The following is a 72,089-nucleotide window of genomic DNA, read 5'->3' on the forward strand; positions in this document are numbered from 1 at the left end:
AATTCCTGCTATATGTTCCAATGGTCCAGCTGGATAATAAAGATCCCATCATAAATTTCAATGCCAACATTCCTTGATGAATTAAATACAGGAATTAAATTGTGCATAAATTTGTCTACTTAACAGACATGGGAATGGTGAAGGAATTTATTCTGTGTGAACCATTTTGTCACATTTCTGATAAGTGTTTGGATGCTATCTAAATGCATATCCCTGTATTCCATATCCAACACGGTAACTCTCGTTTAGTACTACCCAGTGATAATGGAGCACTGGGAATGTACCCCTTAAAGACCCAAAACCGTTCACGCTATCCAAGAGTGTATAGATCCCAATATTGACAGCACAGCTCTACTCTGTACTGCTCTGTGCACAGTGCAGGATTCTGACTGTACTGCCTCAGTCCTGTCTCTCCAACAGTTAAGGGTGGCACAGTGGCACCGCTGGTAGAGCTTCTGCCAGAGACACAAGTTTTATACTGACCTCAGGGCCTGTCTATGTTGAGATTGAACATTCTCCCTATGACTGCATGGGTTTCTTCCGGGTTTTCTGGTTTCTTCCCACATCCCAAAAATGCGCATATTTTTAGGTCAATCAGCTTCTGTAAATTGCCCCCAGTGTGTGGGAAGTGGATGCAAAAGTGGGATAACATAGAATGAGTGTGAACTGTTGATCAACGGTCAGCATGGATTCAGTGGGCAAAATGGCCTGTGTCCATGCTATTAGTGCTATTCTTCTGCCTAATGAGTACATAGCAAGGAAGGCTTGCTTCACCACCCTTAGAGAAGTGTCAAAATAATATAGAAGCACTTTCCTTCAGAAGAAGAAATGGCTGCAGGGAAGCTGGAACAACATGGGTGAGAACAGAGAGAAGGAGTATACTCCTTCTGTGGTCTGCCTCATGTACTGTGTGTGAAGGAGTTAACCAAAGGTCAGCTGAAAACAAAAAAACACCTCACAAACTAACACATCAAGCGTACACTGTAATGGATTCAGCAGAGGTCCAGGCAGTTTCCAGCTTGTCGTTGCCAATTTAAATAAAAATCTGAAACCAATTAAAAAATAATAGCAGCATAGCCAAAATGGTTTATATACAGGGTTCCAAAATAGGATTCAACGAAGCTGCCGTAATTAAAAAACTTGCAGTTGATGAATGTGAAGAAGGGCTTTGCTCAGGACTGTTCTTTTCTGATCTGGAGCATGAGGCCTTAATTGAAAAGCTGCCATCACCCTAGCAGGGTGTTGTTGTTCACCAATGGAGCTGTTAGTTACAAACCACTGGACATCTTTCTGACACAATATGCCTCATTGATTAGACCTGCATTTTCTCCACCTCAAGTGTCTATCTAATCTGCTTTTTCAAATCACAATCAAATCTGCCTCCATCAGCCCATTTTCCTTTGTATAGCCTCCTTACTTTTTAGTCAATTACTGTAAATCCGTGAATCCTGTTCTCTACCCTTTTGCAAAAGGAAACAGATTTTCTTAATTCACTATCTTTCATTTATAGAATTTAAAATGTTCGCAGCCAGAGCAAAGTGAATATTAGGGCGAGAGAAGCCTTCACATTCAGTTCCCATCAGAAACTCTTCTCTCATCATTGATTACATCCATCTCTCCCACAAATATCTTTAGCAGGACCAGAGGATTCACAATCTTTTGTCACATCTCAGTTGGGATATGCTTGGTCTACATGCTCTGTTCTTTCTAGGACATAGATTTAAGGTGAGATGGAAAAGATTTAATAGGAACTGAGCTGCAACTTTTTTTGTACAAAGGATAGTGGGTATATAGAATGAGCTGCCAGAGGAGTTAGTTGAGGCAGGTAAATCACAACAATTAAAAAACATTTGGACATATACATGAATAGGATAGGTGTAGAATACCTAGGATATAAGCCAAATGCTGGCAGGTGGGACTAGTGTAGGTAGTGTTTGATAGTCAGTATGAGCAAGCTGAACCAAAGGGCCTGTTTCTACACTGTGTGACTTTATGGCACCATGACTCTATGGTGCATAACTTCCCTACATTCGTATTCAGTACCATGACTAATGAAGGCCGATATCCCATATGTCTTCCTAGCCAAGTCTGTAGATCCCCTCAAGGATCTACAGACTTGTACTTTAAGAACCCTCTTTAACAAATTCATGTTCAACAAATTCAAATTCATGGCTGCAGAAGTTTGAACCTTGAACAGCAAATAAAAGTAGGGCTTGCTCTGGGGGAGTGGCCTGTTGGGGAATGGCCTTGTTGAGGTGAAGTAGCCAGGTGAGTAAAGTGTGAGTCTTTGGCTTGAGAGTCTTTGGCGAGGAGGCTGAAGGACCTGTCCCACTTGGGCGATTTTTCAGCGGACTGCCGGTGACTGTCAAGTTCGCGGCACTTGCCTGAAAAACCGGGAACTGGAACGGCGACTGTCAGAGTGGAACACAAACAAATAAATCGCAAAAGCGGGAACCAGGGAAAGTGGGGGAAGCGCTGTCTGAAATTCACACGGTGCAAAGCCAAGGTGATACAGACACACACTGCGATGAACAAGTAGGTTAAGATGGCTAGCACTGTGTACAGTAAGTCCTTTAAAAGAGGGGGTGGGGGGAGGGGAGAAGGAGGGAGAAGGCGTGAGAAGCGGGGGGAGAAGGGGGGAGAAGGATTGGAGGCACTTTTAAGAAGCCAGACAACTTTTAATAAGCCAGAGATACACAGCTGTGAAGTTTGGAGGGCATTTAACATTACCGGTCGGTTATCCTTGGTTCTGAAAACTCGTGCTTACGTTTTATTTGCCCAATGAGACCAATGAAAATGACCGGTGAGCAAAGGCGATTAACTAAAACTACCTACGACTATCTCGACTAGACATAATTACATGGCGACCCCCCTACAACTGAGCTACAACACCAGGATTATCGATTTTCTCCATGGCGACCTATTTTTGGTCGCAGAAAAATTTACAACATGTTAAAAAATTTGCGGCGACCATAGTGAGGCCGCGACTAGTTCCCAGAATGTGAGAACTCCTCGCAACCATGAAGGAGACTCACCAGAGACCACCAGCGAACATGTGGCGACCATGTGGCGAGCACAGAGTCTCCTGCACTCGCATAAAAAGTCACCTAAGTGGGACAGGCCCTTGAGGCAAGTAGGCTACTTGATCGAAATTTGTGATTTGTGCTTTTTTCCCACTGAAGAAATGACAGGCAAGTTGGTACAGTATGTTTCCTGCAGGATGCGGGAAGTCAGGGACACCGCTGGTGCTTCTGGAAACTACACTGATCCTGAATCTATAGAACATTGGAAAATGATCACCAATGCGTCCACGATTTCTAGAGCCACCTCCTTAAGTACCCTGGGATGCAGACCATCAGGCCCTGGGGATTTATCAGCCTTCAGTCCCATCAGTGTACAAATCCAGGAGCAGCTCCTGAATACAAGTGTTGGGGAACTGGAGAAGCAGCGGGATAACCTCAGGACCATCTGGAAAAACAAGAGTTTCCTGGACAAGACCTTCAGTGAGGTTGTCATGCCAAGGATACAGGAAGAGCAAAGATGGGTGTGTGAGAAAGGGGGAGTAAATGTGGAGTGCAGGAGACCCCGGTGGCTGTCCCGAATGAAAACAGGTACAGTCTCTTGGGAGCTGTCAGGGCAGTTCCCAAGAGGCATGTAACAAAGGTAATGCTATGGTGGTTATGGAAGATTTCAACATGCAGGTAGACTGGGAAAATCAGGTTGGTACTGGACCCCAAGAAAGGGAGCTTGTGGAGTGCCTCTGAGATGGATTCTTAGAGCAGCTTGTACTGGAGCCTAACAGGGAGAAGGCAATTCTGGATTTAGTGTTGTGTAATGAACCAGATTTGATATGGGAATGCAAGGTAAAGGAGCCATTAAGAGGTAGTGACCATAACATGATCATTTTTAATCTACAATTAGAGAGGGAAAATTGGAAGTGTCAACGTTACAGTTGAGCAAAAGGGACTATGGAGGCATGAGGGAGGAGCTGGCCAAAGTTAACTGGTTCATTCCAAAGAGGATTCTAAGGGAAGTAAGAGGCGACCATGGCTGACAAGGGAAGTCAGGACAGTATAAAAATAAAAGAGAAGAAGTATTACATAGCAAAGATGAGCGGGAAGCTGGAGGATTGGGAAGCTTTTAAAGAGCAACAGAAGATAACAGAAAAGGCCACGGGGAGATGAGATACGAAGGTAGGCTAGCCAAGAATATAAAGGAGGAGAGTAAAAGCTTCTTTAGGGTATGTGAAAAGGAAAAAAAATAGTGGGTACCTTGAAGACAGAAACAGGTGAATTTATGATGGGAAACAAGGAAATGGCAGATGAGTTGAACAGGTACTCAGTGTTCCTTAGTGAAGACAGAACCAATCTCCCAGATGTACTAGGGTGACGGAGGAACTGAAGAAAATTCACATTAGGCAGGAAATGGTGTTGTGTAGACTGATGGGACTGAAGGCTGATAAATCCCCAGGGCCTGATGGTCTGCATCCCAGGGTACTTAAGGAGGTGGCTCTAGAAATCGTGGATGCTGTTAGGCGCTTCCCCCTCCTGGTGAATGCTATGTACTTATCTTTCTCTGTTTCTCTCCCGAGTACAGGCCTCGTGGCTGTGAGTCTGGAATCAAGGGGTTAAAGGCTCCTGTACCCGATTGGCCAAGCTGCGTCAGGTGACGGGTGACTCATCTGAACCTTAAATACCAGAGCTTCCCAGGATTCTCTCTCTTCTTCGTCGACCCTGACTGATGAGCAGACTGCTGGTGTGAGCTGAGGGAGGCCTGGCCACATGGCATAGAACTTTGTGTACTTTCACCATTCCTTGGTAACAAATATTGAATTGGGACGGATAAGGGCTGACCTTAGTGTTTTCGTGTATTTTGTTTCAGGGTTACATCTCTTTGGGCAGGTTTTAGAGTCTCCGGTTCGATGGTCCATCACGTGGCTGGCTGGAACATTGTTAAATTGTTTGTCAGTTCATCCATATCCCTGACTGGGTTGTTTAAATCAGGTTTGGGTTTTGTGTTCCATTGAATAATTAAAACTATTTTTGAACTTGAACCTGGTTTTTGAATTGTGTTACGCGGCTCTGAAGTACCTGCATTCGGGAGTCTAACAAAATGGGGGCTCGTCCTAAGTTGTGAGGACCCTAGACGTTTTTGGGGTTTTTTTTTTGGTAGGCTTCTGGTGACTGAGGAAGTCTGTGTGTGTGAGGAAATTTTTTTCTTCCCTGTTTGTGGTAGCATTTGTGCCCAGAGTTTAGCTGGTGGTTTGGTGCTACTTTTGATATGGAATTTAAGGTGCAAGACTTTGTTGAGGCCCCTAGTCGGGAGTTGTTTGATAGATGTACGAAGGAGCATTTGATTTTGCTGGCAGAGAACTATGACGTGTCTATTGACAAGCATTCAAAGAAACAGTCCATTAAATCGGTGTTGTGGGCTGCGTTGGTGGAGGGTGGGGTTTTGCCTGGCTGTGCAGACAGTCCCCCACCTTCTGTTCAGCCTGGTTAGGACATGAAGGCAGTCATTAGGTTGAAGGAGTTAGAGCTGGCAATGGCTGAGGAGGAAACCAAGAGGGCAGAGATTAGGCTGCGGGAGAAGGAATTGGATGCCTCCTGGGTTTCTTCTAGGGAACGGGAGTTTGATATGAGCAAGAACATCCGCCTGGTTCCCCCGTTTAGTGAGAAGGATGTGGACAAGTTTTTCACAGTGTTTGAACGGGTGGCTTTGTCCTTGAAGTGGCCTAGGGACGTATGGACCGTGCTATTGCAGTGTGTCCTTGTGGGTAAAGCACGGGAGGTGTACTCGTCTTTGTCTGTTGAAAGCAGTCTGGACTATGCGTGTGTGAAGTCTACAGTATTAAGGGCTTATGAATTAGTTCCAGAGGCGTACCAGCAGAAATTCCGGCGCTTTAGGAAGTTTGATAGACTTATGTGGAGTTTGCTAGGGAGAAGGAGGCACTTTTTGACAGGTGGTGCGCTTCTCAAGGAGTGAAGGATTTTGAGCTACTGCGGGCCTTGATGATTATGGAAGACTTTAAGAACTGTCTCCCTGAGAGGGTTGCTATTTACCTTAATGAGCAGAAGGTGAATGAGGTGTCTAAGGCTGCGGTGTTGGCAGATGAGTATGTATTGACTCATAAATCTGATTTTGTTGGGCGATCCTATAGTTTTGGTGCACGGCCGGTTGATCGTGGTGGTGTCGCCGGTGGCAGTGGCAAAGGTGTTTCTGTGCCTGCAAGTGGCAGCACGTTGATACAGGGGGAGGTCCGAGCTGATAAGGTTGACGGAAATTTGAGGACTAAGGAAGGTCCTGTGTGCTACTATTGTAGAGGAAGAGGGTACATGTTAAAGTCGTGTCCCGTTCTGAAGCAGAAAAATGCAAAGCCTTCGGCTTTGGTGGGTACACAGAAGGCACCTGTGCCTGAGTCTGATGAGTGTAGGAATTATTCTGCGTTCATCATGTTGGGTTTGTTTCTCTGGAGTGATGGTGGGTGATGTGGGGATTTGTTGATAGTATCCAGGTCTGTAGCGTTCTGGTGTGGTGTGGGTGTGGTCCTTTATATTGCTGCGGTGGTGTGTGGTGATGGCTGTGTGGGTTGTGTACTAGCCCGTTTTGTGTTGTGGTGGGTGTGTGTTGTGCATTGTGTGGTTTGTTTGTGTTGGTTTGTTGTTATTGCAGGGTGATGAACATGGTGAGTTTTTTTTGATTGCGTTACGAGTCTGCGAATGTTTGTTTCCGGGTGTGTGTTTTCAGGTGTTGGGATGTGTCCTGTTTGTGATTGTGGGTTGTGGACTGTGTGTGCCTTGTTGTTGGCGTCAAGGGTCTGGAAGATGGGGTGTGTTGTGTGTGGTGTTGTGGGTGTTTTTTGTGATGGGATTGTGTTGTTTGGTGTTGTTGTGTGTGGTTTTGGGGGTGTGCAGGGTGTTTGTGATGATTGGTGTGTTGTGTGGTGTTGGCTGTGTGTGTGTTGTGGTCGTGGGGTGTGTTTGTTGTGAAAAATGTTTTTGTGTGTGGGGTTGTGATTTTGGCCTTGGTTTTTGTGGTGTCTTTTGTGGTGTCTGTGGGTGGTGGTGTGTGTGTGTGGTGTGGTGTGTGTGTGTGCTGGTTGAAGGCGGTGTTTTCAGTGTGTGTGTGTGATGGGGGGGATGTTGTGTTGTGACTGTGTTGTGTGTGTGTGTTTGGTTTGTGATGTGTTGTGGTTTGATTGTGTTTGTTGTGTGTGTGTGGTGGTCTGTTTCACATTGGGGATTTTGCGTGGTGGGTTGTGTTCATGTTGTTTTGAATTGTGTTTGTTGTTTGTGGGGTGGTTGGTTGTGTGAGGTTGTTGATGTTTTGGTTTGTTTTTTTTTTTTGTTGTGTGATTTTTGTGTAGAAAAAATTTTGGGGTTGGTTTGTGAAGGTGGTGTTTGAGATTGGTGATCTTGCTTATTGTTGTGTGCTATGTTGTGGGGATTGTTGTGTCCTTTATATTGGATGTGTGAGTGTATATTCGTTGATATCTGACTGTTTTGAATCATCGTGAAGGGGAAAAGACGAACCAATGATTGTCCCAGTGCGTAGTAGTCGCAGGAGCGTCATGATTGATGAGGGATTGTCGGAGGATGTCAAGTGCAGTCCAGTGTACTCGGTTGCAAGGGTGGGGGGAACAAGTGTCCCAGTGGTAGGTGGGATGACATGGTAGTCCCTTTTACCGTGAGTCTCGAGTCCGAGTTGGTTTCAGGCCGGGTAACTGTTGGGTTACGGCTGTGTTTTCCCGTTGGGGGAGTTTCTGTGATTTTGGGGAATGACTTGGCAGGAGGTAGAGTTTTAGTTACTCCTGAGGTGATGGCTGTTCCGATGGTGCAGAGTCCTGATAGATTGGCTATGCAGCATCCGAGGGTCTTCGCAGCTTGTGCTGTCACAAGGGCTATGGCTAAGAGCCAGGCGAAGTTTGGGGATGTAGTGGACCTGAGTGAGAGCATTTTTGGGGATCAAGATGATAGATCCTGTGTTGTGAAGGGTGTTTCTCCATCTCAAGATGGGGTAGTGTCTGTAAATGGGCCAGTGTCGCTGTCACGTGACCGGCTGGTTGAGGAGCAAAAGAGTGATCCAGGTTTATCTGATCTGTTCGACTGCGCGGTGCCTGAGGGGGATATGGATTCCACAGCAAAGGGGTATTTTCTAAGGGATGGCTTACTGATGCGAAAGTGGTCTCCCTTGGATATATCTGGGCATGATGATTGGAGCGTGGTTGATCAGATTGTGATGCCTCGTCGGTATAGGGACGAGATACTTTGTTTGGCTCATGATGGTCCTCTGGGTGGACATTTGGGGGTCAATAAGACGTATGATCGTATCTTACGGAATTTTGTTTTGGTCAGGGTTGAAAAAGGACGTGAAACAGCAGTGCAGGTGTTGTCACATTTGCCAGGTGGCAGGAAAACCGAACCAATCGATTGTTCTGCGCCTTTATATCCAATCCCTGTGGTCGGTGAGCCGTTTGAGCGGATTCTAGTTGATTGTGTGGGTCCTCTACCTCGGACAAGGGTGGGCAACAAGTTTTTATTAACAATTATGTGTGCGTCTACCCGCTTTCCGGAGGTGGTCCCTTTTCGTAGAATTACTGCCCCTACCATTGTGAAGTCTCTCACTAAGTTTTTTTCGTTGTTCGGTTTGCCCAAGGTTGTGCAGAGTGACCAAGGTTCCAACTTCATGTCGAAGGTTTTTGGTCAGGTAATGAAGTTGTTAGATATTAAGCATTGTTACTCCAGTGCGTATCATCCTGAGAGCCAGGGAGCTCTCGAGAGGTTTCACCAGACTTTGAAATCTATGTTGAGGACTTACTGCCTGGAGTTTGAAAAAGACTGGGATGAGGGGGTTCATCTAGTTATGTTTGCGGTGCGTGAGGTCGTGCAGGAGTCTTTAGGGTTCAGTCCTGCTGACCTGGTGTTCGCGCATACTGTACGTGGTCCGTTGAGGGTCCTGAAGGAGAAATGGTTGCAGGAGTATACAAAACGTAGTATTTTAGACCACGTCTGTACTTTTCACTCTAGACTGAGGAGGGCATGCAAACTGGCAATGGGTAATCTTGCTTCTGCTCAGTCTAGGATGAAGGACTGGTTCGACAGGAAGGCTTCTAGTAGGAATTTTTCTCCAGGTGACAAGGTCCTGGTGTTGTTGCCTATTCCTGGTTCCAGTTTGCAGGCTCGGTATAGGTGGTTAAGAAGGTTGGTGAGAGGGATTACGTTATTGGTACCCCTGATCGGAGGCGCAAAACTCAGCTCTGTCATGTCAACATGATGAAGCAGTACCATGAGCAGGAGGCTGTGGAGGTTGATGAGGCGGAGCTATGTCCTTCAGTTTCGTCTAAGCCTGTTTTGGCTGCAGTGGTGCTGCCCCCTGACACGGGTGGTGATGTGGGTGAGGCACGGTTGTCTGTGGCAGTGACGCAGGGAACGCTGAGTAACTCTGAGGCTTTGGAGGCGCTTCCCTTGCGGTTGTCTCATTTGACTGGAAGTCAGCGGGGTGATCTGCTTGCTTTGGTAGTCAAATGGGTCACTGTTCTCGGATGTGCCTTCTCAGACGTCTGTGCTGCAGCATGACATTGACGTAGCCGGTGCTGCGCCAATTAAACAGCATCCGTATCGGGTCAACCCTGACAAGCGTCATCGTCTAAGAGGTCAGGTTGACTATATGCGGCGGCATGGCATTGCTGAACCTAGTTGTAGTCCGTGAAGTTCTCCGTGTCTACTGGCTACGAAGGCTAATGGGGAGGACAGGTTTTGCACGAACTTTCGGAAAGTAAATGGTGTAACTAAGCCGGATTGCTATCCTCTACCACGGATGGAGGATTGCGTAGATCCTCTAGGAAGTGCATCTTTTGTGTCTAAGTTGGACTTGTTAAAAGGGTATTGGCAAGTTCCTTTGACTAGGCGGGCGAGGGAGATCTCTGCGTTCGTTACGCCTGATGACTTTCTTCAGTACACGGTAATGGCATTTGGGATGTGCAATGCGCCGGCAATCTTCCAACGGTTGGTGAACATTGTATTGTCTGGTTTGTCCTTCTGTGAGGCATACCTTGATGATTTGGTTGTGTGCTCCAGGTCGTGGTTCGAACACATCAGTCATCTAAAGGAGGTATTTCATCGTCTAGCGGAGGCAAACCTAACGATCAATCTGGGGAAGTGTGAGTTTGGCCACGGTAACGTATCTGGGTAAGGTGGTGGGCCGGGGTCAGGTTCGCACTCTCACGGAAAAGGTGGGGCATATTGCAGGCATTTCCTGCTCCAACCTCTAGGACTGAACTCCGTAGGTATCTGTCTATGGTTGGGTACTATAGAGGATTCTGTCCAAACTTCTCTGCGGTGGCTGCCCCTTTGATGGATTTGCTGAGTCCGAAGGTAGCTTTTGTGTGGTCCGCAGAGTGTCAACAAGCCTTTAATCATAATAAAAGTCTTCTCGTGCGCGCACATGTGCTTGCGGCACCTGATTTTGAACGTCAATTTAAGCTGGCAGTGGATTCTAGTGATCGTGGGGTTGGTGGAGTTCTTCTACAGGATGATTTAGATGGGGTGGAGCATCCAGTTTCGTACTTCTCTAAGAAGTTTAATCGTCATTAGAAGTGGTACTCCACCATTGAGAAAGAAACCCTTGCCATTTTAATGTCTCCAAATCATTTCGAGGTTTATAACCATATAACCATATAACAATTACAGCACGGAAACAGGCCATCTCGACCCTTCTAGTCCGTGCCAAACATGTATTCTCCCCTAGTCCCATATACCTGCGCTCAGACCATAACCCTCCATTCCTTTCTCGTCCATATAACTATCCAATTTATTTTTAAATGATAAAAACGAACCTGCCTCCACCACCTTCACTGGAAGCTCATTCCACACAGCCACCACTCTCTGAGTAAAGAAGTTAGCCCTCATGTTACCCCTAAATTTCTGTCCCTTAATTCTCAAGTCATGTCCCCTTGTTTGCATCTTCCCTCCTCTCAGTGGGAATTTTATGTTCAGTTTATGTTGGCTCCTCGAATGTCCCTGTCATCGTACTCACGGATCATAATCTTTTGGTATTTTTGCAGAATATGCAGAATAAGAACTGGCGGTTAATGAGCTGGAGTTTGCAGCTGCAAGACTACAACCTGGAGATCAGGCATATCCGTGGCAAGGATAATGTATTGGCTGGTGCATTGTCGCGCCAGTGATGTCTGTGCTACTGAATAGTTGCTGAAATTTGGTGGTGTTTTTTTAGTTCATTTTCAGAAACTTATTCAGTATCTTTGGGCGGGAGTGTTAGGCGCTTTCCCCTCCTGGTGAATGCTATGTACTTACCTTTCTCTGTTTCTCTCCCGAGTACAGGCCTCGTGGCTGTGAGTCTGGAATCAAGTATTTACAGGCTCCTGTACCCGATTGGCCAAGCTGTGTCAGGTGACGGGTGACTCATCTGAAGCTTAAATACCAGAGCTTCCCAGGATTCTCTCTCTTCTTCGTCGACCCTGACTGATGAGCAGACTGCTGGTGTGAGCTGAGGGAGGCCTGGCCACATGGCATAGAGCTTTGTGTACTTTCACCATTCCTTGGTAACAAATATTGAATTGGGACAGATAAGGGCTGACCTTAGTGTTTACGTGTATTTTGTTTCAGGGTTATATCTCTTTAGGCAGGTTTTAGAGTCTCCGGTTTGATGGTCCATCATGTGGCTGGCTGGAGCATTGTTAAATTGTTTGTCAATTCGTCCATATCCCTGACTGGGTTGTTTAAATCAGGTTTGGGTTTTGTGTTCCATTGAATAATTAAAACTATTTTTGAACTTGAACCTGGTTTTTGAATTGTGTTACGCGGCTCTGGAGTACCTGCATTCGGGAGTCGTAACAGACGCATTGGTGATCATTTTCCAATGTTCTATAGGTGGGAGGAGCCATCTTGGGGAACGGCTGCTAACCAGCAGCCGTCCGTTTAATTCAATTTTTTTTTGCAGTTTTAGTTAGTCCTGTGCCCTGTTTGTGGGAGAGATAGTCTTTTTAATGTGGGGGGTAGGAGGTAATAATATTTCTAGGTCCCTACCTGGTCGGTGAGGCAGCTTTCTCTCCGGGCTGCCCCGTCGACCCGTCCTCGTGGCCTACCAGTGGGCGTGGAGCACCGTTTCCGGGCGGGGACCGCCCAGCACCTCGGCTTCGGTTGCGGCACAGCGCTGGAGCGCTATCATGGAGCGGAGCGGGCGATGCCTTGCCTGGGTCGCCACGCTGGATCAACGCACTAGAACGCCGAGATCAACACCTCCGGGCTGCGGATCTGCGGAGCGGAGCGAGCGGCGCTGACTTTAACATCGGGAGCCTGGGAGCTCCAAACCGGCGCGGCCTTGTCGGCTTCGGAAGCCGCGGTCCCCAGTTAGGAAGCGGCCGTTCCAGGCGGCCCAGCTGCTGAAAGGACTCTCCCGATGCCGGGGCAACAGCACCCGGCCAGAACGGCAAGGAACATCGGGCCTCCATAGAGGCAATAGCGGAGGCCTCAATAGGCCTGACTTTGGTAGAACTGGAGATGGGGACTGGACATTGTGCCTTCCCCCACAGTGGTAACCATTGTGGGGGGATGATTTTTTGTGTGTAATGTGAATATGTTAGTTTGTGTCCAAGATTGCTGTCGGAAGGGAGAGTGGACGCTGGCGCGCTTTAGCTGCCGCTGCTCTCTCTTCACATTGTGTTTTTGATTTTTTTTTTTGTCTTTGGAGCGAATTCTGTCTTTAATTTGTGTATTGGTGATGTCCTTATTATTTATTTTACTCCGACTATATGTTTTTTCTCTCTTGTTAATTTTCTGTAAGGTGTCCTTGAGACTTTGAAAGGCGCCCACAAATAAAATTATTATTATTATTATTATAGATTCAGGATCAGTTCCTGGGGACTGGAGGATAGCTAATGTTATCTTACTTTTTAAGAAAGGAGGGAGCGAGAAAACAGGGAATTATAGACCAGTTAGTCTGACATCGGTGGTGGGGAAGATGCTAGAGTCAATTATAAAAGACGAAATAGCAGCACATTTGGATAGCAGTAACAGGATCAGTCTGAGTCAGCATGAATTTACAAAGGAGAAGTTATGCTTGACTAATCTTCTGGAATTTTTTGAGGATGTAACTAGGAACCTGGACAAGGGAGAGCTAGTGGATGCAGTGTACCTGGACTTTCAGAATGCCTTTGATAAGATCCCACATAGGAGATTAGTGGGCAAAATTAAAACACATGGTATTGGGGGTAGGGTACTGACATGGATAGAAAATTGGCTGGCAGACTGGAAACAAAGAATAGGGATTAATGGGTCCCTTTCTGAATGGCAGGCAGTGACTAGTGGGGTATCGTAAGGCTTGGTGCTGGAACCACAGCTATTTACAATATACATTAATAATTTAGAAGAAAGGATTAAAAGTAACATTAGCAAATTTGCAGATGACTCAAAGCTGGGTTACAGTGTGAACTGTGAGGAGGATGCTGTGAGGATGCAGGGTGACTTGGACAAGTTGAGAGAGTGGGCAGAATTGAGACGACTAACATACCAACCTATTACGACCTACTATGATTAAACCTATGAGTGAAAAAAGTATTGATTTTTTCCATGGCGACCTTTATTTACTCGCGGGCATTTTATAATATATTGAAAAAAACGCTGCGACCTAGCTGAGGCCTCGAGTACGCGGAGACCACTCTTGAGCATAAGGGAGAGTTACGAAGACCTCCTACGACCTCGTGTCGACCATGCTACAAGTATGAGTCGAGGGCAAACTCACCAGAACTCAAAAAACTGGAGTGTTTAAATAAATACAGAAAGCTGAAGTGTGCATAATCAGTGTTGCATTTACCACCATGTAGCATGTTTACTTACTTAACAATTTCACAATTTTCTTTTCTAATACAAAGTACAATGAAAATACCATTCTTAATAATGTATATGTATAATTAAGTTAGTTTTATTTTTATGATTTCAACCAGTCTTCATACTATTTCTTTAACAATGATTTTAATATAGTTAATGTTTAGAAAATAAACTGAGAATTCAAATAGCTGAACATGTGGGGCAACACTACTGAGTCATTATGAATATGAACCCATATGCATTACTATGATTCCACAAACGTGAAATTGACAATGAATGTCACTGCAATTCAATGTATTTGTCATAATTTCAATGAATCAGCTCAATTCAATGAACCTCAATTCAATCATCTTAATTCAACAAATATAGCTGATTCTATGAGCATATCAGTGTGTTATTCTATGATTACAGTATTTCACTAGCACTCAGTGAATGTATCACTGGAATAAAATGACTGTTACCCATATCCATTAATTTATTATGATTTGTTTTGATTCACTGAATGTATGATTATGATTCAATTAATTTATCTCTCCTACTCAATGTAATTTGTGAGGTTCAGTGAACATTTCACAACGATGTAACAAATCAGTCACGATTCCAAAAACGTATGAATTTTTCACACTGTTCACCTGGATTTGATTTCACCTCTCGAAGAATGTGTGTGGCTTCAATAATTAGGTGAAAATTATGGCTTGGAAACTGCATAGTGCAGCCCGTGTATTTGGGTGCAGGGCAATGTAATTACAATAAAAATTGGAAAGCTGGGACTTGAGTTTAAATTTAGCTTATTGTCACATGTATAGTGAAAAGCTTTTGTTGCCTGCTAACCAGTCAGCGGAAAGACAATACATGATTAAACGAGCTCATGCGAAATGCCAAAATGTTGTCCTTGTCCCTGCTCAGGACTGATATCCTGATTCTCGGAAAATTGGGAAATTGGACAGTGACATCCAGAGCATCTCGTATCTCTCTGCAAGTTTTTGGTCTACAAGGGTCATTCACAAAAGATTCAACATTCACAGCTTCTCCTGACTTACTTACATTGATTGGCCTGATCTTATCCCAGGCCATCTACAGGAACCTGAATCTGAAAAGTCCCCTTTAAGTTAACCATTTATTTTTCCATCAACTCCCTCAGTTCTACCATCCTTACCCTAAATCTGCAAACCACATCTCCCACCTACTAATCTAGTGACCGAATTTTCCTCCTCTCCAACTAAAACTTTCTAGGTCAATTACATCACACCTATCACTGCCCCTCCTCATATACCCACTCACTGATTACCAATTGCACCCACCGCTGTGATCATATACCTCCCCCCACACAGTATGAATCCCACCACACATACACTACCCAGCCAGTTCCCACCTCTTCCAGCTAACAATGCCATGCGCCAACCAGCAAGTTTCCGCAACCCCCACCATCTACCGACTCACACCAATCCAGCTGGTCCTGACACAACTCTTAACTTTCCTCCCCACACCTGGGACCTTCCCTGATTACCCATTCCTGGCCCTGAATCCTAATAGCAGAGATGTGCAAATAACCACAGCAGCTCATTGAAGTTGAATAAAAGTAAAATTGAGGTTTACCTACTAATTTTCAAAAGGTATCGATAATCTGATTTACTGCAAAAGGTCCAATATCTTGTTGAATTTGAATTCAAGGAAAGGCTTTGCATGTGTGAGGCCAGTTCAGGATACATCATATCTTTAGACTCCCATCTAGTGAGTTTGTTCGGGGCATGTCCATAAACATTGCCTCCATTTGTCTGAAAAAGGGCCTTGACCAGAAATATCACCCACTCCTTCTCTTCAGAGATGCTGCCTGTCCCGCTGAGTTACTCCAGCTTTTTGTGTCTACCTTCGGATTAAACCAGCATCTGCAGTTCTTTCTTACACATTGCCTCCAATTTGCCTATTGTGAGCCAAATGAATAAAATGCCTTTTGAGGCACTGACCAATTGTTGTGTGGGTTTCCTTTACTAGGAATAAGTCTAGTTGACCTCATCTAGTGGGGAATACAGGCATCTTTGCATTCCTTATGGGGCTGTCCCACTGTTCAAGCTAATTCAAGAGTTCTCCCGAGTTTCCCCTGATTCGAACATAGAGAATTACTGTAATGGCCGCTCGTAGGTACTCGGGGCTCTCGTGGACATTTTTCAACATGTTGAAAAATCTTCACAAGTCTTCCCGAGCTTACCGCGTTTCCAGAGTACCTGCCGTTAGCATTACGAGCCGCTAAGAGACGTCCAGAGCTCCGACGTACCCGCTACGTACATACTACGTGCTTACCACGAATTTGATTTTCTTTTAAACTCGGGAGAGCTCTTGAATTAGCTTGTACAGTGGGACAGCCCCATTCACAGTAGTGCTAATAAATCACTTTCCTCATTATAGACTGACTGGTGAGTGGCACCTTGGAGGGAGCTGGGGCCTTGAGGAGAGTGTTCAGCTGAGATGTTCATGCACCAGTGTCAACAAGTCCACAAATTCTCTTCACAAATAGTTAAGAGTGTGGGACATAAGGCCTCCTGGCTCATTAGCAATAGAGAATATAATAAATAGATACAGGAGGAGGCCACTCAGAAACCTGTCCCAGAACTACCATTCAATAAGATCATGGCTGACCTTTTACCTCTCTGCCACTTTCCAGCACCAACCCCATACCAACTGCTCCCCCCATTGGTATCCATTGATATGTCCTGACTGAGTCTCCACTGCCTTATTTGGCAGAGAATTCCAAAGTTTAACCCTTTTGGTGAAGACATTTCTTCTTCTCCAGGGACCTGAGACCTGATACAAGATATTACTGCTCAGAGGTACATTCACCCTGCAACAAATTTGTCAAGCACAATTAGACAATGTTGTCAATGTTTGGTGCAGGTGGGGAAGAAGGAATAACAGCCCCTAAGTCCCATGAAACAAACTGAACAACCTTGGAGGCACCTAGGGATGGAGTAAAAATCAAATCTCATCTCCTTCCCTTCTTTGGCATCATGTATGGGTTACTAAGAGATTTGCTGCCACCAATTTACATGAAACTGCTGTTGTTGGTTTATCCTGCCCACAAGAATAAATCAAGTTAGCATGTGCGACAAACTGTCACTCTTGCTCATTCACAGGCACTTATTGGTCTGTTGGGTAGTTACAAGCTGTCAAAAGATTTATCATTATTTTTAACAGTGTGACAGGAAATATTTCATTCCTGGCACCTCAAATTTTACAGGCATTTCTCAAAATCTGGATGCGGATAGAACATCGATTTGAGTAATGAAATGCCTAAGTTAAAAATAGTCAAAGGAAATGTTACAATATTTAACGAGATTTAAAAGAACATGAAAAGAAAACATCAATAAATCAAAATTGCTATTCTTTTTTTATTTTTTTTTAATTTATTTTTTATTTTTATTTTATTTTTATTAGAAGTACGGTAAATTACAATACTACACAACACATATATCTTAATACATTTTTTGTACCGCTTCATTTTTTTTTGAGCTTTAAGAAAAAGATAGAAGTAAGGCAAGTAAAGAAAGTGCGCAAGAGTCGTGAAGTGCAAGAGTGTTGGGAAAAGAAAGCCCTTAGAAAAGAAGTTAGAGAAGGAAGTAAAGTGAGAAAATAGACCCTAGAAAAGAAAGAAAAAGAAAATAGGAACAATCGCTCTATTATAACATTAAACTCCGCAGAAAGGGGACTACCAACCAAGTCTGTTTTTGTTGTTTTACCTCCCGTTACCAGGTCCTGATACCATTTATTTATTTATTTATTTATTTAAATTACTATTGCACCTCATACTTGTAATAGGTCCAGAAACATAGACCACGTCTTTTGGAATTGGTCTGCTTTACCTGCTAAGAGGAATCTCATCTCTTCCAGATGTAATGTTTCAAACATATTTGATATCCACATTTTTATTGTTGGTGTGGGCGCATTTTTCCAGAATTTAAGTATAAGCTTTTTTCCCATTATTAGCCCGTAATTAAATAAATTCTTCTGAAACACGTTTAGTTCAGGGTTACCTTCCGATATTCCAAAGATAATCCATTCTGGTTTTGGTACCAGTTTTATTTTGATTAATTTTGAAAAAATATCAAATATTTCATACCAGAATTTTTGGATTTTTGTACAAAAAACAAAACAGTGCGCTATGGTAGCTTCTTAACACAGGCATTTATCACAGATTGGTGAAACATTAGGGAAGATTTTATTTAATTTAGTTTTTGAATAATGTAATCTATGTAATGTTTTAAATTGGATGAGCATATGTCGTACGTTGATCGAACATTTATGCACCTGTCGTAAATGATTTTGAGATTTTTATAGCTAATTCTTGTTCCCAATCTCTTCTAATTCCATCTGTTGTGGGTATTTCTATGTTTAAAATGATATTATATAGGTACGATATTAAATTAGCTGATTCCGCCTTTGTCTTCATTGCTTCATCCAATAAGTCGGAAGGCATATTATGATAGTCTTTTGTGTGTTTTTTCAGATAATCACGAATTTGAAGATATTTAAAATATTGGTTATTTTTCAAATTATATTTCAGTTGTAGTTGTTGAAATGATAGCAATTTCCCCAATTCATACAGATCTTCGAGCGTTTTGATTCCCATTCTTTCCCATTGTATAAATGATTTGTCTATGATTGATGGTTTAAACGATGGATTATTGACTATTGGTATTAAAAGAGATAGGTTTCTTAATTTTAAATTCTGTTTTATTTGTTTCCATGTTCTAATTGTGTTATGTATAATTGGATTTTTATTATAATTTTTATTATTCAAATTTATTGGTGAGAGGATGGTCGCTCCTATATTACTCGGGGAGCAGTCCCCTTTTTCCATTACCATCCAGTCCGCCTGCTGGGCAGAATTGTCCAGCAGGTGAATCATATTTTTAATATTTACTGCCCAATTATAATACATAAAATTAGGGAGCGCTAGACCCCACAACTCTTTTCGTTTATTGAGGTGTGCTATTTGTATTCTATGGGATTTATAATCCCTTATAAAATTTGTAATGTCTGAGTCCAATTTTTTGAAAAACTTTTTTGGGAGATATATAGGTATTGATTGAAATAGGTATAGGATTTGTGGTAAGAAAATCATTTTAATAGCATTTATTCTGCCTATTAAGGACATCGGAAGTGTTTTCCAGAATTTAATCAGATTATTCAATTTCTTGAGTAAGGGATTATAATTGGCTTTAAACATATCCGGGTAATTTCTAGTAATTTCAATTCCCAAATATTTGAATTTTTCTGTAACTATTTTAAAGGGAAATTTCCGGAGATGTGTTGAGTCTTTTGGTTTTATCGACATAATTTCACTTTTGTTCCAATTTATTTTATATCCTGAGAAGGATCCTAAGTCCTCAATTAAATTTAATATGTTTGGTATACTAATTTGTGGTTTTGTGATGTACAGTAGTACATCATCGGCATATAGGGATATTTTATTCTTTGAATATTTTGTATTATAACCATAAATATCCGGGTGTGTTCTTATTTTTTCAGCAAGGGGTTCAATTACCAAAGCAAATAACAGCGGTGATAATGAACATCCTTGTCTATTGCCCCTTGATAGTTCAAATTTCGAGGATAATATATTATTAGTTAATATTCTAGCCGTAGGTTTGTTATATAATAGTTTTATCCATGCGATGAAGTTTTCTCCCATTTGGAATTTTTGCAATACTTTAATCATATAATCCCATTCTACTTGATCAAACGCTTTTTCTGCGTCCAGTGAGATGATAGATAACTCTTGGTCGTGAGATTTATGTGAGTGCATTATGTTAAGCAAACGTCTCAAATTATTGAATGAGTGTCTCTTAGGTATAAATCCTGTTTGATCTCCATTTATTAGTCTACTAACGTACCTGCTTAGTCTACTGGCTAGTGTTTTCGCTATTATTTTTTGATCCGTATTTAACAAAGCAATAGCTCTATATGAGCCTGGTTCTTCTATGTTTTTACCTTTTTTAAGTATTAATGTGATCGTTGATTCTGCTAATGTTTCGGGTAAGCTTTGCTCTTTAAAAGCGTATGTATACATTTTCTGTAATCGTGGGGTAACTATGTCGTAAAAGGCTTTATAAAATTCATTACTGAATCCGTCTGGTCCTGGTGTTTTTCCATTCTTTAGTGTTTTTATTGTGTCTCTATCTCCTTAGAAGTAATTGTTGCTCCCAGTTCCTCTTGTTCCCTCAATTCTAATTGTGGGAGGTTACAATTTTCCAGAAATTCTGAAACTTTATTATTATCTATTGACGTTTTAGATGTATATAGATTCTGGTAAAATTGAGCAAATCTTTTATTGATATCCTTGGGTAAATGAGGTGTTACAAACAAAGTGCAAGAAATATTTTAGAATATACAGTAGTTATGTTTGGTTGTGGGTTAACAAGAGTCATTGTGAGAGTACGGAGATCCTAAGAGAGCTTTGCGACAAAAGCATAGTTACATGTTTCGAAGATAGACACAAAGTGTTAAGTGTCTCAGTGGGTCACGCAGCATCTCTGGACAAAAAGTATGGGTGAAGTTTTGTGTCGGAACCCTTCTTCAGACTCAGGAGTTACATATTTTGTTGAGAACTATTGGTGACAAGGAATCAATGCTCCAGTGCCGATTACTGAGGCAAAAAAGAAATAGGAAATAATAAATTGAGTCAAATCATGTTCAAGTCAATTGATCTATATGTAACAGGTCAGATTGCATCAGTGGGAAGAGAAGCAGTTATTTCAGATCAACCTTCATTATTTCTGCTTGTTCAAATTTAGGACACTTCTCCTGGATTGATTTATTTCACTTGCCATCATAATGATGAATGGTATAATGATAGGGTCATCCTTCCGAAATAGACTCTCAAAGATGCAATTATTAAATAACTTTCTCATTGCACAACGCCCTTTCCAGGATATCCAGTTGTCTCATTGACTTCCAGCCAACAGCAGTCATAGTGTCCACAGCTTATGAGCTGCTCTGAAGTCCACCATTATTGGCAACTGTGAAAAGCCTTATGGTTTCTCTGCCAAGGAGAACCAGGAATGAATTGACGAGAATGACCAAGAGGCCGAGTAACTAATTAACTGGAAAAAAATAGGCATTTGTGCATTGGTAGGTAAAAGAAAAAAATCAACAGACAGCTCAAAGCAAACAAAAAACTGATCTAAAAATCATATGGTGGCTGAAGGGTGCACAGGAGGCTCAGCCACTCACTGATGGCCATGACGTGAGTGACTTTTTCAGCACTATTAAGACCATCCACTGCCCAAACACCCAGGGCCATTCCACTGCATTGTTAGGCTCACTGCCCATCAGAGGTGCTAATAAACATACTGGGACCTGTCTATTCAAATAATGTAATTCTTCATTCTTCTCAAAGTTCTCTTAAGAAACTTGTGTCATTTGTAGCATTCCGTGATTTGTATATCTACTGTATATGCTTACACACAACTAATTGACTTGAGAATTAAGGGACTGAAGTTTAGGGGTAACATGAGGGGGAACTTCTTTACTCAGAGAGTGGTAGCTGTGTGGAATGAGCTTCCAGTGAAGGTGGTGGAGGCAGGTTCGTTTTTATCATTTAAAAATAAATTGGATAGTTTATATGGATGGGAAGGGAATGGAGGGTTATGGTCTGAGCGCAGGTATATGGGACTAGGGGAGATTATGTGTTCGGCACGGACTAGAAGGGTCGAGATGGCCTGTTTCCGTGCTGTAATTGTTATATGGTTATATGGTTATGGTTAATTAGAGATGAATGTAACTTGTTTGTGGTTATATAATATTTGTGAAAGATACAGTATACAGTACAGGCAACTATTTTCCATTTTGATGACAAAATGACATCATTCAAACAGAGAAGCAAGGGAGACAGGAATCTCAGAGAATATGTAATGGCATCCATTTTCTGGTATTTGGGGGTTGCACCAGGCCATGACTAAATTATGAAGGGGTCATTAAGTGAACATAATGGTCATTATGGATATGCAGGGAATGGAAGGTTATGGATTATGTGCAGGCGTATGGCAGTTGGCATTATGGGCTGCACAGACATTGTGGGACAAAAGACCTGCCCTAGTTCTAAGTTCTATATTCTAAACAGACGTGACAAAATAGACAATAGACAATAGACAATAGGTGCAGGAGTAGACCTGGTAATCTGACTTAGTTGCCCCGGCACTTTGTGTTTTACTCATGACTCCAGCATCTGCAGTGCTTTGCTTCTTCACCCTGAATTTTCCACTGGACTTAATAATCACAATCATGTATTTATGATTAAATGTTGGTCTGCACTTAGACAGAAATATCATCTCTATAGCTATTCTATCAAATCCTTTCATAGCCTTAAAGACCTCTATCAGCCTGATCAGCCTTTTTTATTCTAGAAAAACAAAGTCATCTATTAGTTGTAAATTTTACTTCGGAGTCACGTGAGGGACTCCATGAAAGAAGCCCGCTACTGCGCATGCGTGTCTTATCGCATACACGCATTGAACGAGTCAGACGTGGGAGAGGACGTCTCCCTAGAGAGAAATGCAAAGAAGCAGGTAAGAGACTGCAAAAAAATTTTCCACTTACCTTGCAGGTAGGAAATACAAGAAGCTGCAGGAGCTGGAGAGGAGACTGCAGAAATATTGCAGCCAGCGGCTAGCAGCAGCCGTTAGTGCGAATCCTCTGGAGGGGATTCCCAAACGGCTATTTTTAGCACAGAACAGCTGTGCCCGACGTCGCTCCCCGCACCGGCAAGATTGACTGCTGCCGGGCGGGAAACAAAGCTACATGGCCCGGGGAGTTTCTAGACCAAGTCGGGTCTATTTTTTAGATGCAGTCGTTAGGGGCTCCGCAGCTGATTGAAGCAGCTGCACCACCCGGGAGAGAGAGAGAGCCGACATCGGGGACAGCAGCCCATGGACCTGCGCTACGGGGTCCGTGGGGCTGCGGGAGGAAGGACGTTCCTCCGAAAACGGCAGGCTGAAAACCAGTACAGGTAAGAACAAATTTCCCTTACCTTTGTTGGTGCCTTTTTCCAGACGTGCTTGCTGTATTCTGAAGAGACTGGTGTGTTGCTGAACAGCAGGGAGCCAGCTAAGGACGTCAGGGCACAGCCACAGGTCGTTACTGGTGTGTTGCTGAACAGCAGGCAACCAGCTACTGATGTCAGTATAGAGCTGAAGGGCTGCCAACACAGAGTTTGCTGTTGTTCAATGACCAGCAGCAGGCAGCAATAAATGTCGGCACCAGCATCTCCCAGATGGGAGCGAGTGCCAAACTTCACCCTAAATGGGTAGAGGTGCCCGTGAGTACCAGGACCATGGTGAACGGTCCAGTGCCCGTAGGCATGGGGACGGGCTGTGGGATATACCGCGTGCGACTAGTGCCCGAGAGCACCAAGGTCGGCAGGAGCGGTCCCATATATTAAGCACCCGCGACGACTAGTGCCCGAGAGCATGTAAGTCGGCTGGAGCGGTTTGCTGGAGTAAATTTCTCCATAGTGGCAGGCTCCGGGATTGGAGGATAGCCACAGTGGGCAAATAATATGTCCCACAGCAGTTTCCCATATGGGCTGCATGAAATGTCGGACGCCTCTGAGGAGGGTATGGAAGGTCTGACGGGGTAAAGCCTGAGCAGGTGATGGAGCCACTGTCCCCTATTGAAGGGGGGGGAAACGACCTGCCGAACATGATGAGCAGTACTGCCAGCAGAACTCACGGAGAATGATTTCGAGAAGGATGGCTGTGAGTATTGAAGGACTGTGAGTCCACCCATTAACTTCAAGCTAATAGTTTGCTGAAGTGTTGGCAAGGGTTCTATACCCCGGAATATTGTGGTGCTCTCAATGTAGCCATTGTTACAGGTGCATTTGCAGACGTGTTGGGAAGGCCGTAATACTCTGTAAGGTCTCATGGCGGGCATACAGCTTTGGCCCGCTTGTTTTTTTAAAAAAGGTGTACAAAATTAGTGACCTTAAGGATGCCGTTAGCACTATTTTTGAAATGTGTAGTTGAAGGGCCATTCAGCCAGCTCTAGACCCTAGTTCGCTAGACTATGTGAGCAAAGGGCTATAGACCCCGTTATTGGGGGGGGGGGGGGGGGGGGGGAGACCTGTCTAAACAGGTAAAGAATTGGCGTGATGGCTTGACTTTGGGGCTGATTAAAGCATCCAAAGGTTTTCTGGGGAAGACATTAACCTTATGTGCATCCTAAGAGAGGTAGTGTGTTTTTGTAATTATACTACAAAGAATTGGGCAGAGGTACCCAGCAGCAGCGTCCTGTTTAGGGTTTGGCCGGGACGACCACTGTGGAGATGCAAAGTAACATTAACCTTTAGGCTCTCCACAACCGCATATGAAACCAAGGAAAATAACTTGGTTACCACCAATAACCATGGAGGTAGGTGAATTTGGGGCTCCAGTATTAATAGGGAGCACGGAAGTTGGGGGGGATATTGCAACTTCATGTTGATGCTTGGTGTAATATATCTATGGACAGATATATCCTTAGCAGTTTTAAGGGATATCTGATAGAGTTCTACACGAACAAAACCCTCCAGTACATAACCGGATAGATATACATGCTGGTATGAAATAAACTAAACCTGAACACCAGGATTTGTCTCAAACATCTTTATTAGAAATAAGAAAGATGGGGGATGCCGTATTGTTATGGATTATCAATACTTCACAATGTTGTGCAATATATTCATTTTAAAAATGGATATGTTTAGCAGTGCTAAGATTTAGTGTGCAGCAGGCTAGTCTATGGGAAGTATTAATTTAAGATCCTTGCTATTCAATATCAAACTGGGGGAAAATTTTAAACCAGTGTTGGGACTGCTGCAACACCAAAATCATAGAATTATGGTATAGTTGGATGATATCCTTATTGTGGGAATAATTTAGGAATTGGCATGTTAGGCAGTGGTTGCCACTAATCAATTGTTCGTGCAGCTGGGATGCATTGTCCATCCACTTAAGTCAAAATTGACACCATGAACACATTTAATATGTTAATGACTTACTAATATGGAAAGCCACAGAGGCAACCCGGCTGTGCTATTACAAACAGATGCCAGTGCAATTGGTGATGGTACAACTGATACCATCTCGAGCTATGGGGGAGATGGAATATATAAGAAGCTAACCTACATAACACTAAGGGTTAGAAATGTTAAGTGCATTTCATGGGCTAAAATCTTATTGCTCAGGAATGAAACTGCAGCATGGTAGATGGTAGATAGATAATACCTCGGTGATGGCATATATAAGTCATATGGGTGGAAAGATATCACCAGCTTGTGATGAATTGGCAAATTAAACTTGGGAATGGTGTGTCCAAAGGAATATTTGGTTATTGGCTACGTATCTACCAGGGATACTAATTCAGTGGCAGACACCAGGCCACGAAAAATTATTGGAAGTACTAAATGGGTGTTGGATAGATGGTATTTGCTAAAATCAGTAAAGTAGGTAAGGCCAGATATTAGAATTGCAGCCGGGGTTAAATCACCAGTTACCGAGGTATGTATCATTGATACCAGATCCTGAGGCAGAAGCTACAGATGCTGTTTCACTGCACTAGGGGAGGGTTTATTCATTTATGTATTACCTCCTTGTCTATTTATAAATTTGGGGTACGAAGGGACATTCAACAGGAATCGGCATTGGGGATGTCTTAGTACCTGATTGGCTTACCCAACTATGGTTTTCCGGGGTACAGGACATGGTGCTGGAACTATGTATAATGGTAGACGTAGTCCTAAGTTGCTGGTGCATCCAGTAACTGAGGATAGCTATCCATGTCATAGAAAATATTGATTTAGTAGGTTGTAGACTCTAAAACACCGCTATGGGACATGGGGCTATCAAAAGAACTGTGGACATGATCACAGCAGCACGAAGAAGGTCTACTCTATAACAGTATTTAGGTCATATTAAAATGGACTAATTACTGCCATGATAACTTTCTGGACCACAGAAATAAGGATGTTCCGGGGGTGCTACAGTTGCTTACCAGCCTGCAATATGGAGGACTGTGTTTCAGCACTGTGAATAGTGCCGAAAGTGCATTGTCAAGTTATTAATGGCAAGAAACAGTAAGATAACTATATTTGGAATGTAAGTGTGGCTTTGATCTTGCTAAGGAATTGGTCGCCGGCTACAGCATTAAATCTGGATAACTAACTAGAAATGGTAATGCTGATAGCGCTAGTCACAGTGCATAAGCTCCAGTTATTGCTAAAAGTAAGACTGGATGGCTTCACTATTGCGGCACGAAGATTGGGGGTGTGATCCAGGACCGTATTATTAAACAAAATAGGCCAGGATTAGCGGGGCAGGTCATAGAATTGATGGCCTACCCGGAGGACAAATGCCTCTGTATAGTAAAGTACGGTTTTGTTATACAGTAAAGGAAAAAGGCTATCAGAGGCAAGGAATTGGTGTTTAATCAGCTATAAGATACTGTACCATAGAGTGTAACTCAGACCATTTCGCGGTGGCTGAAATATGGGATATGATAGGCGGGAGTGGACAATAACATATTTAATTCTCACCCCACCAGGGCTGCAGCTACATCTGCAGCAAAACGCCTTGATGTATCCATGGACCAAATCCTCAGGATTGCAGGATGGTTGTTGGAGAATACATTTCAGAAATGTTAACAAACCAGTTAGCAGTATGGGAACGTTTTTTCGGGGAACAATTTTAAGTTCTGTATGATAATTTATCCCTGAAGAATACAGGGTTATGATTTGAATTAATTCGATATTATTTATCATTTCCATTAAATAATTGGTATGAATGCTTTGAATATAATTAACAATTTCTCTCTAACTACCAAGGCAGTTGTGAAGCATGGACTCGTTTCCACGGCATGAGGTCACAGAGCTTTGAAATCTTTCATGGAGTCCCTCACGTGACTCCGAAGTAAAATAGTAAGATTAAACGAGAACTTACCAGTTTGAAGTTTGATCTGTATTTTATGAGGAGGAACGTTGAGGGAATACATGCCCTCCGCTCCCACCCTCATAGGGTCATATGTTAAGCTGGTATCTCTTTGATAATCTTGCTATTTTAGGTCAATATAGGGTATCTGTGACCTCACACCGCTGCTTTGAAGGATGATACGCATGCGCAGTAGCGGGCTTCTTTCATGTATTCCCTCAACGTTCCTCCTCATAAAATACAGATCAAACTTCAAACTGGTAAGTTCTCGTTTAATCTTACTATTCTGGGTTCTGCGACCATTTTCTTTACACCCTTTACAATGCCTCTTTTTATAATATAGGGACCAAAAATGCACCATAATCCTAATTATTTAGGCCCTTTCAACACAGAAACACTATTTCCTAGTCAGTTATACACACAATAGACAATAGGTGCAGGAGTAGGCCATGCGACCCTTTGAGCCAGCACCGCCATTCAATGTGATCATGGCTGATCAACCCTAATCAGTACCCGGTTCCTGCCTTCTTCCCATATCCCCTGACTCCGCTATCTTTAAGAGCCCTGGCTAGCTCTCTCTTGAAAGTATCCAGAGAACCGGCCTCCACCTGAGGCAGAGAATTCCACAGACTCACATCTCTCTGTGAGAAAAAAGTGTTTCATCGACTCCGTCCTAAATGGCTTACCCCTTATTCTTAAACTTAGCGCAGAAACAAGTCCTTCAATTTAACTATTTCATGCCGCCCATGATGTCTGTCTGTCCCATTTGCTTACATTTGGCCCATATCCCTGTAAACAATTTCTATTCATATACCTGTCCAAATATCTTTACAACATTGTAATTGTAACAACCTCTACAGATTCCTCTGGCAGCACTTGCCACATACCCCATCCCTTTGTGAAAGCGTTAACTTTTAAATCTACCCCTCCCTCCACCCTCTCCACTCACCTTCAATCAATGCCTAGTTTAAGACTCCTTTAATCTAGTTACAAGATTGTGACCATCAATCTTATTTATGCCCCTCATAATTTTATGTACCTCCATAATGCCAACACTCAAACTCCATGGAAAAAGTCACAATCTATCTAGGCTCTTCTATGACATAAACCATCAAGTCACAGTAACATCCTCATCAATCTTTCTACATCCTTTCCAGCTTAAAGACATCCTTCCTGCAGATGGGTGACCAGAACTGCACACAGTACTCCTAGTGTTGTCTCACCAATGACTGAAACAGTTGCATCATAAAAACCCAATTCTTATAATCAATGCCAGATGTGATGAATGAAAGCGTGTCAAACGCCTCCTTGTGTTGTCATTTTCAGGGAACAATGTACTTGAACACCTTGGTCTTGTTCTACAACATTCTCCAGTGCCCTCTCATTCACCATGTAATTCATGCCCTAGTTTTAACTTACCAAAATGCAACAATTTGCACTCATCCAAATAAAATTCCATCTGCCATTCTTTGACCCATTTCTCCAGTTTATCGACATCATTCTGTAATTTTTCGATAACCTTCCTCATTGTTCACTACACCACAGAATTTGCTTACTAAAAGCTTACTAACCATGTGACATTGGTAGGAAAGGATTATAGTAACGAAGGGAACACACTGAACCACTAGTTGCTGGAGTAACTCAGCCAACTGAATCATTCTGAGGGAGGGTCCCAATGTCACCTATCCATGTTCTCCAGTGATCCTGACCCGCCAAATTACTCTACCAATTTGTGTCCTATCAGTGGGTGAAGAAGGGCTCACTCATGCATCATGCAAGTTGGGAGTGGGGTCGGAACAAGTGCTCAAAACAGCTGTGGGAGCGGAGAGAATTGGGATAGGTCAGAGGGTCATTCAATTCACATTCAGTTTACACTTTATATTTACATTTTATATCTGTCCTCAACAGAGGTCTTACCTTTGTCCCCCTCCGTCCCCACCTCAATGAATTCCGCGCCCACCACGACTTGGAGCTCTTCTACCATCGCGTCCGCCTCACAGCGTACTTAGAAGCATAGAAACATAGAAATTAGGTGCAGGAGTAGGCCATTCGGCCCTTCGAGCCTGCACCGCCATTCACTATGATCATGGCTGATCATCCAACTCAGTATCCCGTACCTGCCTCCTCTCCATACCCTCTGATCACCTTAGCCACAAGGGCCACATCTAACTCCCTCTTAAATATAGCCAATAAACTGGCCTCAACTATCCTCTGTGGCAGAGAGTTCCAGAGATTCACCAATCTCTATGTGAAAAAAGGATTTCCCCCTTATCCATAAGCTGTGGACTTGTCTTGGACTTGGAAGTCCTGGACTTCCCCAAACAATCTTCCTGCATCTAGCTTGTCCAACCCCTTAAGAATTTTGTAAGTTTCTATAAGATCCCCTCTCAATCTCCTAAATTCTAGAGAGTATAAACCAAGTCTATCCAGTCTTTCTTTATAAGACAGTCCTGACATCCCAGGAATCAGTCTGGTGAACCTTCTCTGCACTCCCTCTATGGCAATAATGTCCTTCCTCAGATTTGGAGACCAAAACTGTACGCAATACTCCAGGTGTGGTCTCACCAAGACCCTGTACAACTGCAGTAGAACCTCCCTGCTCCTATAGTCAAATCATATCCTTTTGCTATGAAAGCTAACATACCATTCATGTTCTTCACTGCTTGCTGCACCTGCATGCCTACTTTCAATGACTGGTGTACCATGACACCCAGGTCTCGCTGCATCTCCCCTTTTCCTAATCGCCTAATTTAGAAAATAGTCTGCTTTCCTGTTTTTGCCACCAAAATGAATAACCTCACATTTATCCACATTATACTGCATCTGCCAAACATTTGCCCACTCACCCAGCCTATCCAAGTCACCTTGCAGTCTCCTAGCATCCTCCTCGCAGCTAACACTGCCCCCCAGCTTAGTGTCATCCGCAAACTTGGAGATATTGCCTTCAATTCCCTCATCCAGATCATTAATATATATTGTAAATAGCTGGGGTCCCAGCACTGAGCCTTGCGGTACCCCACTAGTCACTGCCCGCCATTGTGAAAAGGATCCGTTTACTCCTACTCTTTGCTTCCTGTTTGCCAGCCAGTTCTCTATCCACATCAATACTGAACCCCCAATGCCGTGTACTTTAAGTTTGTATACTAATCTCTTATGTGGAACCTTGTCGAAAGCCTTCTGGAAGTCTAGATACACCACATCCACTTGTTCTCCCCTATCCACGCTACTAGTTACATCCTCGAAAAATTCTATAAGTTTCGTCAGACATGATTTACCTTTCGTAAATCCATGCTGACTTTGTCCAATGATTTCACCACTTTCCAAATGTGCTTCTATCCCATCTTTAATAACTGACTCTAGCAGTTTCCCCACTACCGATGTTAGACTAACTGGTCTGTAATTCCCCGTTTTCTCTCTCCCTCCCTTCTTAAAAAGTGGGGTTACGTTTGCTACCCGCCAATCCTCAGGAACTACTCCAGAATCTAAAGAGTTTTGAAAGATTATTACTAATGCATCCACTATTTCTGGAGCTACTTCCTTAAGTACTCTGGGATGCAGCCTATCTGGCCCTGGGGATTTATCAGCCTTTAATCCATTCAATTTACCCAACACCACTTCCCGACTAACCTGGATTTCACTCAATTCCTCCAACTCCTTTGACCCGCGGTCCCCTGCTATTTCCGGCAGTGAAGACGGAACCAAAGTAGTTATTTAATTGGTCCGCCATATCCTTGTTCCCCATGATCAACTCACCTGTTTCTGACTGCAAGGGACCTACATTTGTTTTAACTAATCTCTTTCTTTTCACATATCTATAAAAACTTTTGCAGTCAGATTTTATGTTCCCTGCCAGTTTTCTTTCATAATCTATTTTTCCTTTCCTAATTAAGCCCTTTGTCCTCCTCTGCTGCTCTCAGGATTTCTCCCAGTCCTCTGGTCTGCTGCTTTTTCTGGCAAATTTGTACGCATCATCCTTCGCTTTGATACTATCCCTGATTTCCCTTGTTATCTATGGATGCACTACCTTCCCTGATTTATTCTTTTGCCAAACTGGGATGAACAATTTTTGTGGTTCATCCATGCAGTCTTTAAATGTCTTCCATTGCATATCCACCGTCAACTCTTTTAGAATTAATTGCCAGTCAATCTTGGCCAATTCAAGTCTCATACCCTCAAAGTTACCTTTCTTTATGTTTAGAACCATTGTTTCTGAATTAACAATGTCACTCTCCATCCTAATGAAGAACTCATTAGTTGGTCACTCTTGCCCAAGGGGGCACGTACAACAAGACTGCTAACTAACTCGTCCTCATTACTCAATACCCAGTCTAAAATAGCCTGCTCTCTCATTGGTTCCTCTACATGTTGATTTAGATAACTATCCCGCATACATTCCAAGAAATCCTCTTCCTCAGCACCCCTGCCAATTTGATTCACCCAATCTATATGTAGATTGAAGTCACCCATTATAACTGTTTTGCCTTTGTCGCACGCATTTCTAATTTCCTGTTTGATACCATCTCCAACTTCACTACTACTGTTAGGTGGCCTGTACACAACACCCACCAGCGTTTTCTGCCCCTTAGTGTTTCGCAGCTCTACCCATACTGATTTCACATCCTCCAAACTAATGTGCTTCCTTTCCATTGCGTTAATCTCCTCTCTAACAAGCAATGCTACCCCACCTCCTTTTCCTTTCTCTCTATCCCTCCTGAATATTGAATATCCCTGGATGTTCAGCTCCCAGCCTTGGTCACCCTGGAGCCATGTCTCTGTGATCCCAACTATATCATAATCATTTAAGGAGTGAACTGGGACATTTTGTTTTATGGGAAAGATGTAGAAGAGAAATGGAGGACATTTAAAGGGGAAATTTTAAGAGTACAGAATCTTTATGTTCCTGTTCGGTTGAAAGGAAACAGTAAAAATTGGAAAGAGCCCTGGTTTTCAAGGGAAATTGGACATCTTGTTCGGAAAAAGAGGGAGATCTACAATAATTATAGGCAGCATGAAGTAAATGAGGTGCTTGAGGAGTATAAGGAATGTAAAAAGAATCTTAAGAAAGAAATTAGAAAAGCTAAAAGAAGATATGAGGTTGCTTTGGCAAGTAAGGTGAAAGTCAATCCAAAGGGTTTCTACAGCTATATTAATAGCAAAAGGATAAGGAGGGATAAAATTGGTCCATTGGAGAGACAGAGTGGACAGCTATCTGCAGAGCCAAAAGAGATGGGGGAGATATTGAACAATTATTTTTCTTCAGTATTCACCAAGGGGAAGGATATTGAATTATGTGAGGTAAGGGAAACTAGTAGAGTAGCTATGGATACTATGAGGTTCAAAGTAAAAGAAGTACTGACACTTTTGAAAAATATAAAAGTGGATAAGTCTCCAGGTCCTGACAGGATATTCCCTAGGACATTGAGGGAAGTTAGTGTAGAAATAGCCGGGGCTATGACAGAAATATTTCAAATGTCATTAGAAACGGGAATAGTCCCCGAGGATTGGCGTACTGCGCATGTTGTTCCATTGTTTAAAAAGGGTTCTAAGAGTAAACCTAGCAATTATAGACCTGTTAGTTTGACTTCAGTGGTGGGCAAATTAATGGAAAAGATACTTAGAGATAATATATATAAGCATCTAGATAAACAGGGTCTGATTAGGAACAGTCAACATGGATTTGTGCCTGGAAGGTCATGTTTGACTAATCTTCTTGAATTTTTTGAAGAGGTTACTAGGGAAATTGATGAGGGTAAAGCAGTGGATGTTGTCTATATGGACTTTAGTAAGGCCTTTGACAAGGTTCCTCATGGAAGGTTGGTTAAGAAGGTTCAACTGTTGGGTATAAATGCAGGAATAGCAAGATGGATTCAACAGTGGCTGAATGGGAGGTGCCAGAGAGTAATGGTGGATGGTTGTTTGTCAGGTTGGAGGCCAGTGACTAGTGGGGTGCCACAGGGATCTGTGTTGGGTCCACTGTTGTTTGTCATGTACATCAATGATCTGGATGAAGGTGTGGTAAATTGGATTAGTAAGTATGCAGATGATACCAAGATGTTGTGGATAATGAAGAGGATTTCCAAAGTCTACAGAGTGATTTAGGCCATTTGGAAAAATGGGCTGAAAGATGGCAGATGGAGTTTAATGCTGATAAATGTGAGGTGCTACACCTTGGCAGGACAAATCAAAATAGGACGTACATGGTAAATGGTAGGGAATTGAAGAATACAGTTGAACAGAGGGATCTGGGTATAACCGTGCATAGTTCCTTGAAGGTGGAATCTCATATAGATAGGGTGGTAAAGAAAGCTTTTGGTATGCTAGCCTTTATAAATCAGAGCATTGAGTATAGAAGCTGGGATGTAATGTTAAAATTGTACAAGGCATTGGTGAGGCCAAATCTGGAGTGTGGTGTACAATTTTGGTCGCCAAATTATAGGAAGGATGTCAACAAAATAGAGAGAGTACAGAGGAGATTTACTAGAATGTTGCCTGGGTTTCAGCAACTAAGTTACAGAGAAAGGTTGAACAAGTTAGGGCTTTATTCTTTGGAGCGCAGAAGGTTAAGGGGGGACCTGATAGAGGTCTTTAAAATGATGAGAGGGATAGACAGAGTTGATGTGGACAAGCTTTTCCCTTTGAGAATAGGGAAGATTCAAACAAGAGGACATGACTTCAGAATTAAGGGACAGAAGTTTAGGGGTAATATGAGGGGGAACTTCTTTACGCAGAGAGTGGTGGCGGTGTGGCATGAGCTCCCAGTGGAAGTGGTGGAGGCAGGTTCATTGGTATCATTTAAAAATAAATTGGATAGGCATATGGATGAGAAGGGAATGGAGGGTTATGGTACGAGTGCAGGCAGGTGGGACTAAGGGAAAAAAAAATTTGTTCGGCATGGACTTGTAGGGCCGAGATGGCCTGTTTCCGTGCTGTAATTGTTATATGGTTATATGGTTATATGGTTATTAATGGCTGTCTGCACATTCAACTCATCCACCTTATTACGAATACTCCTTGCATTGAGACACAAAGCCTTCAGGCTTGTTTTTACAATGCTCTTACCCCTTATACAATTACGTTGAAAAGTGGCCCTTTTTGATTTTTGCCCTGGCTTTGTCTGCCTGCCACTTTTACTTTTCACCTTGCTACCTATTGCTTCTACCCTCATTTTACACCCCCCTGCCTCGCTGTTCTTGTACCCATCCCCCTGCCACATTAGTTTAAATCCTCCCCGACAGCACTAGCAAACACTCCCCCAAGTACGAACATCGGGTCCGCTGACCCGCGCCACTGGACTCTTACCATCGGGTCCGTTGACCCTCGCCACTCCACCTCCCACCAACAACCCACAGCCGTCGCCTTACCTGGAGCCTGGACTCTCCACTGGACCTGAAGCCCTCACGCTGCTTACTCTCACTCTCCTGGGTTTGACTCCACTGGGTCCTAGTGCCAGTCGACCCAGCCTGGTCTACCTCAGTGGCAGTTCGACTGAGTCTCCTCCCCCCACCCCCTCTAACTGTAAGTCTCCTCCCCCCCACCCCCTCTAACTGTGTGGCCCCTGCTCTTCCCCACCCACACCACAGCCCTCTCACCCCCCCACCCCCTGACCACCCACCCACCCCCCCACCACACATCGCCTCGTCCCCACCTGCCTTCCTCCGGCCCCAACCCCCATCCCTGTCGGGTGTTCACCATCCCCCCTGACCTCCCCCTCTCCAACACCGAACGGTCTGTCCTCAACAGAGGTCTTACCTTTGTCCCCCTCCGTCCCCACCTCAATGAATTCCGCGCCCACCACGACTTGGAGCGCTTCTACCGTCGCCTCCGCCTCACAGCGTACTTCCATGGGAAGGAGTCCTCGCCCATCACTGATGACCCCTTTTCCCGTCTCCAACGCACCCCCTCCTCGTGGAACCCCCCTCGTGGCCAATTTCCGGCTTTAGAACATTTTATCAATAACTGCCGTCGCGACATCAACCGCCTCAACTTCTCCACTCCCCTGTCTCACTCCAATCTCTCACCACATGAACGTTCTGCCATCGACTCACTCCGCAACAACCCAGATTTGGTTATCAAACCCGCTGACAAGGGAGGTGCCGTGGTAGTCTGGCGCGCCGATCTCTACAAAGCTGAGGCCACGCGCCAACTATCGGACACCTCCTCCTACTTACCCCTGGACCATGACCCCACTGACGAGCACCAGGCCACCATCTCCAGCACCATCACCAACTTCATCCACTCCAATGCCCTACCCGACCAAGCCTCCAACCTCATCGTTCCCCAGCCCCGCACAGCCCGATTTTACCTTCTCCTTAAAATCCACAAACCTGACTGTCCCGGAAGACCCATTGTCTCCGCCTGTTCGTGCCCCACCGAACTCATTTCCAAATACCTTGACTCCATCCTATCACCCTTGGTTAAATCCCTCCCTACCTATGTTCAAGACACCTCAGACACTCTCCGTCGTCTCCGCGCATTCAATTCTCTAGGCCCACACCCCCTCATCTTCACCATGGACGTCCAATCACTCTACACCTCCATCCCCCACCACGATGGTCTCATAGCCCTCCGGTTCTTCCTCGACCAGAGAAGCAACCTATACCCAGCCACTGACACTCTCCTCCGCCTAGCGGAGCTGGTCCTTACCCTCAATAACTTCACGTTCGACTCCTCCCATTTCCTCCAAATACAAGGCGTAGCTATGGGCACACGCATGGGCCCCAGCTATGCCTGCCTATTTGTAGGTTACGTCGAGCAATCCCTGTTCAATACATACCAGGGCCCCATCCCCGACCTCTACCTCCGCTACATCGACGACTGCTTTGGTGCCACCTCCTGCACCCGCACACAACTGACTGACTTCATCCACTTCACCACTAACTTCCATCCGGCACTCAAATACACCTGGACCATTTCCGACACTTCCCTACCATTCCTTGACCTCACTATCTCCATTGCAGGTGATAGACTTCTGACCGACATACACTATAAACCCACTGACTCCCATGGCTATCTGGACTACACTTCTTCCCACCCTGCTTCCTGTAAGGACTCCATCCCCTACTCCCAATTCCTCCGTCTACGCCGCATCTGCTCCACGGATGAGGCGTTCCACACCAGGACATCTGAAATGTCCTCATTATTCAGGGAACGGGGGTTCCCCTCCTCCACCATAAATGAGGCCCGCACCAGGGTCTCTTCCATACCCCGCAACACTGCTCTCTCTCCCCATCCCCGCACTCGCAACAAGGGCCGAGTCCCCCTAGTCCTCACCTTTCACCCCACCAGCCGTCACATACAAAAAGTAATCCTCCGTCAGTTTCGCCACCTCCAACGTGACCCCACCACTCGCCACATCTTCCCATCTCCCCCCATATCTGCCTTCCGCAAAGACCGCTCCCTCCATAACTCCCTTGTCAATTCTTCCCTTCCATCTCGTACCACCCCCTCCCCGGGCACTTTCCCTTGCAACCGCAAGAGATGCAACACTTGTCCCTTTACCTCCCCCTCGACTCCGTTCAAGGACCTGAGCAGTCGTTCCAGGTGCGACAGAGGTTTACCTGCATCTCCTCCAACCTCATCTATTGCATCTGCTGCTCTAGATGTCAGCAGATCTATATTGGTGAGACCGAGCGGAGGTTGGGCGATCGTTTCGTCGAACACCTCCGCTCGGTCCGCAATAACCAAGCTGACCTCCCGGTGGCTCAGCACTTCAACTCCCCCTCCCACTCCATCTCCGACCTCTCTGTCCTGGGTCTCCTCCATGGCCACAGTGAGCAGCACCGGAAATTGGAGGAACAGCACCTCATATTCCGCTTGGGGAGTCTGCATCCTGGGGGCATGAACATCGAATTCTCCCAATTTTGTTAGTCCTTGCTATCTCCTCCCCTTCTTTAGTCCCCCTGCTGTTTCCTCCCATCCACCAGCCTTCGGGCTCCTCCTCCTTTCTCCTTTCTTGTCCCCGCCCCCCCCCCACCCCCGATCAGTCTGAAGAAGGGTTTCGGCCTGAAACGTGGCCTATTTTCTTCGCTCCATAGATGCTGCTGCACCCGCTGAGTTTCTCCAGCTTTTTTGTGTACCTTACACTTTATATTTGTTTCATTTAAGTTTCTGGTGCTCCATGGCGCTTTAGAGATACGGAAGGGGTGTCATTAGCCGGGCTGGGGTATATTGCCATTTCATTATCACGTGACCTCTGTTAGTCCAGAAAAACGGATAATCCAGAAATGCTCTGGAACCGAGGGTGCCGGAAAATCGGTGTTCAAACCTGGACCATGTTGCTGAAAGTGGGATCAGACTCCCACATTTCATCACATTACTACAACGACAACATATTAAAATCTACTTAATCAGCTGTCCAAAGCACATGAGATAAATAAACAGAATCTTATTCTCAGATGGAAGTATGGTGGATATGGTAACCACAGTCACATTACACACTGCAGGCCCTGGATGAGGTGATTGACAAATGACTGACAATTCCCACATCCCCTGTGCAGCTTGCCCCGTTCTGAAGTTGGAGATTTAGGGTTGTGATGAATAATGCAGCAGGCACACTGACGTGCCCATGCTGAAACATTTATGATCTTCATCCTGGAGAAGCTGGTCATTCTCACAGCACGTTTTACCAACCTGTAGGTTCGTCTGGCACCAGTTGTCAACCATGTATATTTAACCTCCAGTTGCAGAAGAATCAAATACATTTAATATGCATTCTTTGATAAACGTTAAAAGGATGTTTAGTCCTGCAAGCTTCTTAAACAGCCGAGGTAGCTCATAGCATCTGCATAATTCTGGATCTCTGTTTTCAATTTAAATTCCTTCTGGAGAGATTTGTATCTAAATACTTTGATGAAACAAAGGAGCTCCATTGGCCGTGCTTTTAATACAGTGCAGAGTCACGCAAACTCTTGCAACTTTTGCGTTCCATAACTTGAGTTTGAACAAAAAGTTGTGTTTGATTGTGCAGAAATGCAGCTAATTGTTAAAGGATCAGCCAGGACAAACATGATAAAAATGTGTCGCCAGAATTCTGAGCTGGCAGTTGTTCAGGGTGTCGGGAATTGATTATTGAAGTTTATTTAATTTTTTTTGAATAAAATACTATTCATTTTAGATGGAGCAAGTGCTATCAGGCATGAATGAGAATGGGGCTAAAACTTTTTTTTAAATCTAGCAACAGACTTGGTAGGAGATTTGGGCTGATAAAACTTCAACATGCCACAAGTTAACATGTCAATACCTAGTCAATTACCTTTTCAATCGGGTATCACAAACTAATACATTCAGTGTAGGCAGTGGCAGACAACATTTATCTGTTGAAGTTAAACCTTTATTCCCAATAATTTAAAGTGGATAGACCAAGCAGGAGATAGTGAAGTGGGCAGTGATTCCTAGAAGGGGGGGGGGAGGGAGGGTTGCAATGGGTGCGGTCGCTCCCCCCTTTTATTCCAGAGTAAGAAAATCCAGAGAAACAAAATTGGGGGCGCAATCAGTGTTTCCACTTTGAAGGAAATTACCTGAAATTTGGGAAATTCTGGTCCGGCCCGCGGGATGATATGGGGAAAAAGAAATATTTGAGACCATCCACGCCTGCGCATTTGGGGGAGGCCAGTGACTCAGTAGCGGCGCAAAATGACGCCGTCTCTCCACGCGTGTGTAGTGGGCCTGGGCGGGATCAGGATCAGATCACCACCATTTTCACTACACACATACATTGCCTCGAAGCCCCAGGCCTAGTTTGGGTGAGTGGGGCTGTGGTATATTGTGTTGTGGGAGGGGGAGTCTTGTCACACACTAACACAGTCAAACAGTAACAGGCAATCAAATCAACACACAAAACATTTTCTAAAAAAAGTTATTTACTGCAAAAACTCACAGTATTTTATTTGCAGTTTTTGCATGCTCCTATATAACATTTTACAACAGTATAACTTGATTATTAAAACAAGGACAACTTCAATTCTTGATTTAAAAAAATGTATACAACAATGACCCCAATAATCCCATTCCACCCACTCATTACTCTTGACTCAACCAAAATTATTTCTGAAATATTGGTCATAAATTTGATGCAAAAATGCTCCAAAATAAGGCTCAGAATGCAGCAGAGAGCATCTAAAACCACAGATCTTCTAGGGCCCTTAAGCAGGCCCTGGACTGCGGCCGCAAGGGTCTTCAGGCTTCGCACTTGTGATGTGCGCTGCACGCACATTATTTCATATACATTTTTTGTAAGCCTTTCATGCCACCCCCCTTTCTGAAAAGCTTCATACGGGCCTGCATACAACTTTGGCAGACCATAGAGTAGACACACAGTTCAGGGATCTTTCAAGCATATTCAAAAAGTGAAGAAATAATTATACATTGAACTTTACTTCTCATCTACGTAGAGGAATTACAACACTCTGGTTCAAGCAGTCTCTCCATTGCTGGACGCAGAGTCAGTCCTTCTACACACATATGCCTGCACAGGGTCACTCCTCACCCCTTGGGTTGGGGTTATGCAGTGGCTAAGATGCTCAAATTGGGGTATCTGATTCTGTTTATGTTTTCTCAGAGGCTTCTCGATGATTTTCACTGCTCCATCGGTCTTTCCATTACTCTGCAGTATGCAATGATGAAGCACTCGATCCATGAAGAACATTACAAATTATCTGTTGTGAACTGTATCTATTAATTTTTTTAACCTTGTTCACCTTCTCTGTAATTCTTGTATTTGGTGAACATCGACCATAACCCACTTCCACTGCCCCACCTCTTTCCTTATTACACACTGATTCAACAGTTTCAAGTAACCAACCTTGCCAGTTCAAATATCATCAAGCTCTAACATAAACTCCATTTTTCTTTTCACAGCTGCTGTCTGACCTTCTGTGTATTCCAGGCTATACCAATTTATTTTAAATTTGCATCAACTTCAGTGTTTTGTACCTCAATGTTATATATCGCAGTTCCATATTTTTGTTTTCCTGCCCCCCCCCCACTGATTTGATTAATCTCTCTCTTTTTACACCCTTTCAGACAGATCAGTTGAAGTTTACAAACCATCAGCACTCTCTCCCAGCTGACACTAGTGCCAACATTTGTTCTGAACAAGGCTCCCGCTGAGTTACTCTAGCACTTTTTGACTATTATTTGTTTAATTGAACCTCTCCTCGTTTCCAACATCACAAACATCCCCAGTTCACAGACGACACCATTGTAGTGAGACAGATATCAAATAATGACAAGATGGAGGATAGAAAAGACATTGAGACCCTCATAACCTGGTGCCAAGACAACGCCCTCTCCCTCAATGTCAGCAAGACAAAGGAGATTGTGATTAACTTCAGGAAGTGAAGCAGCACACATACCCTGATATACATTGATAGCACCAAAGTAAAGATGGTTGAAAGCTTCTTGTTCTTATAAATAAATATCACCACTGATTTGTCCCCGGACCAGCCACATTGAGGCTATGGCCAAGAAAGCAAACCAACGCCTCTACTTTCTTAGAAGGCTTAAGTGATTTGGCATGTCCCTACCAACCTTCAACAACTTCTGCAGATGCGATGTAGAACGTATTTTATCGGGATGCATCACAGCATGTTTTGGGAACAGCAAATTGTGCCTTTTTTTTACCCAACTTAATTACCGGTAAGCTGTGATGAAATGAGGCTGTATCTTTCTGTAGGAAGGAACTGCAGATGCTGGTTTACACCAAAGATAGAGACATGACATGGGGGGTGAGGTTGTAGGAGGACTCTGACAGTCCTTGCAGGTGAGGCAGAGGTCCGTTTGCACCTCCTCCAACCTCATCTACTGTATCTGCTGTTTTAGGTGTGGACTCCTATATATCGACGAGACCAAGCGCAGGCTGTGTGATTGTTTTGCTGAACACCTCCGCTCAGTCCACCTTGGCATATGCAATTTCTCAGTGGCCAATCACTTTAACTCCCCTTCCCATTCCCAATCTTTATCCTTTCTTGGTCAGGCAAGACAACTTATGTTAGGATAGTGGCTTCTCTTGGGAGCTCCATTAAAATGTCTCAGGTTGAGTCCAGTTCTCAGCTTGCCAGGGTGTAAGCAAGGCTACTATCCTTACCCTAGTCAGTCTCTCCAACTCATATTAAATTTCTCCTTTAGAATCATGTTTGGATCATGTCTTCATTGGCTTCTAAACCATTTCTTCTATCCTGTTCATGACAAGACGTATTTGCCTTATTTTCCCAATTTTATACTCAAAGCCAATTTTCTTCATCTGAATCGCATGGCAGAAATAATGGGTGATATTGAAGTAATTGCTGTGATCATCCCACAATATACTTTCATCCATCCCAACTGCTCCACACAATTACATCTAATTTACCATGATAAAATCTATATCTTATCTCTCTTGATTTTAGAGTTGCCACCTCCCAAAAAGCTTCAGCATAGCCTTGACTATCAATGGCGCATGGCTCATTGGTTTTAAATGCACTCCATCTTGAGAAAGAACACTGGCATCCGGGTCAATTTGAAATATCATTTGTTGCCCTTGCATCAACATCTTGGGGTAGATACACCCAGTCGGTGATCCTTCTTTGGCACTGGGTATATTGAATTAAACTGCATCTGACCCTATCTCAGTCCTATCACATTCACTCCATGAACATTCAATTCCTTTCAGTTTCTGCTGTTCATAGAGTTGGTATTACAACTCATTTTGTGCACACTTTACCCATACACAAGGCACTGGTTTCTTAACTATTCACTCTGCTATCTACAACACTTGGATCATCTAAGCCATTTTGAATGTATTTCCTTCTTTCTGCTTGTTGTGTTGAGCTTCATCACATATACTTCCTGATGGTTGGGATTTCCATCCTTTCTAGTCTGGCTTTCACTATCTCTGCAGCTATTCCTGCGTGTATACACATTTCTAGACTTATCTCTGTCTAATGTAATTTTCTCAATCTGCACTCGCAGATTCAACAAGTAATCTATTCCAAATGAGCAACTCCTTCAAAACTGTGAAACTGCAGTTATCTCCTAACACTTTGAGCTCTGTTAAGAAACAGCTGACTATTTAGTTTCTAAGTAGGTTGCAAAGTGCTGGTAATGCATCTAATACATTCCCCACGGTGTCATTTGATATCTTTATGGCACAGTACAACTCTCTATCAGGGTAGGTCAGTCATCTCTTTGCACTTACTACTTTTATAACAGGCCTGTCTATCAGCTCTTATGTCAGGTTTACATTTGCTCCTTTAATTAATCATAGTTCTGCATTTCCGTTGCACTCGAGATGAGAAAGTACTTCAGGTGTCTAGTGTAGCACAAATGACATTGTTAGATATCTCGTTCCTTTGATTGAATATCTTTTGTTGTTGTAAGTTCTTTGGCTAACCAATTCATTAGCATTGTGGAATGTCCATTCTGCTGGAAGATGGGCCATTGTCAAGTGGCGTGTTGAGAAGGAAAAAGCTCTGGGTTTATCCACATTTTGAAGAGTTGATTATTGGATTTCATCACCACCGAAACATATCTGAAGAATTTTGTGGGTGAATCCAGATTTATTGAAGCCAAAGTTGTTAATTGACTATAAATTTCAACATCTCTTGAATAGGCAAACCACAGATGTCCAGCAAAGGAAATAGATGATTAACATTCATCAGGTGTCTCCTTCCTCCTTGAGATTGTTCATTGGAAGTCTAATACAGAGGCCTTTTGGTTCATTGTGGCTATTCTGCAATATTAAGTTTGGTCATTTTTTGTGTGTATATCCGTGGACCACAAAACTGCCTTAACCATGTAGCCAAATGGCCTCTTTAACAAAGGTATAGATTAATTAACAATTACTGCAAGAATAGCTAGCTTTAAACTGTTGCTAGTGAGATGTAATAGCATGTTTACATTTATTTTCTTTAAACAGTTCAATATATAATGTAAAAAGATTGCACAAAATCTTGTGGTAACTCAGCCGGTCAGGCAGCATCCCTAGAGAACATGGATAGGTGGCATTTATAGAGACGAAGAGCAGCAGGAATCACAGAGGGTCTGAGAGGGTGAGAAAGAGTCTCACAGAACTGTCAGAAAGAGGAGGAGAACCTCTTCAAAGTATGCATACCTTGAGGAGATTTTGCAGTGAAGACGTTAAAATGGAGTGTCACATTTTCTCTCCATTCTTTCGTGATGTTACTATCCTGGAAATCCCATGGCTTAGAGGTCTTTATTTTCTGTTATTTGATTTCTCTCTTGAATCATATTGTTCAGAGTGTCTCAGCAATATTCAAATATTATCTCAATGATCTCTTCCAGTGTTTGGTGTTCAAATTGAGACACAACGTCTGAATTTTATATTTGATGCCAGCACTTCAACATCATGAATGAATGTCATTCCTCTAAGATGCTAGAGGAGTTATACTAACAAAGTACTTTATTAAACAAAAGAGCTGACAGAGGGAGGAGACAGAAAGCTGCTAATTCCTTTTATTTGAAGTAAGAACTATAGTGAGAACTATAAACCAGGTAAATTGGATTGTGCTCATTGTTCACTAGCACCACGTGTACAGTACATAGTAGGGAGTTGGTCATATGTGCAGCTCTCAAAGGAATAAACGTCAATATTGCATAAATCACTTATGTAACAGAATGTGTGTCCGTTATCACATCAGGCAGTAGATTTCCAATCCTAATCATATTTAATGTAAAATAACATTTCCTAATTCATCTTCTGTTTTTTAATCTTACATCATTCACAACTGATTATCATTGTTTAGTTTAGAATTTGCATTAGACTATAGAGGTACAGCCATTCGGCCCACTAAGTCCATGCCGACCTATAATCACCCCGTACACTTACACTATCATACACACTTGGGGTAATTTTACCGAATGTTTTCTGTATGTTTTTGGACTGTGGAAGGAAACTGCAGCACCCGGATAAAATCCACGTGGTCACAGGAAGAACGTACAAATTCCGTACAGACAGCACCCGTAGTTAGAATCAAACCCAGGTTTCTGGCGCTATAAGGGAGCAACTCTACCGCTGCGCCACTGTGCTACCCCTTTGGGATACAATGTATAAACAGTCCCTTCAGCCCACCGAGTTCACGCTGACCAACGATCACCCATACACTAGTTATACACTGTACACAATGGACCATTACAGAAGCCAATTAACCTGCATGGAATGTGGGAGGAAACCAGAGCACCCAGAGAAAATGCATGTGGTCAGAGGGAGGATGTACAAATTCCATACAGACAGCTCCATACATACAGTCTGTATCAAACCAGTGTCTCTGCACCGTAAGGCAGCAACTCTACTGCTGCATCACTGTGCTGCCCAATTTGTGGGGCCACCCAACACTGCTGTCTACTGTTTAACCAATTCTTAATGATTTTAAACCTTGTCAAATTTCTGCTCCTAGTTCAACCTCTCTCTCTATTTATAAAACTATTCTCTCTGGAATCATTTACTTCAATCTCCTGTGTACCTCTTCCACCACTTCATTAACTTCATGAATTGTGATGGTCTGAACAGAACATGCTACAATCCACTCATATCTTCTTTAAATTCACAATATTCTTCTAGTTTAGTAAATTTATAAAGCCCGGGATTCCATGTTTTATTAATTTCTCCCCAAATAAGGCTTTACGTCCTCCATGTCTATGTTTACAAACACCCCAAGTTCTATTTTCCCACAGTTTCTTCAAAATTGTACTTGAAAACATTAATTGTTTTATGCAGTCTTCCAACTATAATGTTCCACCTCACACTTTTGTATCATATAACCATATAACCATATAACATTTACAGCATGGAAACAGGCCATCTCGACCCTTCTAGTCCGTGCCGAACACGCATTCTCCCCTAGTCCCATACACCTGCGTTCAGACCATAACCCTCCATACCTTTCCCGTCCATATAACTATCCAATTTATTTTTAAATGATAAAAACGAACCTGCCTCCACCATCTTCACTGGAAGCTCATTCCACGCAGCCACCACTCTCTGAGTAAAGAAGTTCCCCCTCATGTTACCCCTAAACTTCTGTCCCTTAATTCTCAAGTCATGTTCCCTTGTTTGAACCTTCCCTACTCTCAGTGGGAAAAGCTTATCCACGTCCACTCTGTCTATCCCTCTCATCATTTTAAAGACCTCTATCAAGTCCCCCCTTAACCTTCTGCGCTCCAAAGAATAAAGCCCTAACTTGTTCAACCTTTCTCTGTAACCTAGTTGCTGAAACCCAGGCAACATTCTAGTAAATCTCCTCTGTACTCTCTCTATTTTGTTGGCATCCTTCCTATAATTAGGCGACCAAAATTGTACACCATACTCCAAAATTGGCCTCACCAATGCCTTGTACAATTTTAACATTACATCCCAACTTCTATACTCAATGCTCTGATTTATAAAGGCCAGCACACCAAAAGCTTTCTTTACCACCCTATCTACATGAGATTCCACTTTCAGGGAACAGTGCACAGTTATTCCCAGATCTCTCTGTTCACCTGCATTCTTCAATTCCCTACCATTTACCATGTACGTCCTATTTTGATTTGTCCTGCCAAGATGTAGCACCTCACACTTATCAGCATTAAACTCCATCTGCCATCTTTCAGCCCACTCTTCCAACTGGCATGAATCTCTCTGTAGATTTTGAAAATCTACTTCATTATCCACAACCCCACCTATCTTAGTATCATCTGCATACTTACTAATCCAATTTACCACACCATCATCCAGATCATTGATGTACATGACAAACAACAGTGGACCCAACACAGATCTCTGTGGCACCCCACTAGTCACTGGCCTCCAACCTGACAAACAACCATCCACCATTACTCTCTGGCACCTCCCATTCAGCCACTGTTGAATCCATCTTGCTACTCCTCCATTAATCCCCAATAATTTAACCTTCTTAACCAACCTTCCGTGAGGAACCTTGTCAAAGGCCTTACTAAACTCCATATAGACAACATCCACTGCTTTACGCTCATCAATTTCCTGAGTAACCTCTTCAAAAAATTCAAGAAGATTAGTCAAACATGACCTTCCAGGCACAAATCCATGTTGACTGTTCCTAATCAGACCCTGTTTATCTAGATGCTTATATATATTGTCTCTAAGTATCTGTTCCATTAATTTGCCCACCACTGAAGTCAAACTAACAGGTCTATAATTGCTAGGTTTACTCTTAGAACCCTTTTTAAACAATGGAACAACATGCGCAGTACGCCAATCCTCGGGGACTATTCCCGTTTCTAATGACATTTGAAATATTTCTGTCATAGCCCCGGCTATTTCTACACTAACTTCCCTCAATGTCATAGTGAATATCCTGTCCGGACCTGGAGACTTTATATTTCTCAAAAGTGACAGTACTTCCTCTTCTTTGATCCTCATAGTTTCCATAGCTACTCTACTTGTTTCCCTTACCTCACATAATTCAATATCCTTCTCCTTGGTGAATACCGAAGAAAAGAAATTGTTCAATATCTCCCCCATCTCTTTTGGCTCTGCAGATAGCTGTCCACTCTGACTCTCTAAAGGACCAACTTTATCCCTCGTTATCCTTTTGCTATTAATATAGCTGTAGAAACCATCTATCAATCTTTTCCATCTGCTGGCATACACATGCTTGAACGATATTACATGTCACCTCATTCTTTCGCCCTGCAATTGGTATATAATCTGCAAATGTCGCCCAGTATCCCCTAGTCCCTGTCATTAATATGCAGATTGAAAATGTAAGTGGTTTTCCCTCAAAACTTTGTTTACTCACTGTATAAATTATTCCTACGTAAAAAGCAGCCACCCACCTTGACACTTTCTTTCTTTTAGGGAAGCTATGTCCTTGCTGTTATTGTATTCTATACCCTGTCAAGACAATTCCATTCCCTCCATCGATTCTGCTCGACCTTCTGTGTTCCTCCAGTATCTGCAGTCTGCAGTGATTTTCATTGGTAGATTAGCAGCACTGAGCAGATTAGCCACATACTGCACTCAACTCATGAAATTAGACATGATTAACCTTCACAATCCGATGCTGGCCTTCCCACATTGTCCATTATAACCATATAACCATATAACAATTATAGCACGGAAACAGGCCATCTCGGCCCTACAAGTCCGTGCCGAACTGTTATTGTTAGGTTTCTCCCATATTATTGTCACCACAAGCTTTTCATCATTAACATTAAAATTAATGCATATAAATGCCCACTAAGGGAACAAGGAGCCAGCTCCTCTGTGATTTGCACCCTGTCTGCCTCCTGTAACCAACACCTTCCCCAATGCAGGCAGTGCTTTATTCACTTTACATATTGCCATGCATCTTAGGATCTCCTCTATCTATCTTTATTGTATTCAGTCACCCATCAACGTCTTGAACCAACCCAACTTCTGCAAGGTCCTAGTTATGGAGAAACATAAAGGAAAAGTTTTCACTTCTAACCTCAGCCACGTTGTCTTCCTTCAGAAATAGGTCTGTATTTTGGATGCTAAACAGCCTTGGTACTGTTTTGTAAATGATCTTCATGCTCCTTTTGTTAATTCTCAATCTATTATCACACATTTCATGTTACATTTCTTCATGTAGGCTTTTCTTTCTGAGGTTTCTTTAACTATCCACTCCTCAACTTCCCCCCTGTGCATAAAATCATGTACTATAAGTATTTGTGAGAGTAAAGGAGATGCTGCTTTTTATGACTTATCGTATGGAGTATAAAATCAGGGAAGTCGTGCTCCAACTTTACAGGGTATTGGTGACACCACACCTGATTACTGTGTGGAGTTTGCATGTTCTTCCTATGAAGGCATGGCTTTCCTCTGGGTGCTCCAGTTTCCTTCTACATCACAATGGGCTTGCAGGCCTTTATAAAATTCCCCCCTGTGTGTTGGGAGTGGTTTAGAACTGGTGTGAATGGGTGATTGATGGTCAGAATGTAATTGGTGGGATGAAGGGCCATTTTCTATGCTGTATCTCTAAATACTAAAACAATGGAAATATACAGTGTACAGAATCCCAGGTGTATTCACACCAATGGAGCTTAGGGAAGATTTACTAAATTAATTTCTGATAGAAACATAGAAATTAGGTGCAGGAGTAGGCCATTCGGCCCTTCGAGCCTGCACCGCCATTCAATATGATCATGGCTGATCGTCCAACTCAGTATCCCGTACCTGCCTTCTCTCCATACCCTCTGATCCCGTTGGCCACAAGGGCCACATCTAACTCCCTCTTAAATATAGCCAATGAACTGGCCTCAACTACCCTCTGTGGCAGAGAGTTCCAGAGATTCACCACTCTCTGTGTGAAAAAAGTTCTCCTCATCTCGGTTTTAAAGGATTTCCCCCTTATCCTTAAGCTGTGACCCCTTGTCCTGGACTTCCCCAACATCGGGAACAATCCTCCTGCATCTAGCCTGTCCAACCCCTTAAGAATTTTGTAAGTTTCTATAAGATCCCCGCTCAATCTCGTAAATTCTAGAGAGTATAAACCAAGTCTATCCAGTCTTTCTTCATAAGACAGTCCTGACATCCCAGGAATCAGCAGGAAATTTGTACCGAGGCCAACAATCAGAAGATTGATGGCGCAACAAGCTCATGTGGTCTACTACTGCTCCTATGATGTCTTGCTCTTATTTAAACAAAGAAATAGTGTTGAAGTGCAGTGTTTAGCTCTAAAGCAAACAGCAAAGAAAAACTTAGTAATGCCAAAAAGAACATGGAGTTTGATGTATGGCACACAAAGTATGAGGAATTGTTATTGTTGCCGCTGGAGCAAAGAATGCTAAGTAGAGATTTAGTTCAGCTTTTGTTTTAAATGATGAATGAGATTTTTAAAGTTGAATATGGACCCGTCATTTCTTCAATTTGTGGAGCGATGGAAGGCTATTAGATTGCAACAACATGTGAGAGCCAGGGCTGTGAATAAAGAGCAATGCTGGAGAAGAAAAAGGTTTGTGACAGGCTGCATTATTCTAAATCACTCTATACAACAAACTTCACTTGATGCAGGCAGATATTTGGTGTGCACTAATAATGCCATAGCAGGTAATACACAGATTTTGCATTGTCTACGTTTTCTCAAACCTGTGCAATAAATATTGACTTGATCCCTGAATATTTCCATTTACCCACTTTCTTCTTTCTGAAGATTTCTATTTTTTGAGAAAGGAACTTAAAAAAAAAGTGCATTTTATTTTGACCAATAAAGTTAGTCTGAAAAAGAGCAAGATATGTGAGGAGGGACCACTGTTTCCCAGGGATTCGGCAAGTCAGTGGAGGATCAGACTTCCTCCATAATATTATGCAAAAACTGGAGGTTCAGTGCTAACAAAGCACCAGGGGTTGACTCCACCTGGGTAACAGGAATATAAAATGATATGAGCAGAGGTCATTCAGTACAGATGCTAGGCTTGCATCATCATGAATACAAATATTCACCTTTTGGGTATAAGCTCAATGTTACTGTGCAGGATGCACTTGAAACCCACTTAAAGGAAACACACATGCCACTAAGAATTGTCCATGCTTATCACTGACTATCACATCCAGCTTCTCACTCTCACTTCACACTTGGGAATTATGCCCAGAAATATAGTTTTAAATTTAATTTCCACCCTCCTCAGTAAAACATTGTTTCTGTTTGAAAATAAAACGGAACATTAACTGATTTAAGGAATCATTTCCGACTACTGCTGATCATAGTCTTCTCTGACGCCTAATTTTGGTGATGCCAATTCTTACTGGCATTGCAGTTGTAGCAACTAATTGAGATCATATATCAAACTTTCTTTTCCTCTTCAGAAGTGTATATAATTTACATCGGCACGTCTCATTATACACATTGTGCTAGCCTGCATACAATGCACTGTTGTGCATTGATCCATTCTTATCACAAAACATGACTTCCAAAAAGACAAGAAAATCCCAAAATATCTTAAGTAAGCAGAACATTGACTTTTTGCTTTAAGTTGCAAGTATATCCTCTTCTGTGGTGCTGAAGGTAAAGTTACTGTAAATTTGATCAAACCGACAACAGAACATGATTGTCGTCTACAAAATAGAGAGAGTACAGAGGAGATTTACTAGAATGTTGCCTGGGTTTCAGCAACTAAGTTACAGAAAAAGGTTGAACAAGTTAGGGCTTTATTCTTTGGAGCGCAGAAGGTTAAGGGGGGACTTGATAGAGGTTTTTAAAATGATGAAAGGGATAGACAGAGTTGACGTGGAAAAGCTTTTCCCACTGAGAGTAGGGAAGATTCAAACAAGGGGACATGACTTGAGAATTAAGGGACTGAAGTTTAGGGATAACATGAGGGGGAACTAGAGAAGGGGCGGTACTGGACCTCCTAGAGAAGGGGCGGTACTGGACCTCCTGTTAGGAAATGAGATGGGTCAGGTGGCAGAGGTATGCGTTGGGGAACAGTTCGGGTCCAGTGATCACAATACCATTAGTTTCAATATAATTATGGAGAGGGACAAAACTGGACCTAGGGTTGAGATTTTTGATTGGAGAAAGGCTAACTTTGAGGAGATGCGAAAGGATTTAAAAGGAGTAAATTGGGACAGTTTGTTTTATGGGAAAGATGTGGAAGAGAAATGGAGTACATTTAAAGATGAAATTTTAAGAGTACAGAATCTTTATGTCCCTGTTCGGTTGATAGGACATCGTAAAAATTGTAAAGAGCCATGGTTTTCAAGGGAAATTGGACACTTGGTTCGGAAAAAGAGGGAGATCTACAATAATTATAGGCAGCATGGAGTAAATGAGGTGCTTGAGGAGTATAAAGAATGTAAAAAGAATCTTAAGAAATAAATTAGAAAAGCTAAAAGAAGATATGAGGTTGCTTTGGCAAGTGAGGTAAAAGTAAATCCGAAGGGTTTCTACCGCTATATTAATAGAAAAAGGATAACGAGGGATAAAATTGGTCCATTAGAGAGTCAGAGTGGACAACTATCTGCAGAGCCAAAAGAGATGGTGGAGATATTGAACAGTTTCTTTTCGTCGGTATTCACCAAGGAGAAGGATATTGAATTATGTGAGGTAAGGGAAACAAGTAGAGTAGCTATGGAAATTATGAGGATCAAAGAAGAGGAAGTACTGACACTTTTGAGAAATATAAAAGTGGATAAGTCTCCAGGTCCGGACAGGATATTCCCTAGGACATTGAGGGAAGTTAGTGTAGAAATAGCAGGGGCTATGGCAGAAATGTCAAATGTCATTAGAAACGGGAATAGTGCAGGAGGATTGGCGTACTGCGCATGTTGTTCCATTGTTTAAAAAGGGGTCTAAGAGTAAACCTAGCAATTATAGACCTGTTAGTTTGACGTCAGTGGTGGGCAAATTATAGTGGTGGAAAGAATACTTAGAGATAATATATATAAGCATCTGGATAAACAGGGTCTGACTAGGAACAGTCAACATGGATTTGTGCCTGGAAGGTCATGTTTAACTAATCTTCTTGAATTTTTTGAAGATGTTACACGAGAAATTGATGAGGGTATTGATGAGTGGATGTTGTGTATATGGACTTCAGTAAGGCCTTTGACAAGGTTCCTCATGGAAGGTTGGTTAAGAAGGTTCAATGGTTGGGTATTAATGGTGGAGTAGCAAGATGGATTCAACAGTGGCTGAATGGGAGATGCCAGAGAGTAATGGTGGATGGTTGTTTGTCAGGTTGGAGGCCAGTGACGAGTGGGGTGCCACAGGGATCTGTGTTGGGTCCACTGTTGTTTGTCATGTACATCAATGATCTGGATGATGGTGTGGTAAATTGGATTAGTAAGTATGCAGATGATACTAAGATAGGTGGGGTTGCGGGTAATGAAGTAGAGTTTCAAAAGTCTACAGAGAGATTTATGCCAGTTGGAAGAATGGGCTGAAAGATGGCAGATGGAGTTTAATGCTGATAAGTGTGAGGTGCTACATCTTGGCAGGACAAATCAAAATAGGACGTACATGGTAAATGGTAGGGAATTGAAGAATGCAGGTGAACAGAGAGATCTGGGAATAACTGTGCACAGTTCCCTGAAAGTGGAATCTCATGTAGATAGGGTGGTAAAGAAAGCTTTTGGTGTGCTGGCCTTTATAAATCAGAGCATTGAGTATAGAAGTTGGGATGTAATGTTAAAATTGTACAAGGCATTGGTGAGGCCAATTCTGGAGTATGGTGTACAGTTTTGGTCGCCTAATTATAGGAAGGATGTCAACAAAATAGAGAGAGTACAGAGGAGATTTACTAGAATGTTGCCTGGGTTTCAGCAACTAAGTTACAGAGAAAGGTTGAACAAGTTAGGGCTTTATTCTTTGGAGCGCAGAAGGTTAAGGGGGGACTTGATAGAGGTTTTTAAAATGATGAGAGGGATAGACAGAGTTGACGTGGAAAAGCTTTTCCCACTGAGGTTAGGGAAGATTCAAACAAGGGGACATGACATGAGAATTAAGGGACTGAAGTTTAGGGGTAACATGAGGGGGAACTTCTTTACTCAGAGAGTGGTAGCTGTGTGGAATGAGCTTCCAGTGAAGGTGGTGGAGGCAGGTTCGTTTTTATCATTTAAAAATAAATTGGACAGTTATATGGATGGGAAGGGAATGGAGGGTTATGGTCTGAGCGCAGGTATATGGGACTAGGGGAGATTATGTGTTCGGCACGGACTAGAAGGGTCGAGATGGCCTGTTTCCGTGCTGTAATTATTATATGGTTATATGGTTATATGGAACTTCTTTACTCAGAGAGTGGTAGCTGTGTGGAATGAGCTTCCAGTGAAGGTGGTGGAGGCAGGTTCGTTTTTATCATTTAAAAATAAATTGGGTAGTTATATGGACGGGAAGGGAATGGAGGGTTATGGTCTGACCGCAGGTATATGGGACTAGGAGAGATTACGTGTTCGGCACGGACTAGAAGGGTCGAGATGGCCTGTTTCCGTGCTGTAATTGTTATATGGTTATATGGTTATATGGTTACCTCTTGCACCACCGTGGCCTTGTTTTATTTTGCAAATGCGTTTTTGCATGAATGTCCTATTTATTGCGCTGTCTTCTTTCTTTTAGAAACTAGTGTAATTTATGTATCATTCATGTTTAATTTGTGTTGCGTGTATGTCTGAATCTATGTGTCTGTGATGCTTGAGTTCCGAAGGCTACAACATGCCCAGATGGAAAATGAGATGCTGTTCCTCAGCTTGCATTGGGCCTCATTACATCAGTGTAGAGGATCATAGAGGGACACATCAGAGTAGAAGGGAAACAAAATGGCAGGCAGGATCAGGATCCACAATCTCCAAGTAGTCGCCCAATCTGTGCTCAGTCTCTCTCATATGTCCACATTGTGAGTACAAAACGTGGTATATTAGGTTGGAAGACGATAAGTGAATTGCTGCCTCACCTCGAAAGACTGTCTTGGAAGTGGTGGGATGACAGATGAAAGGTGGGTGTTGTAGATCAGTGCATGTTCCTTTAACATAGTGACCTCCCCACTACTAACCACTCCCCATTGTCCCCAGTATAATTGTAGTGTCCCCACCTCTACCTCGCTCTCTAGCCACCCATCCCTTCCACTCTGTCCGACGCCCCGCCGACCCCGGTCACTCCTCGCATGCCGCGGAAGCTTCCCTCCCAGCTCTCTGTGCCCCGCTCTCCCAAGCCTCTTTCCCCTGCCTCGCCTGCCAGCGTGCCCGTCTCCCCTCGCAGTTCTCCTCCTGCTCCTGTCCCTTAACCGCCCGGCTTTCCAACCGCTGTCCCTGCTTCTGTCCCTTCTGCTCCTGCCGTTGAGGGGGAGTGCGGTTTGCGCACCCGCTCTGGCAGGTTGGTCAAGCCGCCTGTCCGTTACGGGAAGTTCGCGTAGCTTTAACTGTTCCCGGCGCGGTTCGCGATCTTAGCGTATGAGCCGTGGTCGCTCTGTGTATTGCCATGTGCTGCCATGCTTTTGTTTCTAAGAGGAGGGATGTAGATCAGTGCATGTTCCTTTAACATAGTGACCTCCCCACTACTAACCACTCCCCATTGTCTCCAGTATAATTGTAGTGTCCCCACCTCTAGCTCGCTCTCTAGCTCCAGTGATGACCATGGACAGCTATTACATAGTGTGTATTAGTGAATGTAATAAACAGTTATAGTAAAAGACTCTGTGGAGAATTCATTCGTTTTACAGGTGTTAAACCCAAAACACCATGCAGCATGAAGGACAGTGCTGTTGCATTCATCATCTACAAATGGACAGTTGTGTGGCTATGCTGTGGCTATGTCAAGAAAACAGCACGTGCTTTCAAAAGGCATGAAAGCCTGCTGTCACAGTAGGACCAGACAGAACTTTGTCTAAGTAGGGGAATGTTTACTGTATGCCATAGAGAGTGATGTGGGAGAAATGGCAGGTGTAAAATAAAGCCCGCCGGCACACAGAAAACGAAAGGTGCGGATGACAGGTGAAAGAGAAGGAAGAGAATGCTCTTTCTCAGAAGCAAGGAATCAGAGGAGCAACGGATCCTTAATGAAGAACATGGAACAAAATACAATGTCTGTGGAAAGTCTAATGTTACAGGATACTTCAAGGACAAAAAATGAATGTTTTCAAAATCAAAGTGAATAACTTTTTCATGCAAAGGGTGGTAGGTGTATGGAACAAGCTGCCGGAGGAGGTCATTGAGGCAGGTACTATTGCAATGTTTAAGAAACATTTAGACGGGTACATGGATAGGACCGGTTTAGAGGAATATGAACCTAATGCAGGCAGTTGGGACTGGTGTAGATGGGACATATAAACCATATAATAACCATATAACCATATAACAATTACAGCATGGAAACAGGCCATCTCGACCCTTCTAGTCCGTGCCGAACACATAATCTCCCCTAGTCCCATATACCTGCGCTCAGACCATAACCCTCCATTCCCTTCCCATCCATATAACTATCCAATTTATTTTTAAATGATAAAAACGAACCTGCCTCCACCACCTTCACTGGAAGCTCATTCCACACAGCTACCATCCTCTGAGTAAAGAAGTTCCCCCTCATGTTACCCCTAAACTTCAGTCCCTTAATTCTCAAGTCAATTAGTTGTGTGTAAGCATATACAATAGAAATCACAGAATGCTACAAATGACACAAGTTTCTTAAGAGAGCTTTGAGAAGAATGAAGAATTACATTATTTGAATAGACAGGTCCCAGTATGTTTATTAGCACCTCTGATGGGCAGTGAGCCTGACAATGCAGTGGAGTGGCCCTGGGTGTTTGGGCAGTGGATGGTCTTAATAGCGCTGAAAAAGTCACTCACGTCATGGCCATCAGTGAGTGGCTGAGCCTCCTGTGCACCCTTCAGCCACCATATGATTTTTAGATCAGTTTTTTGTTTGCTTTGAGCTGTCTGTTGATTTTTTTCTTTTACCTACCAATGCACAAATGCCTATTTTTTTCCAGTTAATTAGTTACTCGGCCTCTTGGTCATTCTCGTCAATTCATTCCTGGTTCTTCTTGGCAGAGAAACCATAAGGCTTTTCACAGATGCCAATAATGGTGGACTTCAGAGCAGCTCATAAGCTTTGGACACTATGAGTACTCTCTGAGTAAGGAAGTTCCCCCTCATGTTACCCCTAAACTTCAGTCCCTTAATTCTCATGTCATGTCCCCTTGTTTGAATCTTCCCTACTCTCAGTGGGAAAAGCTTTTCCACGTCAACTCTGTCTATCCCTCTCATCATTTTAAAAACCTCTATCAAGTCCCCCCTTAACCTTCTGCGCTCCAAAGAATAAAGCCCTAACTTGTTCAACCTTTCTCTGTAACTTAGTTGCTGAAACCCAGGCAACATTCTAGTAAATCTCCTCTGTACTCTCTCTATTTTGTTGACATCCTTCCTATAATTAGGCGACCAAAATTGTACACCATACTCCAGAATTGGCCTCACCAATGCCTTGTACAATTTTAACATTACATCCCAACTTCTATACTCAATGTTGGCTGTTGACATGTTGACATGTTGGCTCAATGTTGACATGTTGGCTGACATGGGCAGGTTGGGCTGAAGGGACTTTTTCCATGCTGTAAGACTCTATGACTCTGTGACTATGAATAGTGAAACGGAAACAAATAGTCCAACATTTCAAACAATTTCTGAAGAAATCAGAAAGGACAAGCCCAGATTGGGAAGTAATGAATTGGTAAGGAAATAGTGTGAAATAGTTCTACACTGGGGAACCTAAACACCGTGAAGAATCAAGCAGACCATGAGCCAAGTTACCAACTCCAATATCATGTGGGAATTCTAAAATACTACCCCAGTTCCAGGCAACCACAGATTTAGGAAGGTAGACAAAAATGCTGGAGAAATTCAGCGGGTGAGGCAGCATCTATGGAGCAAAGGAAATAGGCGACATTTCAGGTCAGACTGAAGAAGGGTCTCGAGCCAAAACATCACCTATTTCCTTCGCTCCATAGATGTACACTTGAAGACCTGTGACCCACAGGGACAGCAAATCGAGTGCTCAGGATGGGATTCGACTGGGCTTCTATGAGCCTATTGATCAATTATTTTTTTATCTGTGGATGAGTACGAGCAGCTATGGCAAGTTGGTGCTTACAAAGAAAAGCCAACATGCTCAGCTCAGGATGGAAAAACAACATAAATATATACCCTTGCAAAAGTCAAAGGGAGCCAATGGGGAACATTTTCAGAGCTGGAAATAAAAACATGGTGTTCCTCCCATTTGCTGTGATAAAATGTATTTATTGCCATAACTATGGAGAAAGGCAAATACATGCAAGTTTCGTGAAGAAGAGTAATGACACTTTATACCATTTAATATCTGTTATTTCATCTTTTATTTTTGCTGTTGCAGTTTACCTTACTGATGTTTAATTTTATCCTTTACACTGAAATGTTGAGAGCATTGTTCTTCCTTGCCAAACATGACACTTTATTAGAAAGCCATTCAATTAGATTCAGGTACAAGAGCTGGGCAAGGACTGGCTATACAGCCTGCATGCTATATGTCTCACGTTAACTCCAGCAGTACCTAAGAATAGACATTCCCCCCCCCCCCCCCCCCCCCCCCCCCCCCCCACCCCCTCTTCCTTCAAACTTGGGGCAGAGATAGATTGGCTTGTCTTTCTGTTCATGAGCAGGCTAAATGTATCAGCCCCAGAGTCATCACGCAATCAGTCCAGTACCAACGCCAAGGCACGCAGCTGGCTGCAGTCCAACAGCTGCAACTCCAGATGAGAAGCATCCTCTGATTGAAGGGGTCCAAGGAATTTATGCAACTGACGTACATTGGGCCAACTGTTATACAATTTGTTTTGTAATCAAAAATATATGCTCTCCCCATCGTTCATTTTTGTATTTGATTTATGCAATAAAATCCAGAGTTCAGTTTGATCAACTTGAGGTTCTGCTTTGTATAGCACACCACGCATATCCTTCTGCTTTTTTACTGCAGAAGGTCTAGTGCCATTACTTATGGAGTTTCTCAGTCCAGAGTCTGAAGTTCAGAGTAATGTACATAAATCATAAAACTTAAATTAAGTAAAGGAAACTGAATATTTGGCTACTTTCAGTTTATGTATCCACTTACAAACAGCAGTCAACCACTTCTTGTTCATACCTATCCCTTGGAGGAAATTAAAATAAAACTTGATCTCTTTGGTCATGGGGAATTTTTTAAAATATCCAAGTACTTCATCCGTAGCAGTTGCAAAATACAGTGAAAGCATGAAATACCAATTATATACACATTGTGCTGCAAAGACAAAAGTTTACCTGTAAGGCGAATTGCTGACCTTTCCACGAGAGCCAGGTTGAACAGGGTGGCACTGTAGTGCAGCTAGCAGAGTTGCCATCTCACCACTTCAGCATTCGACATTGGATTAGAGTAAGGTTTAAATAAATGTATGTCGATGGCTGGTGTCGAGGAGCGTTTGATGGAGCTGGGCCTACATTTTCTGGAGTTTATAAAAATGAGGGGGAAGAGATAGATAGATAGATTCTTGATTAGTACTCGTGTCAGAGGTTTTGGGGAGAAGGCTGGAGAATAGGGCTAGGAGGGGGAGATAGATTATGCATGATCAAATGGTGGAGTAGACTTGATCGGCTGAATGGCCTAATTCTACTCCAATCTCTTATGATTTCATGATAATATTACTCCATGATGATCAATTCTGATGACTGTCATCAATCTAAAGCAATTTAATTTTCTCCCACAGATGCTGTAACTTGCTAAGTAATTTAACCACTTTCTGTTCTTGGTTCCTCCTATGCAATGTGCTGCTTCTGGATAGATGAGGTGGTTCTTTACTGATTCACATGTTTCCATGCTATAAAGGGAGACTGCTACATTTGTAGTCTCTTTTCATATCAGATATTGCATCAAGATTCTGCCCTCTCAGGTGGAGATCACATGTCCTTTCACATTGTTTGGAGAAGAGAAGGAGAATGCTTCCTAGTCTCCCGACTAATTTTCATCCCTTACATAAATAGCTGATTTGGTAATTTGCTTCATTCTTGTCTGGAGGCCCCCCCCCCCACACACACACACACACACACACGCATACACGCACACACGCACACACGCACACACGCACACACACACACACACACACACACACACCTAAAAATATAAATAAAACTAGAATCAAAACATACATTTAACGAGAGAAAAAAACCCAAAAAACAGATGGACTGCAGTCGAGCCGCTGCCGTTAGGCGCTGCCACACCACACTTCAGGATTGGGTCAACGGTGAGCAGACCCCCAGTACAACAAAATTGGCCTTTGGCCTCTAGCAAAATTGTTTTTTTGCCAGTGACCCAAAAGGACAGTGTCCAAAGAAGGGGCAGAGATGAGATCAGCATGCCAAAGCTTCAAAAGGGAAGCAGTGGAAAAAATAAAAAGAAAATGGCTGATCCAAACAATGTGAATATGTCGGCAAACATCTGAAATATGAATCACAGAAGTTAAGACTGTAAAACAGGAAAGGTGCAACAAAGATGTTGGGAGGTTTCTCTGGTAGTGTGCGAAGAGACAAGGTTGTACAGATGGCTTACGTGTAGGGACTACCAGGAAACAGAATGTATAGGAAGGAACTGCAGATGCTGGGTTAAACCGAAGATAGACACAAAATGCTGGAGTAACTCAGCGGAACGGGCAGCATCTCTGGATTTCTGAAGAAGGGCCTCAACCAGAAATGTCACCCATTCCTTCTATCCAGAGATGCTGACTGCCCCGCTGAGTTACTCCAGCATTTTGTATCTATCACCAGGAAACAGAAACCAGGTTGAATTAATTTGCTTCCACTCCTGAGAATCAATTGGAAGCGAGCTCTCCTCATCCGAGGAAGGAGAGTACCTCACTGCACCTCGGCTGTGCAGACATTTTGTAATGAGAGGGATTTTGTCCACAATGTCTGAAATGACCAAAAGTGGGGGAAGCGCGGTTAATACTGAGGCATTTTGAGAGTGATGGAGAAGCTGTTTGAGAGAATCATGGGTCTGACCTGTGGTTGACATTTCACATGCGTATTATTGTCATAAAACAGCACTGCACATGTCCGAGTTTTAATCTAAGAAGCTTTCAGAAATACTGACATACAGGAGTCGTTTGATTGCACACAGAAGGAGCTCTGCTTCAGTTCACAGCAGAAAGCAGGCGCTCGGAAGTATTTACAGCTTCTTATTTCCTAGTCTAAAATGTGAACCTACTTCTAGTCAATCATTTTCACAACAGAAGTATTACTGAAGTAACCCACTACAGCCACTAAAATTGCATTTAATCATCTTGAATATAATTAAATGGTTATTGTCTTGCACCAATCAATATTGGGTGGCACAATACCTCACAGTTGCAACGACCCAGCTTTGATTATAACCTCTAGTGATATAATAGACAATAGGCAATAGACAATAGGTGCAGGAACTGATGCAGGATTCAATATGAGCATGGCTGATCATCCACAATCAGCTGTGTGGAATTTGCATCCCTCTGAATGAGTTTCACCAGCTGCTCTGGTTTCCTATCACATCTCAAAGCAGTGCTGCTGTAGGTTAATTGCCCATTGCAAATTGCTTCTGGTGAGATGGATGGTAAAAGATTTGGGAAGGGGCTTTCTAGGGTTACCTATGAGTTCATGAGAAAAGGCAAGTAGGTGGGGGAATGGGACTGATGGGGCTGGCAGGGACTGGTTGCGTTGAAAACCTCTTGTACAAATGTAAGAGATATATCAATGAGTAGGATCAAATCACTCAAATGGATACCAGACAGAAGAGGGGAAGAGGAGCACAACAGGGTGTGTAGGGAGTATCTGCAGATCCTGGTTTAAACCGGCCGGACACAAAAAGCTGGAGTAAGTCAGTGGGTCAGACAGCATCTCTGGAGAAAAGCTGACACTTCGGGTTGAGACTCTTCCTCAGACAGAGTCAGGGGAAAGGGAAACTAGAGATATAGATGGTGATGTAGAGAGATATAGAACAAATGAATGAAAGATATGCATAAGAGTAACGATGATAAAGGAAACAGGCCATTGTTAGCTGCGTGTTAGGCGAGAATTAAAGTGTTAGGCAACCGGGAGATCAGGTAGGTCCAGGCGGACTGAGTGAAGATGTTCAGCAATACGATCGCCCAGTCTACGTTTAGTTCATGCCGATATGTAAGAGTCCACAAAGGGCATCATGATTTTTAACCTTTTGCCTAACTCCCTATATTCATTTTACAGGACCTCATCCACGTTCCTATCCATGCCATTTGTGTCAAACTGCACAATTACTTCTGGCTGCTCCCTCTTCCCCTTTGGGAGTGTCATGCAGCTGCTCTGAGACACCCTTGACCATGGAATCAGGGTGGCCACACACCAGCCTGGAGTCTTAATTACTGCCACAGAATCTCCTGTGTGCCATCCTAATTAACAACTGTTCTAACGTCTGCCTGACATTACCTTTCCCAGCTATGCCTCAGAGCCAGGCTCAGTGAAACAGAACAAATCGTAACTACTGCTCACCCCTAACAGGTCGTTTCCCCCTCCCCCTCCCCCTCCCCAAGCAGTATACAAAAGGGTTTACCTGTTTTGAAGGCGATTGACTAAGGGGGGTCACCTGCATGCTCTGCCTACTACTGCCTTTTCTTGTTGTTACCCATCTACTCTCTTCCTGGACCTTAGGCATGACCACTTCACTATGCTCATATCTATGAAGTGTCGGTGGTGGGCGCTGCAAGCCGGCACCCTGTCAGCAGCGTGTCTGTTTTTTTCAACTTTTTTTGTTTTTTTCTAGTATGTTTTAAAATATGTTTTTTGTGTTTTTTTGTGTGTCTTGTGTGGGGGGGGGTGAGGGGGAAACCATTTCGGTCACCTCCTCCATGGAGAGGCAACTTTTTCCAGGTCACCTCCCCCGTGGCCTAACAACAAGGTTCGGCGCGGCCTTTCCCGGAGCTTCAGTGGCGGGCGCAGCGTGGACTCTCGGCATGGAGCGGGCGAGCCCTCGCTGGGGCTCACCGGAAGGGAGCGCTCCGTTTCGCCGGCAGCCTGAAGCCGCGGTCTGCAGAGCTCCAGCTGGTGCGGCGTCCGCAGCCCGGGATCCCTCGTGGGGGACCCGGGAGAAGAAGGAGCTTCCACCGCCGGCCCGCGGCCAACTTCTACCGCGAGCCTGCATGGACTTACCATCACCCCTAGAGGGGAGCTTCGACTGCCGGCCCTGCGGTCTGCGGTGCTTCTGGCTGCGGCGGGGACTTTAAATCTTCGACCGCCGGCCTGCGGCCTACACCAACCTAAAGCCGCAGTCTCCGGTGGGGAAGAGCCGATCCTGGACTGATTCTGGACTCTGGTCCCGACCACGGGGGGAAATGGAGGAGGACTGGCCAAATTTTGTGCCTTCCACCATAGTGATGAATGCTGTGGTAGATGTTTGTGTTAAATTTTTATTGTGTTTGTGTGTTCTTTATCATTGTACCGCGCTGCTGACAAATTCATTTCACTTGCACTTTATGTGCAATGTGACGAATAAAACTGATTGTATTGTATTGTATGGTATTGTATTATGAAGCTCTCATTCTGCCAGAAGGTCATCCAGCTGCAGCTATTGTTCCATAAAGCAGTCTTTAAGGAGCTACACATTGGCACAATTCCTACAGATGTAGTAATCAGGGACTCCAACAGTTTCCCTGACTTCCCTCATCCTGCAGGAGGAACGTTGCACCATTCTACCTGAAATGAATAAAAGGGTGAAAATAGCTGCCCTTCATCTAAGGCAAAAAATGTTCAGTAATGTACTCTTAAAACCTCAGCTCCAACTAACCTCTGTTGATGAGTTATTGGCAATTAATAGTGGCAATTATTTGAATTCCTACTGATGGAGTGACTTTAGAAAAGGCCTGGATAAGAAATCAACATCACTAAACATGCTACTAAACAGTCTCATTTGGAGATCCGCAAAAAAAATAAAAATGTAGTAACAGTAACTCAGTAACAGTAACGCTGCAAATATATTACATGTTCCAAAACACCAAAATATACGTGGAATCTTGAAATCTGAAATAAAAACAAAAGCTGCAAAAATATTCAGCAGGTCAGGTCAGGCAGTATCTGTGGACCAATAAAACATTTCAGGTCAATCACCAAAAGTCATTTGTGTAGGAAAGAACTGCAGATACTGGTTTAAATCGAAAGTAGACACAAAATGCCGGAGTAACTCAGCGGGACAGGCAGCACCTCTGGAGAGAAGGAATGGGTCTGTAGCAATGGGCCTGGGTTAATCAGTCTGAAGAAACGTCACCCATTACTTTTCGCCAGAGATGCTGGCTGAGTTACTCCAATATTTTGTGTCTTCCAAAAGTCTCTTCACAGTTGCTGCCCGACTAATTAAGCATTAGCAACATTTAATATGTAGAATGTCAAAACATCGCCAAATGCTTCAGTGATTGAGTTCCTTTTTAACGTGCACTTCCTTTGTTACATTAGCACGATAGCAGTGATTCCGTGGCAGAAACATAATTGGAATTTAAATGGCCATTTAATATTTTCCTGATGTTATTGGTTAACAAGGAATATTGAGTTGGACACTGTTCAATTGCAAAGAGTGTCTTGGAAAAAAAAACAGAGATCTGAATTGCAGATCATAACCAAAGATACAGCTCAGTGTAGATGATGCACACAGATCTAGTTTGTGACCAAAACAACAATCTCTGACCCAAGATGAGAGAGTACCAATCAAGACAAGCCAAAACATAGAACATTGTTATATTTTGTGAGGAATGGATAATTCAGGGAGATCTGTTCAATCTTGTAACATATTTATAATGAAGCAAGGTGGGTTAAGAAACAGCATTTCAATGTTTGTAGATAGACAATAGACAATAGGTGCAGGAGTTGGCCACTCAGCCCTTCGAGCCAGCACCACCATTCAATGTGATCAAGGCTGATCATCCACAATTGTTACCCTGTTCCTACCTTCTCCCCATATCCCCTGACTCTGCTATCTTTAAGAGCCCTATCTAGCTCTCTCTTGAAAGTGTCCAGACAACCAGCCTCCACCACCCTCTGAGGCAGAGAATTCCACAGACTCACAACTTTCTGTGAGAAAAAGTATTTCCTCGTCTCTGTTCTAAATGTCTTACCCCTTCTTAAACTGTGGCCCCTGGTTCTGGACTCCCCCAACATCGGGAACATGTTTCCTGTTTCTAGCGTGTCCAAACCCTTAATAATCTTATATGTTTCAATAAGATCTCCTCTCATCCTTCTAAACTCCAGAGTATACAAGCCCAGCCACTCCATTCTCTCAGCATATGACAGTCCCGCCATCCCGGGAATTAACCTTGTAAATCTACGCTGCATTTCCTCAATAGCAAGAATGTCCTTCCTCACATTAGGGGAACAAAACTGCACACAATACTCCAGGTGTGGTCTCACTAGGGTCCTATACAACTGCAGAAGGATCTCTTTGCTCCCATACTCAACTCCTCTTGTTATAAAGGCCAACATGCCATTGACTTTCTTCATTGCCTGCTGTACCTGCATGCTTATTTTCATTTTCTGATGAACAAGGACCTCCAGATCCCGTTATATTCCCCTTTTCCCAACTTGACACCATTTAGATAGTAATCTGCCTTCCTGTTTATGCTACCAAAGTGGATAACCTCACATGTATCGACGTTAAACTGCATCTGCCATGTAACTCACCCAACCAGTCCAAGTCATCCTGCATTCTCATAGCAATTTTTGGCATAGATGATGCTAAAAAAATGACCAGTTTGTAGTTAGGAATGCGAGGGATACTTGTCGCCTTTGGGATGATGTAGACTGAAGGTTGAAGTGCGCAGAATCATGGTATGTTCATGTTTAATGTGGTTAAGTGTGATGTGATTTGCTTTGGCCAAATTAATCTGTAAGTGCCGATGAACAGGGAGATCTTGGTGTCTTTTGCACAAAGCATTAAAAGTGACACGAATTAGGAAACTGTATAACATATGGGCTATTAATCATTAGAGAGATGGGAAGGGAAATATCCAGAATACTTGATAGAAGAAATTTTGTAGCTGATTCCGTAAATATTTTTGAAGAGCAATTGAATAGGTTCTTGAGGATGAAGAACTACAGGGTGAAGAACTGAGTCTGACTGTATTAATGAGAGCCAGCATTGGACCGAATCGTTACCTTCAGTGCTGGAAGTTGTTTTGACTCTGTAATTTTCACAATGGGTTCTTAGTAGTTCAGTTTATACATACAGTGTAGAAACAGGGCCTTCGGCCCACGGTGTCCACGCTGACCAATGATCACCCGTACACTAGTTCTATCCTACACACTGATGACAATTTACCAAGGCCAATTAACCTACAAACCTGCACATCTTTTGGAATGTGGGAGGAAAGTGGAACACCCGAAGTAAACTCACACGGTTACAGGGAGAATGTACAAACTCCATAGAGCGAGCACCCGAGGTCAGGATCGAACATGGGTCTCTGGTGCTGTAAGGCAGCAACTCTACCGCTGTGCTACTGTGCTACCACTGTACTTTAGCTTTAACACTTCTACAATCATCAAGACACCAAAATCTCTGGATTGAAGACTATTTTTCATAAATCTCATGGAGATGTTAGGCACCAGACATCGTATACCATGAATGAATCAGATTGCAGCTCAATGCCATTTAAAGTTCCCCCTGAACCCTGTTATGCCGCTTCCAGACTGTATGATTTGGTAGTCTGTGGAAAGTTAAAATTAACAAAGTATCAAACATCCACTCCACATGTTATAGTTTAATATATCACGAATCCTCACACAAAGAATTGTGTAAATGCCTGTGCAGTAACTTTTTACAGACCTGTAAACATAAATGATAGACATTATTCTCCAACACTAGCTTTTCCTTTATTACTTTCTGCTTAAAACTTTGATGTTTATGACATGGTGGGACACATTCTATTTTTAATAGCTTGAAACTAAGTCTATGAGGTCAACAAAAGAAGGAATTGTTTTCTCATTCAGTTTTGGCTCCTTGTTTACTGTAAGTTAGGGGAGACGTGGAGCTCCTTCCAGGTTGCTGTAGTCTGCAGTTTATTGATTGTGACTGTGATGAGTTCAATGCCAGCTGCCGAGGAATTGTTCTTTTCTTTACATCTGTATTGGTCCGGGCTTGAACCCATTCTGCGAACTAGCTATTGAAGGTTTGGAGTCAGTTTGTTTTCAAGCACTCCCACAGGACACATGTATGTAGAATTCATAGAATTATAAAAATGAATCCAACTCAAGGAGTCTTGGCAGTGCATCTTTGTTAGACTGATCTAACCCAGTGACTTTTTCACTTCCCCTGATCCTGATGCTTTTATATTCTCCTCAAGTATTTATCCATTGGCTTTTTTAAAATAATGTTGCTGAATCTCTTTCTTCCACCCACCTATCAGACAGTGTGCTCAAGGTTCAATGACCTCCCCTCTCCCATTTCTTGTAATTGCCTCCCTCTCGCCAACCTTCACACATCTCACTATCTTTCTAAGTCCCTTGATTCCCTTCAAATTTGATCACTTTTCCTTCATATTTCCTTTCAACCATTTCACTGTAATTTGCCCTGTTCATATTTTTTCCATACTATTGCCATCAAGGTCTACAGGAAGCAAGAAATAAAATTGCCAAAATTAACCAGAATCCTCAAAGCAACCATAGACTAAGTATCTTCAGGGATGTTAGTTATTTCCCTGCCACATTCCCTTTCATAATTATATTCACAGTATCTATTGGGAATTTACTATGTCCAACAGAACCATATGGAATTAGGACTGTTCAGTTTCCATCTCCAAAATATCTTTCATATTTTGCCCTAACTCAACTCATCTGCTGCTGAAGATGTTCTCTGTACTCAACCACTTAAATTAGTTCCTGGCTTAATTCCCAGCTTATATCCTCTAGGCAGTGGAATAACAACACACTTTACATATGTATTCATACACATAGACTGCACGTCCATGAACCAACACTTGCTGTGCGATGCAATAGGACATGCTGGGAGCAGCATCGGGCTTCAAGATGAGGCCCCAAAATTGACATAGTTGCAAACAGAGATAGTAAGCAATGAAAATCGAATGCAATTGACAGAACTAAGTGATCTGTCTTCAATGAATCAGAACAATGAACTGCGGTTCTGTCACAGCTGGTTAGGAATGGTGGTAGGTATTCAGAAATATAATGGTGGAGGACGAGGGGGGGGGGTGGGGGTGGTGGGGGAAGAAGCGGCCACTAAGAATACCTCAGCTTCAATAATGTTAGAGACCAGGCTCTTGGTGCTAAAGCAAGCTGAAACACTAACAACTATCTATGTTGAGATAGAAATGAAGAATGAATGATTCATCTCTGCTCCATTCCGAGAAGGCAGTCCTAAGTCAACTCCACTCACTCCATTTGATATCAAGAAATGACTGGAAGCATTGGACACAGTAAATGCTCTGGCATTGGACAATACCCTAGATGTAAGTACTTTAGACTAGCACTCCAGAACTAGCCACACCTCAGCCAAGACATTCCAGTACAGTTACAATGCTGGCAACTATCCAGCAATGATAGAAAATTGCCGAGGTACGTCTTGTTCTCAAAAAGAATAGGATAACCCATTTCAGCTAAGTACCACCAAATCTATTTATTTCTGATCATTAGCAAAGAATGACAGGTATTATTAAGTGGCATATCTCCTGTTCTTGAACCCAAAGGTCAAGAACAGCTTCTTCCCAACAACCATCAGGTCCTTGGACACTACAAAACACTAACTAAACTATGAATTATGAACAGTCTTGGTTGTATGAAGGACTTTGGGCTTTTTTGCACTAGTATTAGGATTATTATTTATTGTTTTTGTTTGCTATATATATATTGTCTATGAGTATTGTTCTTCCAGCCCTGTTATGTAGCCGCAAGTAGGGATTGCATTGTTCCTCTGTTGGTACTTGTGGCAATTAAACACACTTGGCTCACCAATACCCTGCTCATTGATGCCCAGTTTGGGTTTGGGGGCTCAACATTTCATCATAGCTTTGGTTTAAATATGGACTAAAGTGCTAAATTCCAGAGGTGAGGCGACAGTAACTTCTCTTGCATTTGAAAGAGTTTGGTATCAAGAACTGCTGTTAAGACTGAAGTGAATGAGTATCGAAGGGTAAACACTCCAATAATTGCAGTCATATTTCACACAAAGGAAGAGGGTTGCAATTGTTGGGGGTCAATCATCCCAACTTCAGGACATCACAGTGGGGATTTGTCAGGATAGTGCCCTAGTCCCAACTATCCGAGTTACTTTGTCAATATTAATCAAATCAAAATGAGAAGGGTGGTAAAGAAGGCTTTTGGTACATCGCCTTCTTCAGTCAGGGTACTTGGTATATCAAAAGACACCAAGTGCTGGAGTAACTCAGCTGCTCAGGCAGCACCCCTTGAGAACATGGATAGGTTCTGGGTCAAGACCCTTCTTCAGACCCATGTGCTATTCAATCAAATCTGATTACACTATAAATCTTCTTCTTCGAGATTAGAAGTTGTTCAGCCAGAGCTGAACACACTTCTCTGCATCTGCATACAATGGTGGAAAGATTGGTGAAAACAGGGCCGCAAAGTGAACGCTCTTTCCTTGACCTCATACTATACATGAACTCAATCAAGCCAAACACAAGTACAAAAGGTAAAGCGAAGAGAAAGATGCCAGAGGGCAGAATATAGTCCTCAGCACTGTAGCGTAACTATTCCAGAGAAAAAGTCTAATGTCCGCATTGAAGTAGGTTGGTAAAATCAGGACTGATTGTGGAAGGAGCCTTCAGAAGACTGAACCTGTTCCTTAGTCTGATGGTATGCACTTTCAAGCTTCTGTATCTTGTGTTCGAAGAAGGAACGACTGAGTGGGAAAGGTCTTTGATTATGTTGCCAGCTTCGCTGAGGCATGGTGATGTGTAGACGGTGTCACTGGTAGGGAGGCTGGTCTGTGTGATGTACAGGGCTACATCCACACCTCTCAGAAATTATTACAGTCATGTACATAGATGCTCCCAAACAAATCTGTGATTCAACCCAACTTTCTACTTTCTACTGTGCACCTGTAGAAATTTGTCAGTCATTGGTGATACTCCAAATTTCTTCCATCTCCTTGTATGGTATTTTGGCTGTTTAATCTGCAACAGATTGTGGGTAATATTTACGCAAAGAAACTTGACATGGTGGACAATAGACAATAGGTGCAGGAGTAGGCCATTCGGCCCTTCAAGCCAGCACATATACTCCACCACATTTCCTGAAGTAGATAACTAGCTCCTTCATTTTGCTGACATTGAGGGAGAGTTTGTTGTCCTGACACGATGTGACTAAGCTCTTTATCTTCTTACTATACTCTGTCTCATCATTGTTCGTGATCCGGGCCACCACAGTGATGCCATCTGCAAATTTGCAGATGAAGTTAGAGCCAAATTTGGCTGCACAGTGTGGACCTATTGCAATGGTAGTGCAAACAGCAGTGGATCAATGCTGGCCAGAAGGCTGGAGTAAATTTGCAGCATCCCCAGTTCCTCAAAGCACTTTATGATGGTAGAGGCATGCTACCTTGCTTTTATTTGGCATTGAGATAATACTGGTCTCCTTTAAGCAGGCAGGGACATCAATATTGAAAAGTGAGTGGTTAAAGGTGATTGTGACTATCTCTGGCCACTGGTCCACGCAGGTCTTGATCGTCCTGCAGAATTCAAACCTTCTGATCCTCTTCTATACTCTAAAAGCCTCTGAGTATTTTCAACTTGGTGTTCTGACAGATTGCACCATCCTCCTTCATACCTTGTGTAATTTGCATATTTGACTGGCTTCAGTGCATTTATTCGAGCACAGGATTTATCTGTTCTGCTGGAGTCAATGTGGAGTCATTCATTGAACTGTTACCCTGAGCGGGGCAAGGGAAAGTGATCTGCCACAGAGGTGTTGGCTACAGGCTTACATTCTCACCAGCCTTGGCTTCATTTCACCTTGGCACCAGTCTTATTAAACGCAAAACAATAAAACACCTTTCAACAGATCAGAATGTACCAACTAAACGACAGTCATACTCCAATAATCAAGCACCCTCGGGGCTTCGGTGGCACCAGACAGGCTGATAGTCCAGATTATTGGACAATTCTCTTGAAACAAACTTTTAGTTCACAGTTATATAATACATTTTCCATGCACCCGATGAGTTTCAAGGGAACAGGATATTTACAAGTACTCCGGATTCTGCCTTTGGCCACAGTTCCTCCTCAAAACTGATTTCTGCCACACAAACCCATGGTGACTCCTCCTTAACCAGTCCTTGTCTTTCTAAAAGAACATAACTCCGTTCCCTCAGAATCTTCTGCAATGACCTCCCTGCCATGGATGTAAAGGCACACCTGTCTCTAGTTTCTAGGCTTAGCCCACCTGATCTTTATGAACAGGGCAACATTAATTATTGTTCAGTTTTCTGGTGCCTCACCTGTGGCTAACAAAGATGCCAACATTTCTGTCAAAGCCCCAGCTATCCCTTTTATTTTCCTGTCATTGTAGGGTAAATCCCTTCTGACCCTATGGATTGATCTACAACTGTGCACCAATATTTTCATACTTCCTGACACAGACATACTACAGTACCCCTCTAATTCTGATATATTCGATATATTCTTCTCCCTCATGAATACCAATGGGGTATTATTTTAGGATCCCCATTATATCTTCTGGCTCTGCATATAAATTATCCCTATAGCACTTAAGAGAACATCTCTTTCTTTGGCTGTTCTGAGGCTTCTCATATATGTATCAAATGTTTTAGGTTTCATCTTCATCCTATTTGCTGTGGTAATTTTGTAGCCCTCTTTTATTTCCTAGTTTGTTTCTTAAATTCACTCCTATATCCCCTATTAAACTCAGAGATTTTGTTCAATGTCGTCTCCTGACCAAACGTGCATTTCCTTCTTTATCCTGATCAACATCCTTTCTTAACCGTTTTCTTTAACTTACCAACTTTGCTTCTTGCCTTTACAGGGACATGCTAAATGCTGAGCTCTTCCTATCTCACTTCAAAACCTCTCTCAGTTATCGGAGATTGCTTTGCCCTCTAACAGCTGCTCCCTGTCTACTTGTGCCAGGTCCTGCCTGAGGCTATGGAAATCCACCTTTGCAGGAGGAAGAAATGTAGAAGGCAATCAGCATACGACAAGGTTCTACTCCAAGGAATACAATAATCATTTTGGATGTAGTTCTGGATGTTCCCTGGGGTTCAAACATTGGCAAGGACAAAGGGAAGAATTATTTTTGTTTTAGGATCACGAGATCTGTTCTGTCCCACTAAGAGAGTAGCTGGTGTCACAGCCTGTTCAATAGACAGCGTGTTCCCCCACTGCCACACTGCGGGTTCAGACCTTCAACCTTGGAGAGATTGATAACAACCGTGCTTTGACTGGTTCAGTTTTCGAGTGGCTATTTGTAGACAACTGTTTCTTCACATTTTTAGTATACACGCATGCCAGATTGATGTGTTCCTCCAAACTATCTGAGGTGGCTTACTATCCTGCGTGCAAGGGGGCACATGGCGCTGAGTATCAATGTCTGTTTCAACACAGCCTCACTTCGTTCTGTAAAATTCTGCTCAACATGTTAGACTTTCACATTGACTCAGTTGGCTGCTTAACAACTGCATCCACTGAGTCATCCTTTTTCCCCACACCAGGGAGATTGAATTCTTTTTCAACCCAAATCCAGACCTGGTGACATCAAGTTTGGCAATCCTGCCAACTGCCCCAGCTAGAGTGTAATGAACCTCAATCCGTTCACATTTAGTGATTCAACAACCAATGGAGTTGCTATACCTCACTAATAGGATTTACCTTTCAATTTACTTGTAAATCCCCACTCATTTTTAAGAACTAATCAACCAAACATGTTCAATTCTACACTTACAGATGCCTCTTTCAATCAATCCATGACTGGCAGTGCTTAGTTCTGCTAGGAACTCCAAAACCCTTGACTTTCTGTGGTTGAGTCTGGGTTTTGAACTCATATGGACTCAATTTTCCTTTAAGTGATTATTACTAGCTAGAGGCCACTTCAAATTGATTGGTTTTATTGAACGATGATGTTTGTGTAAGCCTCCTTGTTTTCACAATGTCTGGGCTGATTCTTAGTCAAGCCCCACATTTCCTACTCCCTTTTCTACAATCCTTTAATGAATGACAGGAAATCATTTCTTCTCCAATATACACCTGGTGCATGAACACTGGCAGGACAGGACCCAAATCTATAACACAGCAGCCCATTGAATTAATGACACTGTATGTCCTTCCTGTCAATGACTCAGAGGGAGTATTTCAGTTGGAATCTGCAATAAACAGAAAATATTATTCAACAAGCAGTTTCCAGTGAAACAACCACAATGAACAATTGCCATAAAAATCTCAAATCTTGTTTGACTCCAGCTATTCATTTTCTTCCCTCACTTCCCCTTTTGTTTGGGTCAATCTTATAGCAATCATTTCCAGGAGACCTCATCCCAAATTTACAAGCCTGAATTTGCTATATAAATTGGTTCTTTTAAAACTCTCAGACCATGTCCTCGTACCTGTGGAGAAATAATCGGTGCTGAAAGAAATTGAGATGCAGAAGTCACAGTGTTCAGCTGCATACATCTTTTGTAGTCAGAGAGAGAAAGTTTAGGCTTATGTAACATGTTAACAACTCCTAATACATACAAACCCTTCCCTACTCAGTCCCCCATTTTGGTGTTATCCCCTCTCTCCCCATCCCCACACTGTTCTCTTCCACAATGTCCTTTTTCTTTGGTTTCACATTTCACTCTTTCTCTTCCTTTACTATCTGATT

The sequence above is a fragment of the Leucoraja erinacea genome, chromosome 23 (genome assembly GCF_028641065.1).
Source record: "Leucoraja erinacea ecotype New England chromosome 23, Leri_hhj_1, whole genome shotgun sequence".
Classification (NCBI taxonomy): Eukaryota; Metazoa; Chordata; class Chondrichthyes; order Rajiformes; family Rajidae; genus Leucoraja; species Leucoraja erinaceus.